Source organism: Tachyglossus aculeatus, chromosome 17, assembly GCF_015852505.1.
Source record: "Tachyglossus aculeatus isolate mTacAcu1 chromosome 17, mTacAcu1.pri, whole genome shotgun sequence".
NCBI classification, from domain to species: domain Eukaryota; kingdom Metazoa; phylum Chordata; class Mammalia; order Monotremata; family Tachyglossidae; genus Tachyglossus; species Tachyglossus aculeatus.
The window spans coordinates 38,738,066-38,810,154 of record NC_052082.1 but is presented as its reverse complement, the minus strand read 5'-3'; the positions used below and the strand labels follow the sequence as shown (position 1 = coordinate 38,810,154).

The 72,089-nt window shown below is 44.3% G+C and overlaps 1 protein-coding gene, 1 non-coding gene and 1 pseudogene across 2 annotated transcripts in view; 2 read left to right on the top strand and 1 right to left on the bottom strand.

Annotated features, from left to right (window-relative positions):
* LOC119939039 (C-type lectin domain family 2 member L-like) overlaps positions 1-388 on the top strand; it is a 23,626-nt gene extending 23,238 nt beyond the window's left edge. Inside the window, exon 7 of the mRNA XM_038758812.1 lies at positions 1-388. This exon is cut by the window's left edge and continues 25 nt beyond it. Within this exon, the coding sequence (XP_038614740.1) occupies positions 1-90 (90 nt within the window). The 3' untranslated portion in view covers positions 91-388.
* Positions 389-24,868: 24,480 nt separating this feature from the next.
* On the bottom strand, positions 24,869-52,684 carry LOC119939038 (annotated as a pseudogene).
* Positions 52,685-54,669: 1,985 nt separating this feature from the next.
* LOC119939833 lies at positions 54,670-54,807 on the top strand. Its single transcript, XR_005454795.1, has one exon. It is a non-coding gene; the product is annotated as a small nucleolar RNA SNORA7 (small nucleolar RNA).
* The last annotated feature ends 17,282 nt before the right edge of the window (positions 54,808-72,089 follow it).

Sequence of the window (72,089 nt, the reverse complement as noted above, 5' to 3'; positions counted from 1 at the left end):
TGTGCATATGTTTCTGCCAGTAAGATTGCTACAAATTCCTGTTCCACATGCAAGTTCTACATTTGCAGCAAGAATATGACTGTGACATGAAGGAGGAAGAGAGTGAAGATGGGACCTGTAGGAAAACTATAATCAAGGAGGAGGAGGAGGAAAGTTGGGAGTCCTCAGAGTTCTGGGTGACTGGAACTGTTAGTTCCTCAAGTAAACTGTAATATCTTTGTGGGCAGGGATTGTGTCTTTCATTATTCAGTGAGAGAACTAGGCACAGAGAAGTGAAGTGACTTGCTCAAGGTCACACACAGCTCTAACTCCCAGGCCTATTCTTTTTCCACTAGGCCAAACTGAATACGGTATAGAGTGGGAATAAAGTCCTTATGTGTTCGTGAAACCCCATGTAAAGTATCTGCGTGCACCAGCAGGGCACTTTACTCTGCTGTTCTCTGGTCCTACCCTTGAAGGGCCTGCCCTGTGATACCCAGGGTTGGATATGGGCCTGTGAACTGTGCAGTGGTGACCAGCTGTGGAACCTCTGGGGCCCGAAAGGGGCGGCCCCAGTGACAATCCTCAGGGCTTGAGGTGAGAGCAGGGTCACCAAAGGCCATCAAGGGACTGGAGAAGGTGATGGAGCAGCACAGAGCAGAACAGCTACTGCCCCAACAGCTATTTAGGTGAATCACCCCTGGAAATGACGCTGAAGGCCACACCAAGCAGGATGGAGAGAGGGAAGGACACCATCTCTGAGAGGAAGTGACACACCTTCAAAGAAAAATGTGGGCTGGAACAAGGGACATGGGGAGAGTGGGAGGGTAGTTCAACCCCAGACCATCCTCTACATCCAGAAATTCAGGAAAAACTAAGCTCTCAGGGGGAGGCCAGTGTTAGTCCATCAAGGAAGATGGATTCACCATTGACTGGGAAATGGTCCTACATTCCAGGGTGACCCTCACAGAATCATCAGCCAGGGAGAGTCCAGAGTCGGGGAGGAGGAGGAAGATAGATTAGGTTCTGGTCCTGGGGCAGGTGAACTGAGAGACACAAAGAAAGTGTAGATGTGATGATCACGTCATTAACCACCACTGGGAGAAATGCTCTGTGTGCTTTGAACTGGGATGAGTTTCCAGAATGGTCAGTTCCAAGGGCAGCCACAATGGTGAAATGCTTAGATTAGTATCAATAACAAATGTTGAAGATGTTGTTGTATGGCGAAAAAACAGGGATATTGACAAAGTGGGGATCAGCCAGCTGCTGCAGCCTGTACTTCCCAAGCGCTTAGTACAGTGCTCTGCACACAGTAAGCGCTCAATAAATACGATTGATTGAATTAGAAAGATGAGGTCAATTTCTTCTGAGCTCATTGTGGCTGCCAAGAGGGCTCAGGCCCGTGTCCAGGGCTGGAAGGATACAGTGATTCAGATGCTGTGGGAACAGCCACCATTCATTCATTCATTCAATCGTATTTATTGAGCACTTACTGTGTGCAGAGCACTGTACTAAGCACTTGGAAAGTACAATACAACAATGAAGAGAGACAATCCCTGCCCACAATGGGCTCACAGTATAGAGGTGGGGAGACAGATATCTATACAAGTAAACAGGCATTAATCTAAATAAATAGAATTATAGATATATACATATAGATATATACATATATACATATAAGAGAGGTGGAAGATCTCCTCTTGAGATACTGCTGGTGAGGATGAGAGAGTTGAAGACTGGACAGGAGGAGGGAGAAATTGGGGAGAAGCAGGGGAGATTTTAGGGAAATCACACCTAATGGTTTAAATTTAATGAATAAAGTACGTGGCCAGGTCAGTAGGGGCAAGAGATGGCAGGTGCAGTGGAGATAGGGTTTGAGGAGGGGGTTAAATGTCCAAAACAGGTTGCATGGACAATGGGCATGGGAGTCAATAGAATGGTGAGGTTTTGTTGCCCGGCAGACGAGCGGGCCAAGCTGTAGCAAGTTATTGAAGTAAATGTGGCATAGTGGATAGAACATGGTCCTGGGAGTCAAGAGGTCATGGTTCTAATCCCGACTCCCCCACCTGTCTGCTGTGTGACTTTGGGCAAGTCACTCAACTTCTCTGTGCCTCTGTTCCCTCATCTGTAAAATGGGGATTGAGACTGTGAGCCCCCTGTGGGACAACCTGATCACCTTGTAACCTCCCCAATGCTTAGAACAGTGCTTTGCACATAATAAGTGCTTAATAAATGCCATTATTATTATTATTATAATTATTCTCTGTGCCTCAGTTACCTCATCTGTAAAATGGAGATTGAGACTGTGAGCCCCAGGTGGGACAGGGACTGTTTCCAACCTAATTTGTTTGTATCCACCCCAGTGCTTAGTACAGTGCCTGGCAAATAGCTTAACAAATACCATAATTAATTAATTGAGAGTATGAGTTTGAGATGGACAAGGTCTGGATTTCCTTCAACAGTTCTCCATGTAATGAACACAAAAGCAGAGGAAGCAAACTGTGGAGTACCACAAACAAGTGCCACAGTCTGCCACAAACAGAATGGACAAAAAAATCAATCATTCAATCAATCCCATTGATTTAGAGCCCACTGTGTGCAGGTCTCTGTATTAAGCACCTAGGAGAATACAATAGATTGAGTAGACATGATTCCTGCCGTCAAGGAATTGTCAATCTAGGTGTGGAAGCAGACATGTAAATTATTCACAGACAGGAGAAAGTAATTGAGTACATAAGATATTTTCCTAAGTGCTTTGGGGATCATGAGCAAGTAGGAGCTTAAGTGGGCAGAAGGACTGAAGTGGCAATTGGGGGATATAAAGTGTTGAGGCTAGAGATAAATCAGGGAAGGGCTCCTGGAGGAAATGTAATTTCTTCATTTCTGCAGTCTCTCATTTCCTCCTTCCTTCAGGATATCTCTACATGGATGCCCCTCAACACCTTAAACTAAACTTTTCTAGAATAAAACTCCTCATCTTCCCACCCAAACCCTATCCTCCCCTTGTCTTTGCCATCACTGTAGACAACACTCCCCATCTCACAAGCCATAGCCTTGGCATTAACATCAACTCATATCTTTCATTCAAACCACATATTCAATGTTACCAAATCCTGTTTGGTTCAACCTTCACAAAATTGTTAAAATCCATCCCTTCTTCTCCAACCAAACTGCTAATACTCTGATACAAATACTTATTCTATCCCACTTTGATTGCTGCATCTGCCTCCTCACTGACTTCCCTGTGTCCTGTCTCTCCCCACTCCAATCCATATTTCACTCTGCTGCCTGGATCATTTTTCTTCAAAAAGTTCAGTCCATTACTCCCCAGTTCTCAAGCACCTACAATGGTTGCCCATCCCACTTCACAGCAATCAGAAACTCCTTGTCATTGCTTTACAGCACTTAGCTCACACCCTTCCTACTTTACCTACCTTGTTTCCTATAATAATAATAATAATGATGGCATTTGTTAAGCGCTTACAATGTTCTAAGCACTGGAGCTAAGTGTGTACTACAGCTCAGTCTACACACACTTTGCTCCTCCAACTCCAACTTACTGTACCTTGATCTTACCTATCTCTCTGCCGATCCCTTGTCCATATCCTTCTTCTAAACTGGTACTGCCTCCCCCTTCATATCATCAGACCACCACTCTCCCCACCTTCAAAGCCTTATTAAAATTACATCTAACCAATACACCTTCCTTGACTAAGCCTTCATTCATTCATTCATTCAATCGTATTTATTGAGTGCTTACTGTGTACAGAGCACTGTACTAGGCGCTTCGGAAGTACAAGTCGGCAACATATAGAGATGGTCCCTACCCAACAACAGTCTCACAGTCTAGACAGGGGAGACAGATAACAGAACAAAACATGTATACAGGTGTCAAAATCATCAGAACAAATAGAGTTAAAGCTATATGCACATCATTAACAAAATAAATAGTAAATACTTATGAGTAAAATAAATAGAGTAATAAATCTACAAATATATGCAAGTGCTGTGGGGAGCTGAAGGAGGTAGGACGGGGGGGGCTGGGGAGGAGGAGCAGGAAAAGGGGGCTCAACCTGGGAAGTTCTCATTCATTCATTCATTCAATCATATTTATTGAGCACTTACTGTGTGCAGAGCACTGTACTAAGCACTTGGGAAGTACAAGTTGGCAACATATAGAGACAGTCCCTACCCAACAGTGGGCTCACAGTCTAGAAGGGGGAGACAGACAACAAAACAAAACATATAAACAAAATAAAATAAATAGAATAAATACGTACAAGTAAATAAATAAATAGAGTAATAAATATATACAAACATATATGCATATATACAGGTGCTGTGAGGAGGGGAAGGAGGTACGGCGGGGGGATGGGGGGAGGAGGGGGGAGAGGAACGAGGGGGCTCAGTCTGGGAAGACCTCCTGGAGGAGGTGAGCTCTCAGGGCTTTGAAGAGAGGAAGAGAGCTAGCTTGGCGGATGTGCGGAGGGAGGGCATTCCAGGCCAGGGGAAGGATGTGGGCCAGGGGTCAATGGCGGGACAGACGAGAACGAGGTACAGTGAGGAGGTTAGCGGCAGAGGAACAGAGGGTGCGGGATGAGCTGTAGAAGGAGAGAAGGGGGGTGAGGTAGGAGGGGGCCCTAGTCCCTCTCCCTCCATTGTCACATGGATCTGTACCCTTTAAATACTCGATATTCACCCCACCCTCAGCTTATGTAAATATCCATAATTTATTTAATGCCTGTCTCCCCTTCTAGACTGTAAGATCCTTGTGGGAAAGGAGTGTGTCATAGTGTTCTACACACAGTAAATGCTCAGTAAGTACCACTGATTGATTCATTCAGAAGGGCTCTGAAGTTGGGGAGAGCTGTAGTGGGTCACATAAATTGTGAGGGAGTTCCAAGTAGAGAGAAGGGTATGAGCAAAGATCAAAGGCAGGAGAGCAGGGAATGAGGCATAGTAAGTAAGTTAGTTTGACAGGAATGAAAAGTACAAGCTGTGGTGTAGTGAGAAAAGAGAATTAATAAGTATAAGGGAGAGCGCTAACTGATTACTTTAAAGCTACTGGTCTGCTTGATACTGAGAAGAATGGTCAACTTTTGGAGCTCCTTGAGGAGTGGAGAAGTGGGTTGAATGACATTTATGAAGAAAATGATCTGGGCAACAGTGTATTGAGAGCTGGGGAGGAGAGAGACTGGAGGAGTGAAGTCAGTGAAAATGCTGATGCAGTAGTTAAACTGGATATTACAAATGTCTGTACCAAGTGGTGGCAGTTTGGATGGAAAGGAAGAGGTGGAATTTGGTAATCTCATGGAGGAAAAACTGAGAAAAACATATTTGGTGGCAGGCCAAATATGGTGGTTGAAAGAGCAGGAGGAGTCAAGGTAAATGCCAAGATTATGGGGTTGAGAGTTGGGGAGAATAGTGATGTTGTCAACTGTGATGGAAAAGTGGGGTGAAGAAGATGATTTGGGTTGGAAGATGAGGCGTTCAGTTTGGTATATTATGAGATCGAGGAATCAGCTGTTAACCAAGTTAGAGATGTTCTGGAATTAATCAGTTGTATTTACGTGTTTGCATAGCACAGTACTAAGTACAGTATTAACTCGTTCCACAAGCAGCATATGGTCTAGAAAGGAGCTTATGATTAGTATGAGAAAAAACAGATGTGCAAAAACAAAATCCACATTCTTGGCTTCAAGTCAAAAAGTCTGGGAGAGAATACTGACAAAGTTGCCTGGCTGGCTCATTTGAGCTTTATTGTTAAGCACTGTGTCGGGTAGGGACTGCAGTGCATGGGGATTGCCCAGTGTCCCTAGCATGGGAATCAATCGGTCATGTGATCACATGTACTTTCTCCCTCATTAAGTATTCTTCTTCTTATTATTATCACTATTATTATCACCATCATTGTGGTATTTGTTAAGCCCTTACTATGTATTAAGCACTGTTCTAAGTGCTGGGGTAGATAAAAGTTAATCAGGTTGGACACAGTCCCTATCCCTAATGGGGCTCACAGTCTAAGTAGAAGGGAGAACAGATATTGAATCCCTATTTTTTTTAGATGAGGAAACTGACATGTGAAGAAGTTAAGTGGCTTGGGCAAGGTCACATATGTGGCAGAGGCAGGATTAGAACCCATATCCTCTGACTCCCAGGCCCATGTTCTTTCATCTAGGCCATGGTGCTTCTCGAGTGAAGGAGGTGAAGAAGGATTCATTCCACTGAAATGGAATGGATGACCCTCGGGGACTCCAGTACAGGAAGGACTGCAAGCCATGCTTGGAACTGTCCCTCACACTTTGTCCCATGCATAGAATATAAATAGAAATAGAAAATCTATTAGCAAGATTACACTTGAGGTTGAAGAAGTGGTGGTCCAAGCAGGTTTTTTCTCTTGATGTGTGGATAAGGGTCCTTATAGAAGCATTCATTCATTCATTCAATCGTGTTTATTGAGCGTTTACTGTGCGCAGAGCACTGTACTAAGAAGCAGCACAAAGAGCCTACATGTTTGCCCCGGGATGTTCTTGTCCCTGCCCTTGCCCCTTCCCCTCTCCCCTCAGTTTCTGCCCCCACCTCCTTCACACCTGCTTCTGCTCCATTTTCCAGAGGGAGGACAAGGGCTAGAGGTCAGCCATGAGATAGATGAAGATCGAGTTATAGTACGTAAGTTGGTGTTGGAGGGCTGAAGTAGGTATGCTGGGTTGTAGTAGGAAAACAGAGAGGTAAGGTAGGAGGAAACAAGCTTTTTGAGTGCTTTAAAGCTAATGATAAGGAGTTTCTGTTTAATTCTCAGGAGGGTGGGAAACAATTGGAGGTTCTTGAGGATTGGAGAGATGTGCACTGAACATTTTTTTAGAAAATTGATCTGGGCAGCAGAGTATAGTAAAGACTGGATAGAGAGAAAAGGGCAGATTTTAGCAGTATTGTGAAAGTTGAACCAACAGGATTTGGTGACAGATTGAATACACAGATTGAATGAGAAAGCTCAATCGAGGATAATACTACTATTATTATTATCATTATTATTATTACTACTAGAATTGGTAAACACATTCCTGGCCTTAAATTAGCAGCTAAGGTGCGGCAGAGCTAGAATTCCCTAGGCAGGGAGGGATTCACTAGGCAGGGAGCCCCAGTCTTGTCCATCTTGGGAAGAACCAGAAGGCTTAAGGACTTTATCAGGGGTCAGTGCTCTCCTAAGTGTCAATGGGAACTAACTTTCTTGCTGTGATTTAGGCCTGTTGGTGACCAGCAAGTTTCAAAGAGAAAGTTTAAAGAGGATGAAGTATAGCAGAGTGGGGTTGTCTGGGTAGTATGGGGAGAGGAAATCTGGGAATTCATGGGGACAAGATGCTGGTCACCCATGGTAGTGAGATGAGTGAGGCAATCCGGAATTTGATGAAATCAGTTACATTTCATCCCCACCTATTGAACACTGAGTGGAAAGAGCCTTCAATAGAGAAACTGCACGGCTTAATGGATAGAGCACGGGCCTTGGAATCAGAAGGTCATGAGTTCTAATCCCAGCTCCACCACTTGTCTGCTGTGTGATCTTAGGCAAGTCACTTAACTTCTCTCTGCCTCAGTTCTCTCATCTGTAAAATAGGGAGTAAGACTCTGAACCCTATGTGGGACGGGGCTGTGTCCAACCTAATTATCTTATATCTACCCCAGTGCTTAGAACAGTGCCTGGCACATGGTAAGCACTTAACAAATACCATACTAATAATCATTATTAATTATTATTACCTATTTCTAGCCTTCACATATCCTTCCTTCAGCACTGAGATTGAAATTCCAGGTATCAGTTTATGACAAACGTCACAGGAGTAACAAAATTGAATAATCATTATGGATAATTTTATCACTGGAGTTTGAACCAATGCCCACCCTTGGAAGAAAGCCATTGGGCCACAAGGGTTGATCTAGTAGAAAGAGCACAGGCCTCGGTGTCAAAGGATCTGGGTTCTAATCCTGACTCTGACACTTGTCTGCTGTGTGACCTTGGGCAAGTTACTTCACTTCTCCATTCCTCAGTTATATCATCTGTAAAATGGACAATAAAACTGTTAGCCCCTTAGGACAAAGGACTGTTTCCAACTTGATTAGCTTGTGCCCTGGCAGTGCCTGACACATAGTAAGCACTTTACAAATAATAATATAACAGACACATTCCTTTCCCACAATGAATTTATAGTCTATAGGGGGAGACAGACAATAATACGAGTAATTAAAATTACAGATATGTACATAGTTCTAGTGGGGCTGTGGAGGGTTGAATAAAGGGAGCAAGTAAAGGTGATGCAGAAGGGAGTGGGAGAAGAGAAAAGGAGAACTTAGGGAAGGCCTCTTTGAGAAGATGTGCCTTCAATAAGGCTATGAAAGTGGAGAGAGTAATTGTCAGATATGAAGTGGGAGGGCATTCCAGGCCAGAGGCAGCATGTGGGAAAGAGGTTGGCAGTGAGACAGATGATATCAAAGTACAATGGTTGGTGTTAGAGGAGCAAAGTGTGGAGGCTGGGTTGTAGTGGGAGAGTAGAGAGATTTATGAGGGGGCAAGGTGATTGAGTGTTTAAAGCTGATGGTAAGGAGTTTCTGTTTGATGTGGAGGTGGATGGGTAACCACGGGAGTTTCTTGAGGAGTGGGGAAATATAGCCTGAACTGTTTTTGTAGAAAAATAATCCAGGCAGTAGATTGGAATATGGCCTGGAGAGGGGAGAGACCAGAGGCAGGGAGGTCAGCAAGGAAAATGATATAGTAATCAAGGTGAGATAGGATGAATACTTGGATTAACATGATAGCAGTTTGGATGGAGAGGAAAGAGTGGATTTTAGTGATGCTCCTGTGGGAGCATCATCAGGAGGGCCAAGGGGAGCTGCCTGTGTCATCCAGGAGTGGGCTTATGCAATGGAAAGGATGTGTTAAAACCCCGCTCGTGTAAACGGCCTGCGCTCAGTATGTAGACCACTTGTTCTATGGACCGTTTTGTTGCAGTTCACTCTGTGCCTGGAGTGGTGGTTTTGTGTTGATCCCTCCCGGGATTAAAGGTGCCTGACTTGGAGCAAGCTGTGGTGTTTGTCTTCTCTACATCACACCTCACCAGGAGTAGCAGCACATGTGTGTAACAGAATCCTGGGTGTACCATTTTCCATTGTGAAGCAATGTGGCCCACTGGAAAGATCATAAGACAGAGTCAGGAGAACTGGGTTCTAATCACAGCTCTTCTACTTGCCTGCTGTGTGATCTTGGGCAAATCACTTAACTTCTCTGGGTCTCATATTCCTCACCTGTTCTCCCTCCTCCTTACACTGTGAGATCTCTGTGGGAGAAGGATTTTGTTTGATCAGATTGTATTATATCTACCTTAATGCTTAGTGAAGAGCTGTGCGCATAGTAAGCACTTGTCAAAAATTATTGTGATAATTCTCTGATATACTTCAAGGTCAGCCTGGGAGTGAGGATGGGGGAGAGAGGACAGGGCACATCCATCTTATTCCAGGACCATCCCCTCCCTGCCACACACACCAAGCTCTACAATCCCCACCACTCAGACCTACTTAGATACCCTCCACTCAGCAACCTAGACACACTTGAAACTGGTCCAGGCACAAGGCAGGGTAGAAAAGGGCTCACTTCCTGCCCCTGGGTGTCCTTTGCTCCCCAGACCATCCTGCGCTAATCCATTGGTAAAGCACTGCTCCTGTCCCACTTGCTGTGGTGCTGCCTTTCCCAGCAGGCAAGGGACAGGGAGGAGAGCTGTTTGAGTGTAGGGATCCTTCTGTACTCCCCCAAGCCCTTACCCTGAGCTCTGCACACAGTAAGTGCTGCATCCTACATAGATTGATTGGTTGGAAGAGAATATGAAGCCGGGCACTTGGGGACAGATGAGGTGTTGGAGGGGACATGGAGGAAGGGAGGAGCTCAGAGAGTAGGACATGACAAAATCAGACTGTTCTTGGCAGTGATCTAGGACCAAGAGAGCAACCCAGCATGGTAAAAGTTTTGATGCCCAGTGGTCCCCACTTACACCCTCTCCCCACTCACTCCTGAGGCTCTCTCCCTGCTCCTCTTGTTAGTCACCTGTCAGGCCCATGACCCTTCACCCCAGAGCACTGGCCATTTGCAGGCCAACGTGGCCCAGCTGGAGTCAGCCCAGGTGGCCTACATTGCCCATAGCCATGTAGCCCTGGGTGTTGGGGCCCCATGAGCTGGAGGGATCTTTCCAGCTCACTGTCCCCTGAGATAGGGGTCCAACAGCTCTAGTTTAACCCCATGAGCTGGTCTTCAGTCCAGGTCCTGCTACTCCAGGGTCATCAGTCTAGCCAGGGAACTTGTCCATGGTCACCCACAGGCACTAAACCTATGATTTCCCTTTATCTTTTAAATTCAAATCTTTAAATAGTTATAAAGTTGTGCTTCATTGTGCGTAGTCCAAGAACTTACTTAGAAATGCAGAGCATCGAGGTGGAAGGCAGGCTCAGTCCTCAGGGTCGACCGTGGTTCTGGCAGAGCTGCCGCTGCTGCTGCCATTGTTGGTGGTCCTACAACCTCCAGGAGCAGAACTGCAGTAGCAGCAGCAGCAGCTACAACAGCAGCAGCGGCAGCCAGTTCTGCTCTTTCTAACACTCCTGACCCGTAAAATGTTGTTTTTCAGCTTCCCTCTCAGCACAGGGCATGAGTGTAGGCTATTTCCTGGGTGTGAACATTACCTCAGGGCCCAGCAGAAAGGGCACCAGACTGATAACCTGCAGCAGAAGGAAGGAGGGCTGAATCTTAGAGTCAGTGAAATAAGAATGAAAAGATGGGCTCTCCTGATGGGCAGGTTACACCAGGTTACAGAGGGTACAGAAAACCATGGATTCAGAAATCTGGAGGTAACTGTGATGCCTCTCCAACATTTCAAGACTCTGTGGTGCAGAGACTTCCTGAGGGGGAAGGAGTGTGACAGAAACTATATTAGAGTGTCAACCTCAAACTCTAACAAGTCTTCACTGTTTGAATTGCAGCTGCTTCCATGGCTGCCAGTGTGCTCCCCTTCTATGGGCACAGGACAAATCCAGAGGACAGCAGGCACACTGATCACTCTGTCACTTCTAATAGTTAAAAGGAGTAAAACTGGACAGTAGCACAAGAGCCATCAGAAAGTGCAGTGTGGCATAGTGGAAAGAGCACAGGCTTGGGAGTCAGAGATCATGGGTTCTAATCCTGACTCCGCCACTTGTCTGCTGTGTGGACTTGTACAGGTCACTTAACTTCTCTGTGCCTCAATTCCCTCATCTGTAAAATGGAGATTAAGACTGTGAGCCCCATGTGGGACAACCCGATTACCCAGTGCTTAGAACAGTGTTTGGAACACAGTAAGCGCTTAACAAATACCATCATTATTTATACTATTATTATTATTATGATCAAAGGTGTCTCAGTGGCAAGGAAAAAATATGCAGTCATTTATATTGATGATGATGTATGATGACCACTTTATATAATTCTCCTTCCTAGTTGAAGTAAACCCATCTACTGATGAAATTCACCTATAAGGTGTGGGAGCCACAGTCCACACTGTGCCTACACTGTGACTTGCTCTGTTTTTGCCCTTTCTGCCTCATCTCACGGTCCTCACAAAGTTTCCACTTGAAAAGAGCAGCTTCTTTCTTAATTGCAGTGCACCATGCTGGTCTTCCAGTGGTAGTTGACTCCCAGTTTTCAGTCAGGATGCAGCATCATCTGAGGTTTTGTCCTACTGTGTCCTTAAACCATTTTATCTACCTCCCTTGTTTATCATTCCCAATTTGGGTTCATTGTACAGCAGATGTTTGGGTCTCCTGCTATGGTCCATTCTCCTCTCAGGTACCTGCTCCCATTCTTTTCTCAGGTCCCACCTTCCATTTTCCTCTCAGATCCCACCTAGTACAGCTGTGTTGATGTCATTGGAGATAGGAGAGACTGAATCCTTTATAGGACATTATTGTTTTCAATCCTTACTTGCAAGATGATGTTGAGGGAAGCTCCCAGATGTCAATGATGGAATTAAGGAAGGAGTCATCTGTTCAGCGTGGTCTAGTGTCAGTCAATCAATCATATTTATTGAGCACTTACTATGTGCAGAGCACTGTACTAAGCACTTGGGATAGTACAATATAACAATAAACAGACACAGTCCCTGCCTACAATGAGCTTGCAGTCTAGATGGGGAGAGAGATATTAATGTAAAAAAATAAATTACAGATATGTACATAAGTGCTGTGAGACTGGAAGGGGGGATGAATAAAGGGGGAAGTAGAGGTGATGTAGAAGGGAGTGGGAGAAGAGGAAAGGAGGGCTTAATCAGGGAAGGCTTCTTGGAGGAGATGTGCCTTCAATAAGGCTTTAAAAGTGGGGAGAGTAATTTTCTGCTGGATACAAGGAGGGAGACAAGTGGCAGAGGCAGGATTAATGATAATAATAATAATTACTGTGTGTGAAGCACTGTTCTAAGTGCTGGAGGGCTACAAGGTGATCAGCTTGTCCTACGTGGGGCTCACAGTCTTAATCCCCCTTGTACAGATGAGGTAACTGAGGCATAGAGAAGTTACATGGCTTGCGCAAAGTCACACAGCTGACAAGTGGCTGAGTCGGGATTAAAACCCATGACCACTGACTCCCAAGCCCGTGCTCTTTCCACTGTGCCACACTGCTTTTTAGGATTAGAACCCAGACCTTTGGACTACAAGACCTCTGCTCTTCTCACTAGGTCATGCTGCTTTCCAACAAGACTGTTGATAATGTTGAGTTCTTGTTGAGTGCAGAGCATTAAGAATTTAATAAAATCTATGAAAAATATCTAGTGAAATATCTTTTTTCATTATTGGATTATTCTTTTGTGTGCTGCTCCCAAATAATCAGATGGCCTCAACTGAGAAATTGTTTTCCACTTTCTACTTCCAGGCGTGTTCCCTGACCATGATGAGCTTCCAGTCTAGACAGGTAGGTAGATATTAGTATGAATAAATAAGTAATTTATAGGATATAAAGTTATATACATGAGTGTTGTGGGGTTGGGGCCTTATCCAAAAAATGGTATGGCCTGTGGGTAGTTCTCAAATTAAAGCTGAACAGCTAGTCCTCACACTCATATTTGCAAATCACTTGACAGCAGAGATGAAAAATAGGGAGAAGGTTATGTGTCAACCTCATCTTTATCTCCTCATTTCAAATTGAATCCCAGTGGCAGCTCTAATACTCTAGCAATACTACTGCTGCACCTGCCTTCGTTTAGTCATGTTGTCTCCTTAGTAAGTAGCACTAGTGAACAACATAAAAATGTATCACATGCTGATGGGGTAACAATGACAGTTAAAATTGATGCATGGCTTACTGGAAGAGCATGGGCTTGGGAGTCAGAGGTTGTAGGTTCTAATCCCGACTCTGCCACTTGCCTGCTGTGTGATGTTGGGCAAGTCACTTAACTTCTCATTGCCTCAGTTGCCTCATATAGAAAAATGGGGATTAAGAGTGTGAGCCCCATAATAATAATAATAATAATGACATTTATTAAGTGCTTACTATGTGCAAAGCACTGTTCTAAGTGCTGGGAGTTTACAAGGTGATCAGGTTGTCCCACGGGGTGCTCACAGTCTTAACTCACATTTTACAGATGAGGGAACTGAGGCACAGAGAAGTTAAGTGGCTCACCCAAGGTCACACAGCTGACAATTGGTGGAGCCAGGATTTGAACCCGTGACCTCTGACTCCAAAGCCCATGCTCTTTCCACTGAGCCATGCTGGGACAGGGAATGTGTCCAAGCTGATTGCCTTCCATCTACCCCAGCTCTTAGAATAGTGCTTGGTACATAGTAAGTGCTTAACAAATACCATAACAATAATAATAATAATGAGCCTCAGTCTTGGGACTTCAGAACCAAAAGTATGTGCCAAGTAATTGATTATCCTGCTAGTGGCTTGTGCAGAGCCATTTGCAGAAGTTAGATCCAAAAGAATGCAAATGCCAGTAATCCACAGCGATAACTATACATGAAGCAATTCAACCCAGCACCTTCCAAGAGCTTGGACCTTGGCCTCATCCAAACTGAACCAGACCCACAGTTCCAGGTCTCCCTTTCCTGCCGAGCTGGATATTCAAAGAGAGATTCATGGCTAATATGGTGGTCAAGATTGAGTATGGATGTGTGTGTGTGTGTGTGTGTGTGTGTGTGTGTGTGTGTGTGTGTGTGTGTGTGTGTGTGTGTGTGTGTGTGTGTGTGTGAGAGAGAGAGAGAGAGAGACACTTACCAGGATGCAGTGATATCTGAAGCAAAATGAGGTCTGTCCAAGATAGTCAAACTCCATTTAGTTTGATTATCTGAATTGAGTCTTCACCTGACCAATTTTGGATATCCTAATCAAAATTGTCTCTTAAATGGCTACTATATGTACACCGATCAACAGTATTCATTGAGCACTTACTGTGTGAAAGCACTGTACTAAGTAATTGGGAGTGTACAGTTGGTAGACACATTTCTTGCTTATACTAGTTGCTTAGGGAATTTACCAAACAAACTTGGTCACTTTCAAGAATGAAGTCAACGGGGAATTTCTTAATCTTCCAAAAGTAAAATTTAGGCCTGAAGTAAGTTGTTACCCTATGCTTTGGTAGCCCAAATATGGAGCATAGTCATTTCTGACCTGTACAAACAAAGTCAATGTAACCAGAAATGTGGTTTAGGGCTAAAGGTGGGGGAAGGGGAAAAAAGCAGGAGAAGGAAGACAAGGAGAGAAAGGAGAAGGAGAAGGGAGAGAGGAGAAAACTCAGGTTGGGGGAGAGGATTTGGGAAGGAGTGAAATGAAAAACCCCACTGTTGAGATCTGGGTGGCATAAGTGCTTAGTACAGTGCTCTGCACACTGTAATTGCTCAATAAATACGATTGAATGAATAAGGTCCTTTCTCTGGGTCATGGCAGCAGGGGCTTCTGTTGGCACTGCCACTACTGTCAGAAGAATCCCAACTTTTTTTGGTACGGTCTGGCTACACCTGGAGCCTCCATGCATTGGCCACAAAGCAGTCAGTCCAAACCCAGTGGCTACTGGGGAAAAAGATGGCCAGAAAAAAAGCTAAACAGTAGCTACCAGAACATGTGAATGCCCTTCGCCTGCCGTCAGGAAGGACCCCTAAAGTTAGCATCAATCCTAGCTAGAGCAGGATTGTTTGGTCACATTTTGGAAAACTGACCTTTTGGCTAGATCCTGCTGACCCAGAACTCGTTAATGCAATCACCCAAATCCCGATCTCTACCTTTCTGAAAGCCATTTCCATTCACTATCGAGTGAAAAATAAGGCTTTGCCAAAGCTTGAGGGAACAAAATTACCACCTTTCGAGGACAGGGGAAAACCTTTTCTTGAAACCTATGTTTTTCTCATATAGTAGAAATTTTTCCCACCTCTTAAAAGCACACTCCTTTATATTAGTGTCTGTTTCCCCCTCTAAACTGCAAGCTTATTATGGGAATGGAGCATGTCTGTTTATTTTATACTGTACCTTTTCAAGCATACAATGCTCTGCACACGGTAAATGCTCATTGATGGCGACATGGCTTTATAAGAACAGTATACAGCAGTGTCAAGGTCTTGGTAGGATAGGTCCTGCCATATTAGTTTAGTACCAAGAAAATAGTCTGCATACTTTCTGTAAGTTCTGAGCCATCCACATTTGTCCCTTAATTGGATCCTGCTGCATATCTTGAACCAACATAAAAGCTAAAACATCTTGAATGCCTTAAGCATTCCAAGCTAATAGTGCTAAATATAGACATCGTAACTGGTAAATTCTATAGTGTACTTAAAGGAGCTTGGCAACATAAGCAGAAACCAAGTCTCCACAAAGTTAACTGATGGAACTTTGGTCCTGCTTGATGTTTTAATGGTGGAGAGGGGTGCAGCTAGTTGGGCCAAGTCTCTGAGACTAGTAATTCACTTAGGATCCCTATAGTCACTGATTTGGCTGTTTTCTCTAGAGCCAATAAGAGATTCATTAGTAAGAGTGAGAATGATCCCCAAAGACTACAGGTTTGTTATGAGGGGGAGTGAGAAAGGAGGGGCTGGGTGGGGGGGGAATAATACTTCCAATTTATTTGGATGAACATGTGTTATTTACTGGTCTGAGCATCAGTGTGATTTAACAGACCCCTTTCCACCTCCTTACCTGAAGAAGAGGGCAGGAGAAAAATCATTCCCTTTACATTGGTTTTGTGTACTGAGAGTCACTGGAGCAGAGGGCTGATATTTTGCCAAAACCCCATCAAAACTTTTCAGTGCCCCACCCAAACTGAAATTCTCTGGCAAAACATCAGGCTCAGCTTTCCCTACAGGACCCAATGACTCTTTCTTTGTTTGTTTTCATGTGCCTTAATAATAATCCTGAAACCCTCTGGGAAAAAATAACCTACAGGAAGCTTGCACACCCCTACAGATATGTTTCATATCTCCAGAGGATATAAAAATAGAAAAGTTAAATGAATATTAAGAAATGAACTCAAGTTCTTTATCACCCTGTGATCTGCAATTGCTCCATTGCCAGAGGATGAGATGGGAGCCTCAAGGATAGTGAGTGAGGTCAGGAAGGGAAGGGGTACATTTGGAGTCTTAAATTAACCATTTAACAAATCTTCAGATTTAAAAATAAGGATTAGGGTCCAAATGGAACAAAACATCTACAGGCTGTGAGTGCTGGCCTGCCTTCTCTATAGCTGTGAGACTTAGACTCTTCACGGATGTAATAATAATAACTATGGTATTTGTTAAGCGCTTACTGTGTGTCAGGCACCATAATAAGTGCCAGGGTATATACAAACAAATTGGGTTGGATTACAGACCCTGTCCCACATGAGACTCAAAGTCCTAATCCCCATTTTACAGATAACTGAGACACAGAGAAGTGAAGTGACTTGCCTAAGGTCACACAGCAGACAAGTGGCAGAGCCCAGACTAGAACGCAGGTCCTTCTGACTCCCAAGCCTGTACTCTATCCAAGTAGATATGTCCTCCCAACCTTGCCTTTTGAAGGAAATGAGAGATTGCTGAGAAATAAAGAGATCAAGGCTGGACATGTAGATCTATATGGAATCGTCTATATATGAAACCTTGGGAATGAATGAGTTCGCCAAGGGAGTGAAGGTAATAAGCCTTAAAGGATTCCCACTGTTAGGGGGTGGAGGCAGAGCTGGAGCCTGCAAAAGAGACAAAAAGGAACATCCAGAGAGATTGGAGGAGAACCAGGAGAGGACAATGTCAGTGAAGCCAAGGTTGGATAATGTTTCAAGGAGAAGTGGGTGGTCTGCAGTGCTAAAGGCATCTGAGAGATCAAAGAGGATTAGGGGGGAGTAGAGGCCAACAGACATGGTAAGAAGAAGGTCATTGGTGACCTTGGAGAGAGCGGTTTCCATAGAATGAAGGGCGTGAAAACCAGATTGGAGCAGGTCAAGGAGAGAATTGGAGGAGAGGAAATAGACAAAGTTGGGTAGACAACTTGTTCAAGGAATTTGGAGGGGAATGGTAGCAGGGAGTTGGGACCATAGCTGGGAGATCTACTGGGTCTAGGGAGAGTTTTTTAGGATATGGGATAAATGAGCATATTTGAAAGCAGTGAGGAAGAAGCCATCAAAGAGTGAACAGCTATAGATGGCAGTCAGGGAGGGAAGAAAGGAGGGGGCAAAAGTTTTGATAAGGGGTGAAGGGATGGGGTCAGAAGAAACAATGAGAGGGGTAAATTCTTAGAGAAGGCAAGAAATCCCCTTGAGATATTGCTGGGAAAGGTGGGAGAATTGAAGAAGGAGCAGGAGGTGGTGGGAACTAAAGAGGAGCAGGGGATATTTTAGGGAGATCATGCCTGATGGTTTCAATTTTATCAATAAAGTATGTGGCCATGTCACTGGGGATAGAAATGGGGGAAATGGAGGGATGGGCAGCTTGAGGAGGGAGTTAATCATCTGCAACAACTGGTGCTGGCAATTGGTATGGAAGTCAATAAGGATGGAGAAGTATTGTGGCCTAATGGAAAGAACACAGGTTTGGGGGTCAGAAAACCTGAGTTCTAATGCTTGTTCTGCCACTTGTCTGCTGTGGGACCTTGGGCAATTCAATTAATTTATCTGTGCTTCAGTTTCCTCATCTGTAAAATGGAGATTAAATCCTACTCCCTTCTACCTACACTGTGAGCCCCATGTGGGAAAGGAACTGTGTCCAACCTGGTTATCTTGTTTCTACCCCAGTACTTAGTATTGTGCTTGGCACATAATAAGCATTCAACAAATACTGTAATTATTATTGTTGTCAGGAAGAGTAGAAGGCAGAAATAAAGCAGGTGAGGATGAATTTCAGATGCCTGAGGTCAACTAGGTGTCTGGACCTTCACCAGCAGGGCTCAGCCACTCAAGCTCAGGAGCAGAAGAGACCTACTGTGTGGAGGTGAGTTTCAGGTTAGCAGAATGATATTAACAGAGGGAATGGGAAGTGAGGGAGTTGAATTCATTTGAGAAGGTGGTTGTGGAGAATGTCAATTATTCATTAAGCAAAAGTAGTTTGTGTATGGAGACCAAATAGGGTACAATGACTTTAGAAAATTGAAGGTGGTCAAAAGATTGGAGGTCTCTGTCGGTAAATAAGACAGATTTTCAGGGAGGGTGTGTGTGGACAGACAGCAGGTGAGGAGGCTGTGGTCAGACAGAGGAATTTCAGAGGTGGTGAAGGTATTCATTCATTCAGTCATTCATTGATGAAGCACTTACTGTTTGCAGAGCACTGTACTAAGCACTTGGGAAAGTATAATACAACAATGGACAGTGATAATCCCTGCCCAGAATGAGCTCACAGTCTGGGGGGGTAAAGGCGGGCGAAGATGGGGGACAGACATCAATACAAATAAATAAAATTACAGATATATATATATATATATTTTTATATATATAGTATATATTATTATTATTACTTGTTGATATAGATAGATAGATAGATATATGATAGATAGGTAGATAGATAGATAGATAGATAGATAGATAGATAGATAGATAGATAGATAGATAGATATAGATAAGTGCTGTGGGCTGCGAGGGAGGGAAGAGCAAAGGGAAAAAGTCAGGGTGACACAGAAGGGAGTGGGAGATGAGGAAAAGTGAGACTGTCTGAGAAGGCCTCTTGCGGGAGATGTGCCTTCAATAAGGCTTTAAAGTGGGAGAGTAATTGTCGGTAGATTTGAGGAGGGAGGGCATTCCAGGTCAGAGGCAGGATGTGGGCCAGAAGTCAGTCATGAGATAGGCGAGATCGAGGCACAGTGAGAAGGTTAGCACCAGAGGAGCAAAGAATGTGGGCTGGGTTGTAGAAGGAGAGATGTGAGGTGAGGTACAAGGGGGACAAGGTGATAGAGCACTTTAAAGCCAATGGTGAAGAGTTTTTGCTTGAGACAGGCAACCACTGGAGATTTTTGAGGAGGGGGATAGCATGTCTTGAATGTTTCTGTAGAAACATGATCCATGCAGCAGAGTTAAGTATGGATTGGAGTGGGGAGGGACAGGACATTGGCAATCAGCAAGGAGGCTGACACAGTGATAGGTTAAGTGATCTAGGTGTGATAGGATAGGTGATTGTTTTAACGTGGTAGTAGTTTGGAAGGAGAGGAAAGGGCAGATTTTAGCAATGTTGTGAAGGTGGGACTAACAGGATTTGGTGACAGATTTGAATATGTAGGTTGAATGAGAGAGAGGTGTCAAGGATAACACCAAGGTTAAGGGCTTGTGAGATGGGAAGGATGGTGGTGCTATCTAAAATGACGGCAAAGTCAGGGAGAAGATAGGGTTTGATTGGGAAGATAAGGAGCTCTGTTTTGGACATCTTTAATTTGAGATGATGAAAGGATTTCCAAGTAGAGATGTCTTGAAGGCAGGAGGAGATGTGAGCCAGGAGAGAGGGAGAGAGATCAGGCTAGGAGATGTAGATTTGGGTATCATCTGCATAGAGATGGTAGTTGAAGCAGTGTGGCTCAGTGGAAAGAACACAGGCTTTGGAGTCAGATGTCATGCTTCAAATCCCGGCTCTGCCAATTGTCAGCTGTGTGACTTTGGGCAAGTCACTTAACTTCTCTGTGCCTCAGTTACCTCATCTGTAAAATGGGGATTAAGACTGTGAGCCCCCCGTGGAACAACCTGATCACCTTGTATCCTCCCCAGCGCTTAGAACAGTGCTTTGTACATAGTAAGCGCTTAATAAATGCCATCATTATTATTATTATTGTTATTAAAGCCTGGGGAGTGAATGAGTTCTCCAAGGGAATAAGTGTAGATGGAGGGTAGTGTAGAGGGTAGAGATTGTACAGTGACTAGAGATGATGAGCTCAAGTGACTGTCCAAGTTGGTGAATGGGGGAGACAGGAAGTCTCTGGAATTGAAAAATGAGAGGAAGTGTGTGGTGGAAGGGTCGTCAGAAACATATAATAATAATAATACCTGAGCAGCTTCTAATTCCATGGGGCAATGATAGGGGGTACATACAAACCTAGAGAGGGGAAAAAAGGCATTTGAAAGACATTGTGAAATACAGTCTCAGATAATGCTACAACTCATGAACAATTGGAAGACCACATCAGGATACTGATAAGCCTGGAGGGCAGAACTCAGGAGAGGGGTTCTTCTCCCAGAGCAAAATGTCTGGGACACATGGAGATTCCACTGAAAGCAGGCATAGTCCAAATCCCCTAGCTCAAAAGAAATAGAGGAGAGTGAATCAATTCCACATTGGTTTCACCAGCTAAAATCACATGCATAGCTGGGACCCCACCTTCAGAAGCATCAGAACCTACTGATGATGAGTTGCTTGTACATATGTGCAAATGTGACTGAAAGACCAATGTGGAATCAGTACCCCCTCTAGAGGTTAATGCTGCTAAAGGTGAAGCCTACCACTAGGTATAAGTGTAATTTAAAAGCTCATCATGGGACAAATAACCCCTAGGAAATCTGTGTCTAGGGCTCAGAGTACAGTACTGGGAGTCAGGAGACAAACGTTAAGAAAGCCTAATAGGTGGAACTACTAAAGAAACTGGTTGTGTATTCTGTGCTACTTCTGGCTTGCCCTGACAAACAATGATAATGATAGTTGAGGTATTTCTTATGCCCTTGCTATGTTCCAGCACTGTAGTAGGTGCTGGGATAGATAGACCCAAAACAATCAAGTCAGACACAGTCCCTGTCCCACATGATGCTCACAGTCTAAAATTAAGGGAGAACAGGTATTTAATCCCCATTTTACAGACGAGGAAATTGAGGGACAGAAAGGTTAAGTGACTTGCCCAAGGTCACAATTTTATTCCCATTTTACAGACAAGGAAATTGAGGGACAGTAAGGTTAAGTGACTTGCCGAAGGTCACCATCAGGTCTAATGGGAAGATCAGGGTTGTTGGAGGATGCCAAGGTGAACTGAGAAAGGTCATTCAGTCTCCTGAGGGCCTCCCTGCTAGAAATCTCTTTTCCTGTTCTATGTGTTTGACACCTCTGGCAATCTCCTCTCCAGGGCCTGCCTGAACTCCCCTTTGGTTTGAGAGTTAATGATTTTACACCTGGAGTATGTAAAGTAAATCTTAAAAAGCAAAACTGAAAAAGAGATAAGGATTCCCTGCGGCAGGAAGCCAAGAATCTGATAGAGTACTGCAGTTCTATTTTTATATCTTTACAATGAGGCAGGAGCCCGAGATACTATTGAGAGCTACTTATCCCAATACAATAGAAAAAAAATCTCATTTTCCCCAAATTACAACATTCTGGCAAAGTAGCCAAGCATTGTACTAAGCGCTGGAGTAGATACAAGATAATCAGATTGGACACCTTCCCTGTCCCATACGGGACTCTCAATTATTGAGCCCACAACCTTGGCATTATCCTCGCCTCACCTCTCTCATTCAATCTACATAGTCACTCTGTCACCAAATCCTAATGGTTCGACCTTCATAAAACCCATGACTTCCAAGCCCATGCTCTTTCCACTAAGCCACACTGCTTCCCCCCTCCTTCCCAGGGGCGATTTATGCTGAGACGGCTTCTCCAATCATTGCCTGCTGATGCGGCATCTCACTGGCCAGGCTATCTTGCCACATGGAGACCAGCTCCAGGGGCTTGCAGAGTCTTGGAGGGTCTTGGAGCCTGTAGTGGGTGTGATGTTGCACAAATTACCCAGGAAAAGTACTGACAACTCACCCCCACCTCAGCCCTACAGCACTTATGTACATATTCGTAATTTATTCCTGATTACTAATGTTTGTCTTCCCCTCTAGACTGTTACTTGTGGGGAGGGAATGTGCCTACCAACTCTATTATATTATACTCTCTCAAGTGGTTACTACAATGCTATGCACCAAGTAAGCACTCAATAAACATGATTGAATGATTGATTAAGAGGATTATTATAATCCTATTGGATAGGCATGCAATCAAGGCAGGAAGGGGTTTGCTTACCTGGTGACTTCTCCCAGGATTAGCTCATTAGCACCCACTGACTCAGAATACTACCCTCCTGCCCCTTCCCCCCAACACACACACACGCACACACACGCACACACTGAGAGAAGACAATTAGCATAATATAGCAATCACTGACCTGCTTCCCATTCCTGGATTAACAGGAAAGAGCCAATCAGAGAGAGAAGAGTGGCCTAGAGGCATCAAGAAGGACCTAGGTCTACCACTTGTCTGCTGTGTGACCTTGAGGAAGTCATTAAACTTCTCTGTACCTCAGTTACCTCATCTGTAAAATGGGGATGAAGACTGTGAACTTCATGTAGGACACTGATTGTGACCAACCTGATTAACTTATATCTACCCCAGAGCTTAGTACAGAGCCTGGCACATAGTAAGCACTTAGCAAATAAAATAAAAAAACAAGCAATAAAAAAAGCAGAGTCAAGGAAGGGTGTTACCAAGCAGACAGAAGAAGTTGCAGCCATCTTCTTAAGGGAGGTCAGAGACCAAGCTAACAGTCAATCAATCAGTAGAATTTATCGAGTGCTTACTACGTATAGAGCATTTGAGAGAAAACAGTACATTTGATAGATAGGATTCCTGCCCTCAAGTCTAATGAGGGAAAGAACATATTAAAGTAAGGGAAGCAACCTGAGTAAAAGGATATGTACACAAATATCTGTTGTATAACCTTGGACAAGTCACTTAACTCCTCTGTGCCTGTTACCTCATCTGTGAAATGGAGACTAAGACTGTGAGCCCATTGTGGGACAGGGTCTGTGTCTACGCTAATTATCTTGTATCTACCCCAGCACTTTATACATTGCCTGGCACATATTAAGTGCTTAAAAAATGCTACTAAAAATGTTGAGTTTGAGGTGATGGTGGGTACAACAAAATACTGATATCTGGAAGGCAGAAGGAAATTTAAATTCTGCAGAAAAGGAAGAAGGTCAGGGATGGAAAGGTATATTTTGAAATTATCCATGTAGAGAGGGTAGTTGAAGCCATGGGAGTGTATGAGTTCTCCAAGGGAGAGGGTGTAGATGGAGAATAGAAGGAGACCCAGAACTGAGTTGCTGTAGTTCAGCTCTCCTGCCCAGATGATTGAGAAACCTTCCTCAGTGGCTACTCAAGGCTATTGCCATGATTAGAAGTACATGAGATGATTGAGGGAAATTTGGAGTCATAACTTATCAAGTTCACTTTCAGTGGGGAAGGTGATGGGCAAAATACTGAGCAAAGCACTGTGCAAAACACTGGGGAAAATACAAGAGATAGAATGGGCCATTTTTTCTAAATGACATTGCCCCTGGTCACATGACTCTCTCACTCATGGGGTTGTTTAGAGAAAACGTGGCTCATACCCTAGAGAGCTGCATGTACATTCACAGGTTTCCCCACTCTGCTCCACTCAGTCCTGCAAAGCTGTACTCACTCACTCTTTTTCCAAGGAGAGACGTGAGCTCAATCATTATTGTTATTATTATTATGGTATTTTTTCAGTGCTTTCTATGTGCCAAGCATTGTTCTAAGCACAGGGGTAGATACAAGGTAATCGGGTTGTCCCAAGTGGAGCTCACAGTCTTTATCCCCATTTTGTGGATGAGATAACTGAGGCACAGAGAAGTTAAGTGGCTTGCCCAAGGTCACACAGGAGACCAAGTGGCAGAGCAGGGATTAGAATCCATACCCTCTGACTCCCAAGTGCTCTTGCCACTAAGCCATGCTACTTGTCATGTTGTTACTGGGCAGCTTAGCCCACATCCATTTTCTCTGCAACCCTCTAATTTCTCTGTGTTCCACATCAGTCCCCCAACTTCACCCTCCTGGTCCATACCCTCTCCTAAAACCCAACAACCACTATCCACTGGCTTTCTATAGCTGAAAGTGTCCTGAGTGCCCTCCCACTAGCCCCTGCCCCCCACCCAGAAAACTTCAGTAACATGGCTCCACTTGTTCCTCCAACATTTTTCCCAATGTCCCCCAGATCCCACCCTCCAATCCAAATCCTAGCTGCTAATGCACCTAATTCCCTTTCCCTCATATTCATGACATGTCAGAATAAAACTACATTTTAAAATAAGGTTTATTTGTTTTCTGCACTCACAGTTGCCACCACAGACACCCAGTGTCTCCACTGTCTTGAACCTTATTTTCTTGGCTGTGCTTAATTCTGACCATATCCCAAACATGTCAGGTGAGGACAATCAATTAATAGTATTCATGGTACACTTATCACTCAATGAGTCAAGGAAGTTATTGAGCACTTACTGTGTGCAGAGAACTGTACTCTGTTTGGGAGAGAACAATAGATTTAGTAAACACTATCCCTGCCCTCTAGGAACTTACAGTCTACTGTGGGCAAAGCACTGCACTAAGAGCTTGAAAGAGTACAGTAGAGGAAGTAGACATGCTCACTGCCTTATAGCATCTCACAATCTAACACATCTATTGTGCTCAGAACCCTCAACATTTTGCTAAGTAATTGGAAAGGCAAAATAGGCTTAGAAGAAATAATCTCTACCCTTAAGAGTTTACAGTCTAGTGGGGGGAGACGGACACAAAGTAATTTACAAAGAAGAGGAAGAAGAGAATGAAAAGGTCTCCCACTGTCCCACTGAGAGAAAATCCCTCTCCAGAAGATACTGCTAACATTTTTGCAGAATCTCAGGGCTCCAGCACAATCACATTTCTTTTACAGATCCAGTGCTGCTGACGTATACATCCTTCAGAAGCAAATGCATCCTTTGTCTTCAAACAGGCACAGTCGTTTCCAGCAAGGTGTTTTTTCACTGTTATGCTGAAAAGGGGAGAGACAAGTAATTTAGTTCTCACTGGACTGTAACTGAGTAAACTGGGTGTGGGGGTAGGGTCTATCCTGCCTTGACTGGGTTGAGGTGAGGGGTGGGGCCAGACCTCCCTTGGGTCCTCCATATGGGAGAAAGAGACATGGGATCTGGAAGAGCCCAGAGGCCTCTCAGTCAAACCTGGAAAGGGAAATGAACTTTGTAGCATAGCTGACTTTACTTCAGCCAAAGTTTCACAGTCATTTCATCCTTCGCTGAAATCTTTATCTAGCTATGAAAAAAACATTCACAGTCAGCATTTCCCTACTCCTCAGTGGTTGCCCGTCCATCTCTGCATTAAATGGAAACGTCTTACCATTCATTCATTCATTCAATCATATTTATTGAGCGTTTACGGATGCAGAGCACTCTACTAAGCACTTGGGAGAATACCTTGCAACAATAAACAGTCACATTCCCTGCCCACAACTGACTTAAAGTCTAGAGTGGACTTTAATACCATTAGTACTAATTAGTACCATTTAGTGCCATTGACTTTAAAGCACTCAATCAACTCAACTCCTCTTATCTTACCTGGCTGATTTCCTACTAAAACTCAGCCCACCCACTTCACTCTTCTAACACCAACCTATTCACTCTATCTCATCTATTTTGCCACCAATCCCTTGCCCACATCCTGCCTCTAGCCTGGAACTCCCTCTCTTTTCATTTGTCAGACCACCACCACTCCCCACCTTCAAAGCCTTATGAAAATTATATATCTTCCAAGAGGCTTTCCCTGACTAGGTCCACATTTCTCCTACTCCTTCTCCCTTCTGTGTTGCCTATGAACTTGGATCTGTTGTGGTTATTGTCTTTTGCTGTTGAGTCATGTCTGACCCACAGCAATGCCATGGACACATCTCTCCCAGCGTGCTCCACCTCCATCCTTGGATTTGTACCCCTTGATATTTGAAATATAATATTAACCCACCCTTAGCTACATAGCAATCAATCAATTAATCAATCATATTTCTTGAGTGCTTACTGTGTGCAGAGCACTGTACTAAGCGCTTGGGAAGTACAAGTTGGCAACATAAAGAGATGGTCCCTAACCAACAGTGGGCTCACAGTCTAGAAGGGGGAGACAGAGAACAAAACAGAACATATTAACAAAATAAAATAAATAGAATAGATATGTACAAGTAAAATAAATAAATAAGTAGAGTAATAAATATGTACAAACATATATACATATATACAGGTGCTGTGGGGCAGGGAAGGAGGTAAGGTGGGGGGGAAGGCTGGGAGCGGGAGAGGAAGAAGGGGGCTCAGTCTGGGAAGGCCTCCTGGAGGAGGTGGGCCTTGAAGGGAGGTAGAGAGCTAGCTTGGCGGATGTAGGTAGGGAGGGCATTCCAGGCCAGGGGGATGACGTGGGCCAGGGGGTCGACGGCGGGACAGGCAAGAACGAGGCACAGTGAGGAGATTAGCAGCAGAGGAGCGGAGGGTGTGGGCTGGGCTGTAGAAAGAGAGAAGGGAGGTGAGGTAGGAGGGGATGAGGTGATGGAGAGCCTTGAAGCCAGGGGTGAGGAGTTTCTGCCTGATGCATAAGTTGATTGGTAGCCACTGGAGATTTGTAAGGAGAGGAGTAACATGCCCAGAGCATTTCTGGACAAAGACAATCCGGGCAGCGGCATGAAGTATGGATTGAAGTGGGGAGAGACAAGAGGATGGGAGATTGCAGAGGAGGCTGACGCAGTAGTCCAGACAGGATAGGATGAGAGCTTGAACGAGCAGGGTAGCGGTTTGGATGGAGAGGAAAGGGCGGATCTTGGCAATGTTGCGGAGCTGAGACTGGCAGGTTTTGGTGATGGCTTGGATGTGAGGGGTGAATGAGAGAGAGGAGTCGAGGATGACACCAAGGTTGCGGGCTTGTGAGACGGAAAGGATGGTAGTGCCGTCAACAGTGATGGGAAAGTCAGGGAGAGGGCAGGGTTTGGGAGGAAAGACAAGGAGTTCAGTCTTGGACATGTTGAGTTTTAGGTGGCAGGTAGACATCCAGATGGAGATGTCTTGAAGGCAGGAGGAGAGAGCAGGGGCAGAGATGTAGATTTGGGTGTCATCAGCATAGAGATGATAGTTGAAGCCGTGGGAGCAAATGAGGTCACCAAGGGAGTGAGTGTAGATCGAGAACGGAAGGGGACCAAGAACTGAACCTTGAGGAACCCCCACAGTAAGGGGATGGGCGGGGGAGGAGGAGCCAGCAGAAGAGACTGAGAATGAACGACCGGAGAGATGAGGAGAACCAGGAGAGGACGGAGTCTGTGAAGCCAAGGTTGGATAGCGTGTTGAGGAGAAGGGGGTGGTTCACAGTGTCTAAGGCAGCTGCGAAGTCAAGGAGGATTAGGATAGAGTATAAGCCATTGGATTTGGCAAGCAGGAGGTCATTGATTACCTTTGAGAGGGTAGTTTCCATGGAATGTAGGGGACGGAAGCCAGGCTGGAGGGGGTCGAGGAGAGAGTTGGTGTTATGTACTCTGATTTATTTTAATAAATCTTTAATTCATTTTAATGTCTCTCCCTCTCTAGAGTGTACGTTCTTTGTGGGCAGGGAATGTATCTGTCACCTCTGTTGTTTTGTATTTTCCAAAGCATTTAATGCAGTGCTCTGCACACAGTAAACACTCAATAAATATTGTGTGATTGACCCTATCCTACCTCCATGTTCCTAAGACTCTAAAATTTGTTCCCCCATTTCCTTGTGTCTCTATTGGGGGTCTCCAAGTGCCCCCCAATATGCCCCCTCCATGGCTTATTTCTTCTTCTCATGTCTCTTTTTTGTAATCTTGTTTCCCGACTGATTGGTTCCCATCAGTGAACAGTGATCAAAGAGGCATGGGAAAGAACCGGCCCTGACCTAACGCTCCCTGATCCACTCAGGAAGCCCTGTGAACTAGGAACCCACAAAAGAGAAGCAGCATGGCTCAGTGGAAAGAGAACAGGCTTTGGAGTCAGAGGTCATGCATTCAAATCCTGCCTCCGCCAATTGTCCGCTGTGTGACTCTGGGTAAGTCGCTTAACTTCTCTGTGCCTCAATTACCTCATCTGTAAAATGGGGATTAAGACTGTAAACCCCCTGTGGGACAACCTGATCACTTTGTAACCTCCCCAGCACTTAGAACAGTGTTTTGCACATAGTGCTTAATAAATGCCATCATTATTATTATTATTATTAATAGTAAAAGAGCTATTTTTAGGGACGTATTCTGTGGGTTTGTGAAGGATAAGTGCTAAAATCTGCCCCCAGCTTGGTTTAAGATCTGTTGAATAAATCTTAATTAAATATTGGATATCTGTTTATAACTGGTGGTGCTTGAATATTCTATGCTTGGGCAACTTGCTAGAATTCTGGAGAGATCCCTGTCCCAGGCACCAGGAAGTGGGAAGTGTAAAGATTATCACAGGAGGGCTGAGGGGTGTGTATTCTTCTCTGCCCCAGTTGACTGTGCCAGAGAGTTAGGACTGGCTAGCTGGATCCTGGGTGCTTCCCTTGGTATCCATTGGTGGGGAAGCAGGGTGGGGGGAGTGGAGGGACATCAAATTAAGGGAAAAAGCTTAGGATACACTTGTGGGTAGCCCTATAATTGTTCCTGCCTTAGCCATAAAAACAGGGAACCCTGGGGATACTCTTGGAGAGCCAATCCTAAAAGAGGCTGAAGTAGATGACCCCAGCCAGATGGATCTTCTCTGGTCACATGAACTTCAACAGACCACCAACCCCACCACCTACACGTACCCCCTACTTCCAGCTCCTCTCCCCAATTTCCATCCTGCAGTTCCCTTCACTTTTCATTCTTTCACCTCAGATTCTCTCTCAGAAAAGTCAGCCCTGTCAGCAGAAAATAGCACTTCTACACTCCCACATATTTGTTCCCTGACTTTAACCCCATCCTTTAGCTTCATCCCATTTTTCTCAGTTATTTAGATTGAGTCTTCAAATGATACAGGTTTAAGGACACAAGAAATCATATTCCTGGGACAGCCAATGCTCCATCCATCCCAAGATTCTGACCCCAACTATGGCAACCAAATAGTTGGAGAAAATGGGAGATTGTTTCCCTTCTGGATATTTGCCCTCATTGTTAGGGAGAAATCTCCTAAAATCTTTAAATTTCCTCTTGGAGACCAGTTCAAATTCCTCTTGAATGTGGTTATATTCTTGGCCGGTGATGCTGAGTCATAATGATGAAAGTGCTAAGCAGAGAAGAGAAAAGGAAAGTGGAGAGAGGGGGAGAGTGTGAATGTGTCTGAGAGACACAGTCAGCCTGCACCTTTAGCACAGTATATCACCGGGAGGGATTTTGAAGCCCCCCACCTCCACGGCCCACACCAAACCCAGCACATCTGTTCCCACATTCTTAGTTCAGGCTCAGGCCAGTTAGCCTCTCTCTGAGACTTAATCCTTGCTCACCCTCCCAGAGGTAGGCTGATGTGGGGGCAATAGGTCAGTTGGAAATGGACTTGGATGTTTAAAGGGAAATGGATATTGAAGATGTTGCTATGAAAGCCCCCACTGCTGTGCCTCCTGCATTGCTGAGCTCAGTGATTACTGCATCAGCCTCCTTGCTGACCTCCCTGCCTCCTGTCTCTCCCCAGCCCAGCCCAAATTTCACTCTGCTGCCCAGATCATTTTCCTACAGAAATGTTCAGTGCATATTTACCCACTCCTCAAGAACCTCCAGTGGTTGCCTATCCCTCCTCCCTTTCAAACAGAAACTCCTTACCATAGGCTTTAAAGCACTTTCATCCATTCATTCATTCAATCAGTTGCCTTTATTGATAGCTTACTGTGTGCAGAGCACTGTGCTAGCACTTGGGAGAGTACAATACAACAATAAACATTCCCTGCCCACAACAAGCTTACAGATTAAAGTGGAAGAGACAGACATAAAAACAAACAAATAAAATTACAGATAAAGTTATGTACAGAAGTGCCTTGGAGCTGGGAGGGGGGAAGTGCAAAAGGACCAAATCAAGAGGACACAAAAGGGAGTGGGAGATGAGGGAAAGTGGGGCTTAGTCTGGGAAGGGCTCTTGAAGGAGATGTGTGGAGTGGTGAGTAATTGACTGTCGGATTTGAGAAAGGAGGGTGTTTCAGGACAGAAGTGGGAATTAGGCCAGGGGACAGCAGTGAGACAAGTAAGATCAAGGCACAGTGAGAAGGTTAGCACTAGAGGAGAGAAGTGTGTGGCCTGGGTTGTAGAAGGAGAGATGCCAGGTAAGCTAGGAGGGGACAAGGTAGTGGAGTGCTTTAAAGCCAACGGTGAGGAATTTTTGTTTGATGCAGAGGTGGATGGGCAACCACTGCAGTTTTTTGAGGAGTGGGGTAACATGTCCTGAATGTTTTCATGGAAAAATGATCCAGACAGCAGAGTGAAGTATGGACTGGAGTTAGGAGAGACAAGAGGCTGGGAGATCAGTGAGGAGGTGGATGCAGTAATCCAGGTGGGATAGGATGAGTGACTGTATTAACAAGGTAGCAGTTTGGATGGAGGAGAAAGGGCAGATTTTAGCTATGTTGTGAAGGTGGGACCGACAGGATTTAGTGATTTAGGACTTAAGCACCTTGCCCTCCCCGACTTTACCTCCCTTTTTACCTGCTGCAACCCAGCCTGCATACTTAGCTCCTTAATGCCAACTTACTGTACCTTGATCTTGTCTATCTAGCTGCTGACCCTTCACCCACTTCGTGCCTCTGGTCTGGAACTCTTTATATGTGACAGTCTGTCTCCACTGTCTCCACCTTCAAAACTTTACTATAAGCACATCTCCTCCAAGAGGCCTTCCCCGACTAAGCCTTCATTTCCTCTTCTCTCACTCCCTTCTGTGTCACCTTTGTGCATAGATTTGTACCTTTTATTCACCCCTCCCTCCCCCCACAATGCTTATGTACATAACCGTAATTTACTTGCTTAAATGAATGTCTGTATCCCCCTCTAAATTATAAGCTCCTGGTGGGCAGGGAATGTGTCTACCAACTCTGTTAAATTGTACTCGCAAGTGCTTAATGCAGTATTCTGCAGATAGTAAATGCTAAAAAAAATGATTGATTAATCAATTGATTGACGCATCACAGACCTGTAGCAGGGCCCACCTGTATCTGGAGAATCCAGTGTTGTCCAAGCTCTTCCACTTATTCTGGGTCTTGTTATACTTGTACCCGATCCAGAAATACTCATCTCTCGGCTTCATCTTAGAGACCCATTCCTGCGGGGTCAAGGGAAACAGGTTGTACCCTGATAGTTCCCCAGCCAGCACCAACCCCACCCCAGCTCAGGGCTTCTATCTGTTCAATGCTGACCTTTAAGCGAAAGTGCAATTTTTTGAACACTTACTGTGTGCAGAGTGCTGTATTAAGTGCTTGGGAGAGAACAATATAATAGGGTTACTAGTCGTGATCCCTGCTCTCAAGGAGTTTTTAATCTAGAAAGGAAGACCTTCACAAACTGTGAAACAGGAGGATGAAAGTATAAAAATGCATATTTATGAGCAAGTGCTAAAAGAGTAGCAGAGGTGGCACAAGAGTTCTGAGATGATACTTTGAAGGGTCTTAGATTGTTAGCTTCCTGAAGGAAAAGGATCATGTCTAATTCTCACCTGTGTAGACTCTCCCAAGGCTTAGTACAGTGCTCTGCACTCAGTCAGGGCTTAATAAATACTATTACTACTTCTACTCTGAGCTAGGGAAAGGAAAATTGAATTGGGAAAGTCTCCTCAGAAAGGTAGGATTCCAGAAGTGCTTTGAAGATAGATCATAGTGTGGGTCTGGTGAATTTGAAGAGGAAGGGATTACCAGGCAGGAGAAAGAACATGAGCAAGAGCTTGGAGGCCAGAGAGATGAGAACAAGGCATGGTAAGTAAGTTAGCTAAATGGGAGCAAGGGAAATGGATAAGTAGGTGGGAGAAACATGATGGAGTACCGCAAAGCCAATGGGCAGGGCTGCTATAAGAGGTTTGTGATTCTCAACATTGTTGAGCAGAAAATAATAAATGGAGCAGAAGGAAAGTGTGGAGCAATTACTACTGGGGAGAAAATGGAGTGTAGCAGACCAGATTTTTCCAATAGGAGCAATTACTGGAAGCAAGAGGAGATTATCCTAAAGGCCAAATAGACTGAGAACTGGACAAGGGCATGATGCCCCAATCATCTTCAAGAAAAGGGTCAAAACCATGCACACAAAAGAGCAAAATGGAGCGGAGTCTTTGAAGGCTAGAAAGCAGTAATCACAAAGAGACGAGAGAACAAAAAGGACCCCCTTCCCTCTCTGGGTGTTCAGATGAGGAGAATTTTCAAAGCCAGAGGTTATGTCAGTTGAAATGGCAATGACTTACTTATTGTAAGGACTAGGCAGAACCTCCGCCAAGAAATTCCTGACATTATTCAGACACCTCAGAAATACTCCAGCCCACCCAAGAAGTGTTGTCGGAGATGGGGACACCCTTCTTTGGGACAGAACTAGGGAGACATGTGCGATGTTGGATGGGGCAAAAGTTAGCTTTCAGGAATAATGCACCCCTCTCCCCACTAGAGCATGATTTGAAGCGGGGGAATCCACTGGCCAGGAACAAGTGTGGAATGGCCGTTTTCCAGTGTCCATTTCTCTAGTAAATGGCATTAGTTTAGTCCTCTTGGGGTGTGGGAATTGTGGGTTTTGAGATGGGATTTTCTTTCAGGGACCCCAATATGGTGTTGACTGAGATCAATGGTTGACACAGTCAGGAGATCCTTCTTGATGCAGTGGATGAGTCCTGCCTGATGGATTTTGAGGAGGAAGAAAGATTTTTACAGATGGTTGCTCTGCAAATGTGATGTAAGCAAGAGAGTGAAATATGTGCTGGGCAGGGCAGAGACTGAAACCAGGGAGCCAGTGAGAAGGCTAATTCTATAGTTTGGTCAGGTTATGCTGAGTGCCTGAACCAGAGTGACTCTAGATCTGATTCTACTAAAGCTGTCTCCCTGGAGAGATGGAATTCCTCAGGTTAATACCAGAAAGAGGCAACTACAACTCAGGGAAATTGGCTCATTTTGGATTCCACATGACAATTCAAGGTAGATTTGGTCCCCATTTGGGACCCTGGTTCTCCCTGGTTCTCACTGCTTCGGCCTTGTCTTCCAGTACCAGGAGCCAGGATTTTCTGTTGGCACAGTCTCTGACACTATTGTCCCAGGTCTGACGCTCCTCTGAGAAGTAATAACACTTGCTGTTGTTTAGCTGCCACCCCTGTGGGCAGAGCTCACACCCGGCACCTGGGGGAAGAACAAGGACATATGGTTGGGATGGTGGCAATTTTTCTTGAGTTCAGTTCTTGCATTATGGAGACAGAAAAGAAATGTAGCCATTTGTATTTTGATATGTGTGAACTGTGTGAACTACCCACTGTTGGGTAGGGACTGTCTCTATATGTTGCCAACTTGTACTTCCCAAGAGCTTAGTACAGTGCTCTGCACACAGTAAGCGCTCAATAAATACGATTGATTGATATCAATCTTGCTCTACACCTTTTTTTCACCAGCTGTTCCCATCCACTGTCCTCCAGGAGTCACATCTGCATTTTCAGATCCATTTAATAAGTTTATTTCCTCTTTCACCTTCTTCCTTTCTACCTTTCACTGCACTGACCCCCAGGCCCTTCCTGATGGTGGCCCTTCTGATTTACCACTGCTCCCTTACTCATATTATCATGCTCAGCTCCAGCTCATATTGGCCATTTTTCAACTGCACTTCATCATTATCAGGCCCTGCACTTCCTGTGATGTCATCACAGAAGCCATCCCCTCCACCTTCAACTCTGTATTAAAATCTGTTGTCCATAGTCTTCTAACCTGATACCTCACCTTGCACCTGCTTCCACTCAAGACTCTCCTCTGTCCCCAGGGCGACCTCCAACCTCTAGACCCCCTCCACCCAAATCAAACTATTGACTCTGCTGTGGCTGATGCTTTTCTGCATCTGTTTGGTGGGAAAGAGCCTCCGGATGAATGACACCAGATCTCTTTGGCCATCCAACTCCATGGCAGCAAATTTGGAGGGCCAGGGTGGGGCGGGGGAAGCAGACAATGGTGGAAAAGGGAACGGGGCAGGAACACCTTTTCCCTTGAGCCCTATCCTTCCAGAAGCTGCAGGAGACCTCCAGGGAAGAGAACAGCTGGGTTAAGAAGGTTACTTCCCAGATCTACCTAGTGAAGACACCAAATCTGATTTGAATTAGAAAGGAAGTGCTTGCCCATTCTTCTGACTTGGAACCCCCCTCTCCAACCCACTCCTCTTCAGGCAATCAACCAGTGGTATTTATTGAGTGCCAACCAATAAATGTGCCAACCAATGTAGTAACCAATAGAGTTGGTAGCTGGCAAGCCCAGGGGGAGCAGGATTATCTTGGGGGCTGGAGCAGCAGGTCTCTGGCTGCCTTTGTCTGTGCCCTCTCTCCCATCCCCCAGCGACCCCTATTCCTCTCACTCCTCCCTGCTCCAGTCTCCCTCTTCAACCCCATCCCCTGGTCTCTTCAAGGAAGCAACTATCCTGAACTGAGATTTACCCAATGAAACATTTTTCTGAAGAAGAAAGAGAATGTAGCTATTTCCTCCCGTTCCACATAGATCTCCTGGAGTGCCGGCCTTCCTTGTTTTCTCTCTGTCCATTTGGGGTTTCTGGATAGGCTTTTCAGAGGATTTTACTGTTTCTCACCACTTTTTTGGTCAGTGCACAGCTCTTTCTTCAAGGTTGCAAGACTTGCTGAGCTCTCATTGACAGAACCACCTCCACAGGAAATCTTTGTGTCTCTGACAGTCTTACAGTTATTCTTTCCATGGGCTGCAAATGAAACAGGAAAGAAACAGCCTGAACAGTGAAATGTAAAGGGTGACATCTCTATCCTCTGGAACAAGTGGTCAGTGATCCTTCTCTGTATTATGGGTTCAGTGTGTCTGTCCCTGAATTCCTTGGATTTGGATCTGATCTACACCAGTCCAGCACTCCTGGAGCAGTGGATCCTAGGGCTTTAACCAGGCTTGGAAAACGTCCAGACGTAAAGGCACCATTTAGGTCTCCAAAAGGATGTGAATTATGTTTCCTGTTCTAGGAATCCAGCTTGAGTAGGGATCCGGCTGGCTATGCTGAACAATGACAGAATGACCTGGATGGCCTCTGGGGCTTTAGTGCTGCAGACCAGGGCCTTACACTGGGGGGTGGGGGGGCATCTACCACCACTTACCCAGTCTATGCTCCAGTCTATGCTCCAACTTGGGGATTGGGCAGGCAGGTAGAGGGAGGAGTTTCCAGTTGTGGGGGGCAAGGGGATTGGTTACTAGGGGACAATACTAAATGGTGGGTCAGTGGGGGAGATGGCTGCCCCATGAGATGGCTATGACTTCAGCTACTATCCCTTCCCATGTTTTAGACCTCCATGGCTCCTCCATCCTCTCCCAGGCCTAGATCCCGAGCCTCAGTGGCAGCAGGGCCAGCCCAGCCCAGGTTCTAGCTACCACCATGTCAAGGCCAAGCCACAGTGAAACAGTGAGCCACTTCTGCTGCTACTGCTACTGCTGCTGCTGCTGCTGGTAGTGGTGGTGGCAGCCATTCTGGTGCTGGTAGCGGTAGTGGTGCTTATGGTGGTGGTAGTGGTGGTGGTGGTTCTGGAGGTGCTGTTGGCTGTGGTGGTGCTGATGGTAGTGGCAGTGGCAGCTGAGTTCATGGAAGAAGAGTCATGGGCTGCCAGAGGAAGGGGAGAATGAGAAGGAGGAGGAGATGCACCTCAGTATCCTGCCCTCTATTTCCTTGGGGTGTGCAGGCCTGCTCAAGAGAGCCATCCCTCACCTTCTTCCTTTGTCCCCAACCCTGGTCTCACATGACCTTCCTCCCTCCCCACCCTCCAGTACCCATCATTCCAAGGGAGGCTTCTTCCCCACTCATAGATCCCAGCAGCTCAGCCTGGAGGTCAAGACTTGCCTGCTGCATTCAGGGGCACCACAGAATGTGAAAGTTCAGGTCCCACTGAAGAATCACTCAGGGTCTGCTCAGGCCCCCGAGGCCCTCCTGGTGTCCACTGGTCAGTGACACAGATTTCCTCCACCATGAGAACACCAAGTTCTGTGAACTTAGTGGGTTGGGGAAGAACCAAATCACTTTATTTCTCCAGATGACAAATAGCAGCCCGAATTTACAGTGCTGCCCATTTCTGCCTTCCATTAGGGAATGCCAGTCCAACCTCTCACTATTTCTTTATTTCTTTGTCTCTCTCTCTCTCCCTCTCTCTCTCTCTCTCTCTCTCTCACTCTCTCTCTCTCTCTCTCTGTATCTCCCTCTCCATGTCTCTCACTGTCTCCCAATCAGTGGTATTTATTGAGCACTTATTGTATGCATTGTGCTGTACTAAGGCCTTGGGAGAGTACAATACAACAGAGCTGGTAGACATGTTTCCTCTGTCTTTCTTCCCTTTCTCCTGTCTTGTTTTTCTCCTCCTCCCAACTCTCCAGCAGCACCTACCCTCTTTTCACCCTGAGTAACCCCAGGCTGGTCTCCTGGCCTTCATGGCACTGGGAAGAACAGCCGATGGTAAGTGGAGAACTGAATTCTGCTGAGAGAAGAGGAGGGGGACCATCCAGCATGGACACTACTGCATCCAGCACTGCTAGGGAGGCGAGGACCTGCAACCTCCAATGCAGTGGCCCAAAGAGTTGGGGCTCTGGTGGGGTAGGACTTACCAGCCTGACTTGCTTTCCTATCCCCATCCCCCTGCTCCTTTCCCCACTAAACAGTCTGGTGGTTATTTAGTATAAAGACCAGAAAACCAAAAGGCCAGATTGAAGGGAAAAACAGATTAAACCAGATCTGCCATGCTGTGTCCTAGGCAAAAAATACTCACCATTCAGATAAACAGTGGTGACTAGTAGCAAAAGTGCAGCAATCCCCAGAAGAACTGTGGCCATGCACCAACAAGGATGCTGAGATCTGGGACCTGCAACAGAGAAAGTTCAAAGCTGTATGAGGTCTCCAAGGCTTTGTGAGCTGCTCTGAGATGGTCTAGAAGGCTTTGTGTGCTGCACTGACCCAGCCAAGAAATGACCCAGGAGTGTAGCTTGTAGAATTGAGTTCATATACCTATTTTATCTCTTTGCATCAAACAGGAAGTGCTGACAACTGCCTTCAAAGCACTCCACCAGCTTTCTCCTTCCTACCTCTCTACTCTCTTCTCCCACTACACCCTAGGTAACACTCACCATTCCTTCCCAGAAAACCTCACTATGCCTCATTCTCAGCTTTCCCACTTCCAATCCTTAATTCTGTTCATTGGGTAGTGGGTGGAAGTTTTGGAGTACTGGAAGAGTGGGGAGAAAGAGTAGAAGCCAAACAGAATGAAGTTTAATTTCCACATTGCAGTATAGTTGGATACTGTTAGGTGAGAAGCGGTATGACTAGTGAAAAGAGCAACTGGAGACCTGGGTTCTAATCTTGCCTGCTTTATGACCTAGGACAAGTCATTTAATTTCCTTGTGCCTCAGTTTCCTCATCTGTTAAAATGGGTTTAATATACCTGTTCTCTCTTCCCCTGAGATTGTGAGCCCTGTGTGGGACAGGGACATGTCCAGTCCGATTACACTGTGCTTAGTGCAGTGCTTAGCATGTACTATAGTTATAGTTTCCCTAGGTGATATCAGCTGATGGCAGAGCATTGCTACAGCACTGCAAATGAGACTTGACTTTTTGATGTCTGTGTCTGAACTTCCCAGTCTTCCCCAGCCCATCTCCTCTCAGTATTGATCTCCCCTTCACAGTTCCTGCTCTCCATTTCCTCTCCCTCCCGATAATAATAATAAAGATAATGGTATTTATTAAGTGCTTACTATGTGCCAAAAACTTTACTAAGCTCTGGGTAAATACAAGATAATCACATCCCACAAAGGGTTCACAGTGTAAGTAGGAGGGAGAACAAATACTGAATCCCCATTTTTCAGATGAAGAAACAGATGCACACAGAAGTTAAGTGACTTGCCCAAGGTCACACTGCAGTTATCTTGCAGAGCCAGGATTAGAAGCCATGGCCTCTGACTCCCGGGCCCATGCTTTTTCCACTATGCTATGCTGCTTTCCTAGGCACATATCACATACCCAACTATTGAAAGCTCTCCATCAAGCTTCCCTGTCCATAGGCCCCTTTCCATGCAGGGTCTTTCCCCTGACCTAACTGGGTACTGTGACTCACAGGTTCGCTTGGTTCTGTGGCTTTCTTTGTCTTTATCTTTAACTTTTTCCATAGTGGCTGCCAAAATATTCTTTCCTGACTGCTCCCATGAGAGCTCCTGACCCTGCAACCTCCACTCCCCCACCCCATCAATAAACAAATCCAACACATTCATCAAACCCTCAATATATTATTACATTGCATTATGAACATGGGAGAGTACAATGGAGGGAGAAGACACAATCTCTGGCCACAAGGATCTTACAATCCAAGAGGCAAATCAGACAAAAAATGATTTACACTATGAGGAAGAAAGATGAATTCAAGTATGACACTGAGTTGGGAGGGTAAGATTTAGGGAGGAGAAAAATTAACTGGGGAATGCTTCCTGGATGAGATGTGATTTCTGAAGAGTTCTACAGCCCAGCCCACACCCTCCACTCCTCTGCCACTAATCTCCTCACCGTGCCTCATTCTCGCCTGTCCCGCTGTCAACCCCCAGCCCACATTATCCCCCTGGCCTGGAATGCCCTCCCTCCCCACATCCGCTAAGCTAGCCCTCTTCCTCCCTTCAAGGCCCTACTGAGAGCTCACCTCCTCCAGGAGGCTTTCCCAGACTGAGCCCCCTCCTTCCTCTCCCCTTCCTCCCCTTCTCCATCCCCCTCACCTTACCTCCTTCCCTTCCCTACAGCACCTGTATATATGCATATATGTTTGTATGTATTTATTACTCTATTTATTTATTTATTTTACTTGTACATATCTATTCTATTTATTTTATTTTGTTAATATATTTTGTTTTGTTCTCTGTCTCCCCCTTCTAGACTGTGAGCCCACTGTTGGGTAGGGACTGTCTCTATATGTTGCCAACTTGTACTTCCCAAGTACTTCTTCTCATGAAGACATCATATCCAAGCTATCTACTTTGTTGGTACTGTACTCTCCCAAGTGCTCTGCACACAGTAAGCACTCAATAAATACGATTGATTGATTGATTGATTGAAAATAGGGAGAGATGTGGACTGGTGGATTTGAAAAGTGAGGGAGTTCCAGTTAAGAGAAAGAGTGTGAATTAGGGATTAGAAGTGGGGAAGCTGAGAATGAAGCCTAGTGAGGTTTTCTGGGAAGGTATATTGTGTGACCTAGGGTGTAGTGAGAGAAGAGAGTGGAGAGGTAGGAAGGAGAAAGCTGGTGGAGTGCTTTGAAGGCAGTTGTCAGCATTTCCTGTTTGATGCAAAGAGCACTGGCTAATTAATTAAGGCTTCTGAGATGTGGGGAGTCTGCTTAATAACATTTTAGAAAATGATCAAAGCAGCACAGTGAAACATCATGAACTGGAAAGTGGAAAGGTTAGAGGCTTGTTATCAATGGTATTAATTAAGCATTTACTGTGTGCAGAGCACTTGGGAGAGTACAGTACAACAAAGTAGATAGCTTGGATATGATGTCTTCATGAGTCTAAGAAATGGCCATTTGCACAGAGAGAATGTTGAGGAGAAAAAACCAGCAACAGACTGAATGTGAGAGGTGAAAGACAATGAAAAATCAAGGATGTGTGTGTGTGTGTGTGTGTGTGTGTGTGTGTGTGTTTGAGAGAGAAAGAGAGAGAGAGAAAATTGAGTCTCTGGTCAACAATGATGATATCATGATTGAGCCTCAGTTCTGAGATTTTAGAACAAAGAACCCACACAAATGAGCTTATTATAGTGCTAGTGCCTTGAGAAGTGCCTCTCACATTGTCTCTGTCCTGCCAGCCATGTGCCAGCTTGGGCACAGAATCACAACCATGTCTGCATGCTGAGGTGCAGTTCACTGAAAATTGCATGGAGGATCTTTACAGGCAGGACCCATTTACAACCAAAATGAGCAGAGCCTTGTGCCATGACTGTGGTCTTATGGGGGCACCTCCTGTGATATTTGCTGCCCATATTAGTGTATTTGTTCAGTGCTCATTTATGTGCCAAGCACTGGGGGGCAAATACAGGGTAATCAATGGAAAGAGAATGGGGCTGAGAGTCAGGAGTCAGTTCTAGTTATGAGAAGCAGTGTGTCTCAGTGGAAAGAGCACGGGCTTTGGAGTCAGAGGTCATGGGGTCAAATCCCGGCTCTGCCAACTGTCAGCTCTGTGACTTTGGGCAAGTCACTTAACTTCTCTGTGCCTCAGTTACCTCCTGTAAAATGGAGATTAAGACTGTGAGCCCCACGTGGGACAACCTGATCACCTTGTAACCTCCCCAGCACTTAGAACAGTGCTTTGCACATAGTAAATGCTTAATAAATTCCATTATTATTATTATTATTAGTCCTGCCACTTACCCACTATGTAAACTTGTTCTAATTACTTAACTTCCCTATGCTTCAGTTTCCTCATAGAAAATGTGGACAAAATACCAGTTCTCCCTTTCTTTCAAACTGTGATCCCCAAGTAAGACAGGGACTGTGTCCTATCTGATTTTCTTGTATTTAACCAGCTCTTAGCATAATGTATGACACATAGTGAGTGCTTAATAAATACCATCATTTCAATTATTCATTCATTCATTCATTCATTCATTCATTCATTCATTCAATCGTATTTATTGAACAGTTGCACTTGGGAAGTACAAGTTGGCAACATATAGAAATGGTCCCTACCCAACGACGGGCTCACAGTCTAGAAGGGGAATACAGACAACAAAACAAAACATGTAGACAGGTGTCAAAATTGTCAGAACAAATAGAATTAAAGCTATATGCACATCATTTTTAATTCTCAGTGTACTGCTCTTTCCATTTGCTCCAACAGAACTACTCCTTTCCTTGTAGCAGTGCACCACATTTGTCTAAATGTGATAATTGACTCTCAGATTTCAGCTAAGAATCTTAGGCTTTAGTTCACTAAGTCCATAAATTATTTCCTCTCTCCTCTTTGCTTTCATTCCCCAATTGTTGTTCCCCTTACAGCAGTTGTGTGGTTATCCTGCTACCATTCATTCTTGTCACATGTTCCACCGGTGCAGTAGTGCTGCCCATCTGTAACAATTTAGAATTCCCAAGAGAATCTCAGGGCCAGGAAATCCCCAAGGGAGAACTGAGTTAAGAATTCTCCAACACCTGGTTGTGCCCCCTGTGCCCAAGTACGTTTTCTTCCTTTCTGGGATGGGCAGTTTGGGGACATTGCCCATGAGGTGAACCCCGAGATCTACTTTCCCTTTTCTGCCTCCAGCACCTGATTCTGCCTCTAAACACCCCTAAAAGGCAAATGGATCTTTTAGGGTTTAACCAGCACACTTCTGGTCTTAGAGGGCTCCTGTTGTTATTGTCGTATTCATCTTTCTGTCTTTTAGGTTGCCTAAGTGTTGTTTTTTCTTTTCTTATATGTCTGTCACCAGCACCCTTTTGTTCTTTATTTTTAGGTTGTGAGCCCCCCACCGAAGGCCAGGAACTAATTCTAATTATTGAGTTTTCTAGACTGTGAGCCCGCTGTTGGGTAGGGACCGTCTCTATATGTTGCCAACTTGTACTTCCCAAGCGCTTAGTACAGTGCTCTGCACACAGTAAGTGCTCAAAAAATACGATTGAATGAATGAGTGCTTCTATAATTCTAATAGAATTCTAATAGCACTCTAATTCTCAGCTGTGTATCCTTTCCCAGCACTCTGTTTAGAGCTCTGCTCATAATAAATGCTTAATAAATATTATTACTATTACTTCTTCTACTGTTACTACTACTACTGTTACTACTAGTGTTACTACTACTACCACTTCTATTCATTTATTCATTCAGTCATATTTATTGAGCACTTACTGTGTACAGAGCAGTGAACTAAGTGCTTAGGAAAATACAATACAACAATAAACAGACACATTACCTTCCCACTATGAGCTTACTGTCTAGAGTGGGAGAGATAGACATTAATATAAATAAATAAATTATAGATATGTACATAAGTGCTGTGGGGCTGGGAGGGGGAAAGAACAAAGGGAGCAAATCAGGGTGACCTAGAAGGGAGTGGGAGAAGAAGAAAGGGGGGCTTAGTTCGGGAAGGCCTCTTGAGGAGATAAGCCTTCAATAAGACTTTGAAGTGGAAGACAGTAATTATCTGTCTGATTTGAGGAGGGAAGATGTTCCAGGCTCGAGGTAGATCTTGGAGAGGGGTCAGCAGCAAGATAGATTAGATCGAGCCACTCCGAGAAGGTTAGCATCAGAGGAGTTAAGTGTGTGGGCTGGTTTGTAGTAGGAGAATAGCGAGGTGAGGTAGGAGGGAGCAAGGTGATTGAGTGCTTTGAAGTAAATGGTGAGGAGTTTTTGTTTAATGCAGAGGTGGAGGGGCAACCATTGAAGTGTTTTGAAGAGTGGAGGAGGTATGTACTGAATGCTTTTGAAAAAACTATTACTGTTAAGAAACCCCCTGGTTTGTAGGCTCATTGTGAGCATCAAATGTGTCTGTTGTATAGTTACATTACACTCTCCCAAGTGCTTAGTACGGTGCACTGCACACAGTAAGCATTCAATAAATCTGATTGTTTGACTGAGAGAGTTTTGCCAGTCTTCCCTTCCTCTTTATATTTTCTTTTAATGTGTCCTTTCCATAAGTGCATCTTTTGTTACTGCTTAAATACAAAACATGTCTGGTTAAAATGTAACTAGCTTTAATATGTCATGTGCAGAGAATTAAGAAGCAATTTTTTAACATGTAGCAGTATAAATGGAAATCCTAATTAGAACGGAGTTTCCCTATATAAGACAGGTAGCAAGACGTTAAATTGCTTCAGTTCACCTCTGGAAGAGCACACATTTCTCATCTGATCCTTTTAGCTTTTAGGAACTGCTGAGTTTAGGCAGTGTCAGATTATATAGAGTTTGCAACATCACTAGTCACACCCAGGGTCCCCAAATACTGGAACCACATTTCAGCTCTTTAACACAAGATCTAAAACTCTCAAAAATCTATCTTTCTGCCTTCATTCCTATGTCCTTTTAAAACCTTCTCCTAATGGCTAACTCTTGGCTCTTTCCCTTTCTTTGAAGGCCACATTATCCACCTCTATCATCCACTCCTGTGACAGTATGTCACGGTTGTCTACTGCCACTCCTCCTCCCCAGGCCCCACCTCCAACTTTCAGAATGATTTTGATCTCTTTCTCACAATCCTTCCCCTTTTTTCCATTTCTAATCCTTGGGGATTTCAATATGCGGATGGATGTTCCTAGTGACCCTTCCACAACATGCTTCCTATCACTCCTCAACTCCACTGACCTCCTGTTCCACCCCACCTCACTCACTCACCAATTTGGACACACACTTAACCTCATCATCTCTAGTTAGTATACAATCTCTACCTCCACCAATGCTGAAATCCCTCTACCCCACCACAACCTCCTCACCTACCTTCTCTCCCACACACACCCCGTCTGTAAATCGATCCTGTTCCCCAACAGAGACCTTCAATCTTTAGGCCCTCAGCAATTTTCTCAAGTTATCAAGCCCCATTTAGTCTTCAAACCAAACCTACCTTCCCTTAACACATAAATCGACTCCCTCAACATCATCTTCTCTATTGAGTTCAACTCATTCGTTCCCCTATCTCTTTGCCAATATCATACCACTAACACACATCCCTAGATCACCTCCACAGTACACTTCCTTCACACCTTTACACAAGCCATGGAGCGCTGCTGGAGGAAATTTAGATATCAGGTTGATGTATCCTATCTTACTTCATCCTCTCTTGCTTGAACTAATAATGATAATAAGAAAAATAAATAATATCTACTTTTATTAGAAACAGTTTACCAGGATTTTCTTTGGTTTCAACATACCCCTCACTCTACATAATCCTGTTTAACTGGGCTGGGGATTTTCTTATTTCCACAGACTTTGTTGAGCAGTCTTCTTCTCACTTCTAAGTGAATCAGTTTATCAATCCATAGCATTTACTGGGCACTAACTCTATGAAGGGCACTGTACCAAGTTCTTGAGAGAGTAAGTAGAGTTAGTAGACACGATCCCTGCTGTTAAGGAGATTCCAATCTAGCCTAACCAAGATCTAGTTTCTTGCTTCCCAGAAACTTACACTTTTCAGTTTCCAACCTTTTGGGTTTTTCATAAACAGGCCTCAGGCAGTAAAATTAATTTTGGGGGTATAGCAATATCCACCATTCTCCTCGCATACTTACCCCAGTTCTGGGGTACAGAGCTTCAATGCTCAGATTTCATTGCTTGTGATCTTACTGATAACCTGACAGTGATGCTGAAGGAACAGCTCAGATTCACATGTGGCATCTAGTGAAAGTTCAGGTCTCTCAGCTATAGAAAAGCTTGGGCAGCATTAGAGCTCTGCAGACACTTAATTGGTCTGTAACCTGAAGCCATACTGTCACCACACTCTGTCTAATGGCCACTAGTGGACATGCTGGCCTTCATGATTCATGTTTCTGCTTCCTTTTTTGGCATTGCAATGTCAGTAGGTAATAGAATTCTGTGCCAAGGTAATAGAACTATCTGACAGAAGTTATTTCTGTGTTTCCAGTATAGATTTATGGTTGGGTTTCCTGGTCAGGAACTACCTCAATTTTTTAACCCCTAATACATGGCTGATTTGGCAAAATGGTTTACAAGTCTTTCAAAAATATTTTTAGGTATGTGCCTTTAGGGTGCAATCATCTGCACACACAATAGAGCTGTCCTATGTATTTAAAGGTGATATTACCAGTGGTATGTTGATCACATGTAGCTGAAAAGAATGACGAAGGACTGATCTATTATCCTGCATGGTTTACGAGTAAGGTTATTTCCTAATTGTGCTTGTTTGTCCCACATGTATTTATTTATATTGATGCTACTGATGCCTGTTTACTTGTTTTGTTTTGTTGTGTGTCTCCCCCTTCTAGACTATGAGCCCATTGTTGAGTAGAAATTGTCTCTGTTGCTGAATTGTACTTTCCATTGCTTAGTACAGTGCTCTGCACACAGTAAGTGCTCAATAAATACGATTGAATGAAATGAACATCTGTCCTGTCTCTGGTTTTAACTCTGCCTCTTTACATTCTGGTTTTCAGGAAGCCTTTACTCTGGAAAAGCCAACTGCCCACCAGGTTTCTTCTGTGGTGTTCTCCCTATATTCCATTGCAAGCTTGCTTTGTTGGAGACTGTGCTTCCCTAGGTCTTTAAAGTACCTTTTATGCTCTCCTGAGTAGAGGGTGCCTCCAACAACTTTCCCAGAGAGCAGCTGTTTGGGTATCCTGCTGTCATCCACTTGCGTCACTTGTCCCACCCGTATGAGCAGGGTTCTGGGAGCCTGGCTTCGATACTGGCATATTTCCTGGTTTAGGGCCTTGTTGTGAGTAACCTTTTTGTGCTGTTTGATGTTGAGTGTGGTTTGTAGATGAAATTGCTTCAATTACTGGAAATATCACATATAGCAGGCCCAGGTCTCACAGACTTACAAAGGATTGGAAATCACTATAGCCTTGTATACTTTCATGTTGGCATAGAAATTGATAACCAATTGCCACCACATACTGTCTTGCAGTCTTCTGAAGGGCAGCCTGGAATTTCTGACTCAGTTTTTTTATGGTTTTCTCTTTCAGGGCCTTGTTGGACAGTGATCTTCCTAGGTAACAGGATTCTGTGACTGATTTGAATTGCAAGTTGCCAGTGGAAATCTTTGCGTCTGGGGTCTCTCAGGTGTAGGTTGGTACATTGTCTGTTTTCTTCAGAATTATTTTCAGGTCATAAAGATCAAGCATTTAGTGCAGTGTACTCTGGTTAGTACAGTGCTCAGACTGAGCCCCCTCCTTCCTCTCCCCCTCCCCCCCTCCCCATCCCCCCACTCCTACCTCCTTCCCCTTCCCATAGAACCTGCATATATGTTTGTACATATTTATTACTGTTTATTTTACTTGTACATATTTACTATTCTATTTATTTTATTTTGTTAATATGGTTTTTTTTGCTGTCTGTCTCCCCCTTCTAGACTGTGAGCCCACTGTTGGGTAGGGACCATCTCTATATGTTGCCAACTTGTACTTCCCAAGCGCTTAGTACAGTGCTCTGCACACAGTAAGTGCTCAATAAATACTATTGAATGAATGAATGAATGAACAAATGAATTGCCCATCCCCCTCCATATCAAACAAAAACTCCTCATCATTGCCTTTAAAGAATTCCATCACCTTGCTCCCTCCTACCTCACCTTTCTACTCTCCTACTACAACCCAGCCCACACACTTCACTCCTCTTAATGCTAAAATTCTCACTGTGCCTTGATCTTACCTATCTCACCTTCTGACCCCTTGCCAATGTCCTGCCTATGCCCTGGAATGCCCTCCCTCCTCAAATCCAACAGAAAATTACTCTCCCCCCTTTCAAATATTTTTGAAGGCATATCTCCCTGTATATATGTATATATGTTTGTACATATTTATTACTCTATTTATTTATTTATTTATTTTATTTGTACATATCTGTTCTATTTATTTTATTTTGTTAGTATGTTTGGTTTTGTTCTCTGTCTCCCCCTTTTAGACTGTGAGCCCACTGTTGGGTAGGGACTGTCTCTATATGCTGCCAATTTGTACTTCCCAAGTGCTTAGTACAGTGCTCTGCACATAGTAAGCGCTCAATAAATACGATTGATGATGATGATGATCTCCTCCACCAGGCTTTTGCAGACTAAACACTCCCTTTCCTCTTCTCCCACTCTTTTCTGCATTGCCCTGACTTGCTTCCTTGGCTCTTCCCCCATCCCAGCCCCATAGCACTTATGTACGTATCTGTAATTTATTTATTTGTATTGATGTCTGTCTCCCCTCTTCTAGACCATAAATTAATTGTGGGCAGGGATTGTGTCAGTTTATTGTTGTACTGTATTAGCCCAAGCACTTAGTACAGTACTCTGCACACCATTAGCACTCAAAAGATATGATTGAAAGAATGAATGAATGAATGAATGAACGAATGAATGAATGGTGTCTCTAGAACCCAGGCAGCTGCATTTGGAAGTTCCTGAACCACTGTCTCAAAGATTGGTGATTCTTTCACACTCTTGAACTGGAACCGTTTCCAAGTAGTTCAGAAGCCTGTTGTGGTGCCAGCTTTCAGATCATTAATTTCATTCTCAAGCATGTCAACGTAGGCTGAACAGGAGCATTCTGATCATACAGTCCTCCTTCACTCCAACAGTGAAGGGGAAGGATGAGGCAGGGTTCCTTCAACTCTAACTCAATCAACTATGTGATAATAATAATAATAATGGCATTTATTAAGCACTTAAAATGTGTCAAGCACTGTATTAAGTGCTGGGGTACATACAAGAAAATCGGGTTGCAAATGGGGCTCATTCTAAGTAGGAGGGAGAACAGATATTGAATCTCCATTTTGCAGATGAGGGAACTGAAACACAGAGAAGTTAAGTGACTTGCCCCAGGCCACCCAGCAGACAAGTAGGGGAGCTGGGATCAGAACCCAAGCCCTCTGATTCCTAGACCTGGGTTCTTTCCATTACGCCACATTTCTTCCCTTGGAGTATTCCCATCCTGGAGAAACCCAAGTATCTTGTTGAATTTCTTAGGCCACTTGAATTAGCCTAGGAATTTCCAAATGCTTAGACTAATGACTGAGACCAGGCTTTTTTAAGAACAACAAAAATAAAGGGAAGTAGCATGGCCTAGCAGAAAGTGCAAAGGCCTGGGAATCAGAAGACCTGAGTTCTAATCCTTACTCAGCCACTTGGCTGCTGGGTGACTAAGCAAGTCATGTAAATTCTCTTAATCTATAAAATATGGAATCACCTTGACTTTGAGCCCCATGTAAGACAGGGACTGTGTCCAACCTGACGATCTTGTATCTACCCCAGCAGTTAGTATAGTGCTTGGTACATAGTAAGTACTTAACAAATACCATCACTATGTTTATTATAATACAAAGATGTTGGCATTGTTCTCTGGGCTTTTCCTCTAGCTTCTTCATGACAAAGATCATATCTGCTGAGTTGCTATTTGGTCTGAAGACGTATTGAAATTTAATTGAGTACAGAGTTGATTTGTGTTCTACAATAGTCTTTTCTGAGGGACTCTGGCAAAAAAAAGTTCCAGTAACAGAAAGTGGGGAGATTCCTCTAAGGAGAAATCAAATCACAGTGCAAGTAACCATGCATTCATTCTTTTTTTGTTTCTGTTTTTTGTTTTCATGGTGTTTGTTAGTTGCTCACCATATGTCAAGCACTATTCTAAGTGCTGGAGTATATACAAGTCAATCAGGCTGAACCAAGTCCCTGTCTCATATGAGGCTCACAGTCTAAGTTGGATGGAGGACAGTTATTGAATCCCCATTTTTCAGTGGAAGAAATTGAAGTACAGAGAATTTAAGTGACTGTCCAAGTAGTAGAGCGGAGTTTAGAACCCAGGTCCTCTGGCACCTAGGCCCATGCTCTGTCCACAAGGTCTAGCTGCTTCCCAAGCTGCTTCTTTTTAAGCAATAGGAAACACTTTCTCTGGGTCTTTGCCATTGCCCCAAGTGGTATTACTAAGGCGTCTAAATGTTAATTAATTTCCTGAATAAAGGAATGACTCTTTATTTGTAGATTGTGCTAACTAATGAATTTGGGATAATAAAGTAAATCAAAAATGAGTGACTGAAGCAGCCCCTTTTACATTATAAAAATATTTTCTTCCCAAAGCTGATCTGAGCTAAAATCTAAATATATATAAAAAAATCACTTGAAATCATTTCAAGAATATTTTCACTTAATCTGCTTCATTGATACATTCCCTCTACCCACCCTGATCTCTTCAAAACACACTCCCAAGTTAGGTAAAGAGAAGGTAAAAGTTTCCAACATACAGTACAGTTATCAGGAGGAGGGCTTGAGGGTGGAATGCTGGTGACTGGTTTCTGAGGGAGTCTTACAGACATTTAGTGTATGCTGTTCTGAAAGGGGAAAATAAGATCATTCCCCTCCCCACTGCACCTGTATATATGTTTGTACAGTTTTATTACTCTATTTATTTTACTTGTACATATTTACTATTCTATTTATTTTGTTAATGATGTGCAACTAACTTTATTTCTATTTATTCTGATGACTTGACACCTGTCCACATGTTTTGTTTTGTTTTCTGTCTCCCCCTTCTAGACTGTGGGCTCATTGTTGGGTAGGGACCCTCTCTGTATGTTGCCAACTTGTACTTCCCAAGTGCTTAGTACAGTGCTCTGCACACAGTAAGCACTCAATAAATATGATTGAATGAATGAATGAACAAAAAGGAAGAGGAATCGCTGTCAAAATGGACTTACTGAAAAGGAGAACAATTTTGTCAACAAGCCAACAAGTGGATTCAAGAACTGGATGAAGTCAAATGTGGGATTTGATCAGCTTTTTAAAGCACTTAATCACCTTGCCCCTCATACTTCACTCTGCTACTCTCCTATCAACCTACGCACTTCACGTCTCTAATGCCAACCTACTCACTGCACCTCCATCTCAGCTATCTAGCTTCCGACCTCTCACCCACATCCTGCCTCTGGCATGGAACACCCTCCCTCTTCATCTCTGATAGATGAAGACTCTCCCCACCTTCGAAGCCTCATTGAAGGCATATCTCCTCCAAGAAGTTTTCCTTGACTAAGCCCTCCTTTCCCCTTCTCCCATTCCCTTCTGCATTGCTCTGAGTCATTCCTTTATTCATCACCCCTCCAAGCCCTAAAGCAGTTATATACATATCCACAGTTTCATTTACTCATAATAATGTCTGTCTCCTCCTCTAGACTTATAAGCTAGACTGTAAGCCCACTGTGGACAGGGAATGTGTCTGTATTGTACTATCCCAATCACTTAGTTCAGTGCTCTGCACACAGTAAGTGCTCAATAAATATGATTGATTAACCACTTAATTTGTTCATTTTGTAGCAGAATCCTAAGTTGAGAACCTCACAAATTTCACTGTACCTGTTAACTAGTCAATCAATCAGTAGCATTTACTGAGCACTGCACTAAGCACTTGGGAAAGTGGAATGCAACAAAGTTAGCAGACACATTCCCTGTTAACTAGGTTGTCATGTGCCATTCCTAAAATTGAATCCACTGGTTGTAAGAGTTATCTAGACAGTGGTCAGATAAACTGCAGCAATATTTCACTCCATAAATGAGAAAAGCAAAAAAGCAACACTGGCTTCCAGACAGAGAAAAATTAAGGGCAACCACCTCAGAACTCTTCCAAGTAAGCTGTTGTCCCTAATCTGGGTGGGCCATGGCTCTGATCATGTAATGGTGTTACTTATAGCATTACATTGTTTTTCTACAGAAAGCATTTACTCTATTGTATTTTCCCGAGCACATAATACAGTGCTCTGCACACAGTCAGAGCTCTGCATACAGAGCTCAAAGTCAGTCATTGAGTGACTGACTACCTTGCTGAGCTCCTACTGCAACCCAGCTGGTGCACTTCACTCCTCTAATTCCAGTTGTTCACTTTACTCTGATCTTGTCTGACTCACCCCTGCCCCCTTGCCCATGTCCTCCCTCTGGCCTGGAACTTCCTTTGCCTTCATATTCAACAGATCACCACCCTCCCACCTTCAAAGCATTACTAAAATTATACCTCCTCCAAGAGCCCTTTCCCAGCCAAGCCTGCATTTCCACTGCTCCTTCTCCCTTCTGGGTTGCCTACATACTTGGATCAGTCCCCTTAAAGCACTCAGGGAACATGTCTAACAACTTTGTCGTATTGTACTTGCCCAAGTGCTTAGTACAGTTCTCTGCACACGGTAAGTGCTCAGTAAATACCATTAATTGATTGTTGTTTACCACTCTGCCCCATAGCACTTATGTACACATCCATAATTTATCTTGCTGTCTCCCCTACTAGACTGTAAGCTCCTTATAGGCAGGGAACATGTCTACCAACCCTGTTGTGTTGTTGTCTTCCAAGAACTTAGTAGTGTGCTCTATGCACAGTAAGCACTCAATAGATACCACTGATTGATGGAAGATCAGGGCCAAGAGCTGGTTTGAAAAGCAGCTTATGAATTAGTTAATCCATTTTCTAGAACAGGTAACTGCCACTGTTCTTACATAACAATAATCTTATTCCCTCATAACGGTAAATCGTTAATGCAAAATGCTTTGGAGATCTAGGTGTATACATCTGAATGGATGAGAAATCTTTGCAAATCAGGAAACATGCATAATTCCACTCATTCTTCCTGAAAATGGAGACTATTGAAAAGTTTCAGTGATTTTGTAGTCTCTAAAGTACAATTCTGCTTCGAACATTAGTCACTTGAAAAAGTTTTGATAGAAAAGAAGCCTCCTTTCTCAAGGATCAGGGCAATCTGTGCATATTGAACAAAGCTCATGTCTTTTATCTGAATCTGCAAAGAGCATTTCAGTTCCTTGCGCTCTGGAGAAATGTCTTGCAAAAAAAAATGATGGAAAAATTTTCAGTACTAACTAGTGATCAGTATATTTTGTTGGTAAAATATCCTGCTGCTCTATACTTTCCTACATATCAGGCCTATAAAAAAAAATGTTTAAATCCTAAAAGTCACCAGAAATTATTAGATTCACAACATGCTCATTTTATGGCTCAATATGCATTTCAAAATTGCTTCTCACTCACTCCTTCACAGCAAATAAGATATTTTAAGATGAAATAAAACTTAACACAGAACTAATTAGCACAAAATCTTCATGGACCACATTAAATTAAGCTTCCAAAACATACAGAAACAAAATGAATTTTAAAAAGCATCTCACTCCTCCATAGTAAGATATTTTAAGATAAAATAATTAGAACTAAATCCAATTTAGACAAAATTAATTACTGAATTTTTGAAAATCTTTGCAGCCACTGCCAAGAAGTCATTTTAAACATTTTCTATTTAGCAGAAAACAAGTCATGAAAATAGTGAGGTGATTTTACCTGGAGAAGGACGATTGGATTTTCTCTTGGGAGCAATCTTTACATCCATGTAAGTGACTTCACCCTCCATGGTTGATGGTCAATTCACAGCCAGTCTTTCCTTACCTCTCCTCCTCCCCACCACCTGCTCAGTCCTGCCCTGCTCACTGTTCCGTGCCTGGGACCCTTGGTAGGTTGAAATGAGTTACAGGACATCCGCTGGCTTCTCTATTTCCTTTTAAGTTCACCCTTCAGCCTCTCCTACTAGTGTATCTGCTGTGAGAGGAGTATTGGGAGACCCATTCCAGCTCCATGATCTGGATGTTTGCTAAGAGAGTCAGGGTTTAATTGCTTTTTACCAATTCTGGTCAGGCCCTGTGAAAATTTACACCTAAAGTTGTGCTCTGCCAGAGTTTCTTATCTCCCCCACAGGATGGCTTTGTGGCTTAGAAATAATGTGAAGTTTGCATTGCCCCCTCCATGTAGTTTCCATCAGATATATTCATTTCTATCTCACTAGCAGTTCATTTTCATGGATCCACTCAACTAGAGAAGGAGCAGAGAAAGTCAGAGTCACAAACATTGATCTGGCACAGGAAGGGTTAATCACAAGTCATTATGGGACCAAGTGCGACAGGATGGATGACCTATGCTTACTGGTAGAAGTTGCCTGTCTAGATAGGTCTTCTCCCCCACTTCAATCACTGAACTCAACCCCTCTTTCCTCTGCTATCTCAGTGTCCTTCCCTCTGGCCCCATCTTCTGTGGCTGTAGCTATAGAGAGCTATGTTGACCTGGACTAATTAGTCAATACTACTGAACAATTCACAGGAGAAGGAACCTAACATGGGAAGTGAACATGGGAAGTGCCATGTGGGCCGGCCCGAGGGCAGGTGGGGAGGGGAGGCTCAGCAGGTGGGCGGGCAGACCATGGGCTTCCCGGAGGCAGCAGATGAGCTGTCCGCAAACTTCACCTACAGGGCATGGGGCGCCGGCAACGGCTCCCTGTCTGCCTCCTGGTACGGCACCAACCGGATGAGGGGACTGGGGCACAGAGAAGATCATATGGCAGACAAATGGTGAACTGGGATTCGAACGCATCGCTCCTTCTGACTCCCAAGCCCAAGCTCTATTCACTAGACCATATTGCCTCTTGTTAGCGGGTCCTGAGAAGTTGATATCCTGGAGGACCGACTGCCCAGCTGATGGGGTTCTGTGCTTATATGCTTCTTCCAACTGGCTCCCTCTCACCTCAGTTTCCAACAGAGGCCTGAGGAGAGACCCATTCACCTTTGCTATTCTATTTATTTTATTTTGTTAATATGTTTTGTTTTGTTGTCTGTCTCCCCCTTCTAGACTGTGAGCCCACTGTTGGGTAGGGACAGTCTCTATATGTTGCCAACTTGTACTCCCCAAGCGCTTAGTACAGTGCTCTGCACACAGTAAGCTCTCAATAAGTACAGGTGAATGAATAAACACATTTCCAACTTCCCAACCTCGTGTTTGGGCTTCACACTGAGTGAGCAGCCATGTCCACCCTTCACCCACTGCCAAGGGCTAAGTGGGAGGTGTCTATACACCACCGGGCCAGGTGTTCTGTCCAGACACAGCTCTGGCTGCAAAGACCTATAGTCAGGGCTCCAGGGCCCATTGGTTCTTAGTTGTGGTCTGTGACTGTTGACAACTCTCTGCAGGTTGCTCTATGGCTTGGCCCTGCTCACCACAAGGCAGCTCTTGACACATGCCTCCCATGCTGTCTGATGCAGAACCACCTATTCTGCCTGATGGAATCCTTCCCTGATTCCCACAGAAGTAATAATAACAATAATGATAATAATAATAATGGCATTTGTTAAGCACTTACTATGTGCCAGACACTGTACTAAGCAGTGAGGTGGATACAAGCAAATTGGGTTGGATGCAGACCCTATGCCATGTGGGGCTCACAGTCTCACAGTCTCAATCCCAGAGAAGTGAAGTGATTTGCCCAAGGTCACAAAGCAGACAAGTGGCAGAGTCGGGATTAGAATTTGGGATTATTCATTTATTCATTCAATCGTATTTATTGAGCACTTACTGTGTGCACAGCACTGTACTAAGCGCTTGGGAAGTACAAGTTGACAACATTAGTACTCATGACCCTCTGACTCCTAGGCCCGTGCTTTAACCACTATGCCATGCTGCTTTTCTAGTACTAGCAGTAGTAATAGCAGTAGAGGCAGTAGTAGTAGTAATAGTAGTAGTAGTAGTAGTAATTGTAGCAGTAGTAGTAGTTTCAGGAGTAGTAGTACCATTAGTTCCCCTCTCAGGGTTGCATCTGGAGAGTTTCCAGTACTCTACAAGTCTTGACTGTGGGAGGGAGAGTCAAGCAGAGGCATATCCATTCCATTCCTAGCTCTGGCAGTGGTTAGGGAGTGGAATGCAATCTGCTACAAGTCAAAATTCACCTGTACTGGGCAGGAGCAGCATGGGAGAGAGTTGAGGGCAGAGACTCAAGTTTACTATGTAGAAGGAGGCAATGGAAAATGACTTCCATATTTTTAGCAAGAAAACTCTATTGATACACTACCAAAACAATTGCAGATGGAGGTGGGGCATTTTGGGATAGATGTGACAATGGCATTTCCATGGATCAGAGATGCCTCGACAACATAAGACAAGTACCAATAGTAGTAGTAGTAGTAACAGTAGCAGCAGCAATAGTATAGGTAGAAATCATAGTAGCTGAAGTAGCAGCAGCAGTAGTGGTAGTTGTACTACTAACAGTAGGTTACTACTATTAGGTTTCAACTCGAAGCAATGCGCTGAACTAAGTGCTTGGGAAAGTACATCTTGGAGGAGTGACACATTCTCTGTCCATAAAGAGTTTACATTTTAATAGGGCGAGACAGACCTAAACTGGAGTTTAACTAAACTCTTAACTAAACTAGCTTATAACTAGAGTTATCAAAATGAATAAGTGAAAGTGCAATCAATCAAGAAGCATCTCTACACAAACGGTAAAGATTGGCATGAATAAATACCAGTGCTGGGAATGGCTGATAGGTTTTTACAGTTTGGGGTGTTTGAGGTATCTGGGGAAGGCTTCTGCAGGGAGGTGTGATTCCCTATCAGACTTGGGAAGTTTCAGATTTCTTCTCACAACCAGCCAAGAAATGTTGCAGGAAGCAGAACATCTCATCTCTCATGCCAATCGCATATTAGGTACATTGTGGGCCATACTCTGCAAGACGTATGAGTGAACAGAAATGTTTTGCTGCATATGTAGCACAGAGTGAGCACCTATTAAAGACCATAATTATTCTTAAACATTCTTTCCACGTTCAAAGCTCTACTGAACGCAAAACACCTCCTGGAAGTCTTCCCTGACTAAACTCTCTTCTCCCCACCTCCTGCATCCCTCTTTTCTGCATCACCAATTCACTTGAGTCCGTACCCCCTAAGCACCTAGGCTCTCACCCCACCCTCATCCCCACAGAACTTTTGTACATAACCTTATTCTCTGTTGCTTCCTCTACCTTTGATATATTATAATGCTCATAATAACGCCATTAAATTATAAACTTCTTGAAGATAGGCCTCATGTCTACCAACTCTATTATATTGTGTTCTTCCAAAAGCTTGGTACAGTGCTCTGCACTCTGTAAAGCCTCAATAAATGCCATCGATTGAATTATTACACCAAGTATGAGTGGGAGGAAGGGGAGCGGTGGAGGTTTGGTGACAGCTGGTGCACAGTCTGAGATGGCTGGATAAGATTGTGTGGGAGGGAGTGACAATTTCAGTGGGTGATAGAAGGGGTGGGGGTAGGGAGGGAAACATGCCAGCTAGTGTCCCAGGGCTTTACATGTGGATCCAGATTATTTCTCTATCACTTCTGCTAGACGTTGTTATCACCTGACAATTGGCCCTGCTCCATTTTTTCTGATCCAGATGTTACTTTTGGTTTTTCACATACTTAGATCAGCTCCAAGCTCTTATGTATTCACACCCACACCATAGCACTTTTGTACATAGTTTTGCACTCTTCTTTTTCCCCCCACTATAATTTATTTTAGTGCTTGTCTCCCCTACTAGATTATAAGATTCTTAAGGGAAGAGCTTGTGTGCTAATTCTATTGTATTCTTCCAAGTGCTCAGTACAGTACTCTGTACCCAGTGATTACTTAATCTATGGATTGATCATTTTATCAGGTATGAATTATGACATTATCTTGCTCTGCATCAAACAAAAACTCCTTATTTTGGGCTTTAAGGCAACCAGCTCTCTCACTTCTACCTTGCTTCACTGATCTCCTACTACAAGCCAACCTACACGCTCGGCTCCTCTAACACCAGCTTTCTCACTGTAGCATTTTTATGATGCCGAACGCTTGACCACATCCTCCCTCTGGCTTGGAAGTACCTCCCCCTTTATATCTGACAGACCACCAGTCTCCCCATCTTCAATAATTGTGGTATTTGTTAAGTGCTTACTCTGTTCCGGGACTATATTGAGTCCTGGGGTGGTTACAAGAAAAGCCCCTGTCCCACATGGTGCTCACAGTCTTAATCTCCATTTTACAGATGAGGTAACTGAGTCACAGAGAAGATAAGTGACTTACCCAAGGTAAGCAGGCAAGTGACAGAGCAGGGATTATAACTCAAGTCCTTCTGACGCTTAGGCCCGGACTCTACTCACTAAGCCACACTGCTACTAGCATTACTTCTCCTCCAAGAAGCCTTTCTTGACGAAGCCTGTCCACTTCCCTGTCTACTGTGCACATGGGTCTGTTGTCCTTAAGCACTTTGCTATTCACCCCACCCTCATCACCACAGCACATATGCTTATACTCTGTTGCTTCCCTTGAGTGAAATTTATTTTAATGTCAGCCTCCTCTTCTAGTATGTAAGTTGTGTATTGTACTTTCTGAAGTGCACAGTACAGTGCTTTACTGTCTAATTTTTGACTGATTAATTGATTCACACTGGGCTCAGAAGGACTAGTGGGCATTGGTGGGGGAAGGCAAGAGTGGTGAGAGAGAGGAGACCCTGCTCAGTGCTGGTAAGGTGACCATTTGGGGCCTATTCCTATGTGGAAGCAGCCCCAACCCCCACCAACCCCATCCCTACTTTCCTCTCCACAAGATCCAGACCTCGTTAGCCCATCTCCAGCCCAAGGGAGCAATGTCTGACTAGCACGGCCCAGGACTCACAGCATCAAGTGTCTCTGCTTTTTCCACAGAGCCTGCCCAGAGACATTTGACCCACCTGGCTCCTGAGACTCGAATACAGCAAGGGCAACAAAGTTCCCTTTACCACCTCCTTCTCTTCCTCCCTGTGTCCCTGCTTTAGCCCTCTGCCATTCCCTGCTCTCCCACCCCGACTCTCCTCTGAAACCAAAATTGAAACCAGCAGGCATGATCTCCCTAAAATCTCCCCTGCTGCTCTCCAGTCTCTCCCTCCTCCTGCCCCTTCTTCAACACTCCCATGTTTCCCAGCAGTGCCTCAAGAGGAGATCAACTCTCTTCTCTCAAAATCCAACCTCTTCACCTGCACCTTCTACCCCACCCCTTCGTACCTTATCAAAGCACTTGCCCTTTCCCCCCTTCCCTCCCTGACTGCCATCTTCAGTTATTCACTCTTTAATGGCTTTTTTCCCACTGCAGATGAGGTAACTGAGGCTCAGAGAAGTGAAGTGACTTGCCCAAGGTCACACAGCAGACATGTGGCGGAGCCGGGATTAGAACCCATGACCTTTGACTCCCAAGCCCGTGCTCTTTCCACTGAGCCACGCTGCTTCTTGTCTCCCCTATCTTAAAAAAGAAATCTCCCTTGACCATATCGCTTCCTCTGGTTATCATCCCGTCTCCCTCCAACCATTCGTCTCCAAACTCCTTGAGCAAATTGTCTACACTCACTGTCTTCAGTTCCTCTCTTACAATTCTCCCCTTGATCCCCTCAAATCTGGCTTCCACCACCTCCAATCTGGCTTCTGCCCCCTCCACTCAACAGAACTGCCTTCTCAAAGATCACCAATGATCTCCTTCTTGTGAAATCCAAAGCCCTCTACTCCATCCTAATCCTCCTTGACCCCTCAGCTGCCATAGACATTGTCTGCTGCCCCTTCTCCTGGAAACATTATCCAACCTTAGCTTCAGTAACACTGTCCTCTCCTGGTTCTCCTCCTGTCTGTTCATTCTCAGTCTCTTTCGTGGGCTCCTTCTCTGCCTCCCATCCCCTAACTGTGGAAGTCCCTCAGGCTCAGGTCAGGGTCCCCTTCTATTCTCCACCTACACCCACTCTCTTGGAGAACTCATTCATTCCTATGGCTCCTATGATTCCCAAATCTACATCTCTGGCCTTAACCTCTCTCCTTCTCTACATTTCCTCCAGCCCTCAGGACACCTCTACTTGGATGTCCTGCTGACACCTCAAACTTAGCAGGTTCAAAACATGCTAATTTCCCCATCCAAACCATGTCCTCCTGCTTACTTTCCTGTCACTGTAGACAGCACCACCCTCTTTCCTGTCTCACAATTCTGTAAACTTAGCATTATCCTTGACTCATCTCTCTCCTTCAACCATTGAATTCAATCTATTACCAAATCCTATTGGTTCAACCTTCAAAACATGGCAAATACCTGCCCTTGCCTCTCCATCCCAATGGCTACCACTTTAATCCAAGCACTTACTCTATCCTATCAGCTCCCTTGCTGACTCCCTAATTCCAGTCTCTCCCCACTCTGGTCCATACTTCATTCTGATTCCTGGATAATTTTTCTAAAAACTCATTCATTCCATGTTTCCCTACTCCTCAAGTGCCTCCAGTAGTTGCCCATCTTCCTCTGCATCAAACAGAAACTCTTTACCATTGACTTTAAAGTACTCAATCACCTTGCCCTCTCCTATCTTACCTCCCTGGTTTCTTACTACAACTCAGCCTGAACACTTCACTCCTTTAATGCAATGGGCTCACAGTACCTCGATGTCATCTATCTCAAAGCTGATGTCCTGTCTCTAGCCTGGAACGTTCTCCTTCTTCATATCTGGCAGGCAATCACTCTCCCCATCTTCAAAGCTTTATTAAAAGCACATGTTCTCTAAGCTCCCGTTATTCACTCCTCCCTCAGTCCCACAGCACTTCTGTACATATCAGTAATTTATTTATTCATATTAATATTTGCCTCCCTCCTAGACAGTAAGCTTATTGTGGGTCATCATCAATCGTATTTATTGAGCGCTTACTATGTGCAGAGCACTGTACTAAGCGCTTGGGAAGTACAAATTGGCAACATATAGAGACAGTCCCTACCCAACAGTGGGCTCACAGTCTAAAAGGGGGTCTTGTCTTGTGCTGTCGAGTCATTTCCAACCCATAGCGACACCATGGACACATATATCCCAGAATGCCCCTTTGTCTTGGCCAAAATATGGAAGTGGTTGACCATTGCCTCTTTCCTCACAGTCAACTGACATTCAGACCTGCCAACTACTCCAAGATAATGCTAATGCCGAGCTGATGCTGAACCTAATAATTAGGAGTCAGGTTCTGGGATTAAATCCTATTTGCTACTACCTAGCCTGGAAGCCACTTATGGGACAGGGATATCTTGTATCTATCTCAGTGCTTAGAGCAGTTCTTGGCACATAATAAGCACTTAACAAATGTCATAATTATTAATCATTATTATTAATCTAATAAGAATTCTTTTGGGTCTGATACTGTGCTTTCACTGGGCAACCTGACTTTGCTTCATAACTCCATGCACAAGTAATGGGACAGCCCACCTCCATCTGGCAGACCCACCCTGTACTGCTCCAAGTTAAGCCTTTTATGCTCAATTTCGTCTGACCTTGCTGTAATGTTTTTTCCTAATTTAGTTTTGGAGTGATTCCTCTTTTCAGTTTACCTTTTGACTTCTACCATTCATGATGGCTCAGTATATAGGTCACTTTTCATGTAAAGTTGGCTTCACTTGACTTCACTGACACTGTCCTCTCTTGAAGCACTTAGTACAGTGCTCTGCACACAGTAAGCACTCAATAAATACGATTGAATGAATTCTTCTCACCTCTCTGGCTGTTCATTCTCAGTCTCCTTCACTGGGTTCTCCTCTGTTTCTCAACCCCTAACTGTTGTGTCTCTTACTGTGGTACATTCTCCTCTCAGGTCCCACCTAGTGCACCTAGAAGTCCACTGGAGGCAATGGAGACAATGGAGTCTCCAGCATCACTGGCTGGGTCAGGTTGCCCAGCCCAGGGACCAACCCCATGGGCAAGGCATACACAGACCTATGGGCCGATGGAGGAAGCCACCTGATGTCTGCATCTGTGGGAGGGAGTTGGGATTTCCAGGTGATATTCTGTTTGTCACTGCATGGTCTTCCCACCAGGATGCAAGGGATTTTTAGAGCCACCATCTGACAGCTCTACTCCCTTACATTTTGGCTCTTCTCACCCACTACACTCTTTGCTTCTTCCAAGTCCTCCTCTAAACTGAACCTTACCCCTGTCTCACCAGCTTCCAACCCTTTCTCATTATCTCCCCCCCAGCCTGGAACTTCCTTCTCCAAACAAATCTGACAGATCTCAGCCCTCCCCACCTTCAAAGCCCCCCTAAATTCCCAGCTTTTCCAATAAGCCTTACTCATTAATCATTCATACCCTGAGTCATATCAATCCCAGCACACATCTCACATCTCACAAACATATATGCTGATATGTTTGAAAGTGGACAGGAAAGAGCCAGTGGAGAGTAAGCAGTTGAAGATGGTGGTCAGGGAGGGAAAAATGGAAGAAACAAGAATTTTAATAAGATGCAAAGGGTGGGGTCATAGGCATAGGAGGAGAGCAGTCAATTTCAGAAGGAGGAAGCTAGGGAGGATGAGAGAGTGGATGGGAGGTGGGAGGTAGGTGGAATGGGGGAGGTGAGAAGGATGTTTTAAGGAGATTGTGCCTGATAATTTAAATTTTATCAATGAAATACACTGAAAAGTTATCTGGGCATGAAATGGGGAGAAGTGGGAGGACAGAAAGTTTCAGGAGGGAATTAAAAGTCTGAAACAATTGACAGAGGCAATGGACATGGGAGTCAGCATTGTTGCTGAACAGGGAGGGGCAGGATTATAGCAGCTAAAGGTGAGTTTGGGATAGTCTTTATTTTAAAGTCTAGATTCCTAAAAGCGTGGTTCTATGGGAGAAACAGGACTGTCTTTCTTTAATAGAGGAAGGATTTTTGGGGGGTGGGGGGGGGTAATGCAACCTTGATTTTTCCTGAGCTCAAGGATTTTTCCATTGGTAATAAGAGCAGAATCTCTCCAAAAGCTTCGCTATATGCAAGGGATGGAACCCCACAGATTGCATCCAGCAGTGAGTTGACTGGCTGCCAAATTCCCAGGATTACCTACCATTAAAAGCAATAAATGGAATTTCTTTTTTTAATGGTGTTTGTTAAGCTCTTTCTGTGTGCCAGGCATGTTATAAGCACTGGGTAATCCCCATTTTACAGATGAGGTAACTGAGGCACAGATAAATTAAGTGTCTTGTCCAAGGTCACACAACAGAAAAGTGGTAGAGATGGGAAGGAGTCACAGAAGGAGTCACATCCTTCTGATGCCCAGGCCCCTGCTCTATCCACTAGACCATGCCACTTTTCAATTGTGAAGGAGAAGGAAGAATACTGAATGTGATAACACCTATTGTATTCGGCAATGAAGAGTGGAGGAAAAGAAAGAGAGGAAAGGGGAAAGAGACTTTTGAGAAGAAAAGAGGAGAACAAAGGACGAGAGAAGGAAAGATAATCAATCAATCAATCAATCAATCATATTTATTGAGCCCTTACTGTGTGCAGAGCACTGTACTAAGCACTTGGGAAGTACAAGTTGGTGACATATAGAGACAGTCCCTACCCAACAGTAGGCTCACAGTCTAGAATGGGCTCATAGTCTAGAACACAGTAAGCGCTCAATAAATATGATTGAATGAATAATCAGGTTGGATACAGTCTATGTCCCAAATGGGGCTCACAGTCTTAATCCCCATTTTACAGATGAGGTACTTGAGGCACAGAGAAATTAAGAGATTTACCCAAGATCTCACAGCAGAGTTGGGGAGCCCAGATTAGGAGGCAGGTCTTCTGACTCCCAGGCCCTTGCTCTTTCCACTAGGCCACATTGTTTCACTCCAGTGCTGATTAGGGCACCACAGTTTCCAGTGCACCCTTGGCACAGTGTATCTACTGCTCTCTTACCACCTGAAGGTTAGTGGGTTGGTGACCATGAGAAATTTTTACCCAATTTATTCCCTAGATGACCTTACTGAGGAAGCACTTACATTGATTTATATGAATTAGAAAAATAAAAGCTAAACTGAAACCCAGTATTTCCATTTTGGGGGTGGGGGCAGAATTAAATCTGATTTTGAGGGATTTTAAAAAAAATCCAGCCGATTATTATCCCCAAGTGTCACAAATGTCTGACCTGAAACCCAGTATTTAAGTTTTGATTCATTCATTCATTCAATCGTATTTATTGAGCACTTACTGTGTGCAGAGCACTGTACTAAGCGCTTGGGAAGTACAAGTTGGCAACATATTCATTCATTCATTTGATCGTATTTATTGAGCGCTTACTGTGTGCAGAGAACTGTACTAAGTTGGTAACATAGTCATTCATTCAATTGTATTTATTGAGCACTTACTGTGTGCAGAGCACTGTACTATGCGCTTGGGAATGCAAGCTGGCAACATATTCATTCATTCTTTCAGTTATATTTATTGAGCGCTTACTGTGTGCAGAGCACTGTACTAAGGTCTTGGGAAGTGCAAGTTGGCAACATATTCATTCATTCATTCAATTGTACTTATTGAGCACTTACTGTGTGCAGAGCACTGTACTAAGTGGTTGGGAAGTACAAGTTGGCAACATATTCATTCATTCATTCAATCGTATTTATTGAGCACTTACTGTGTGCAGAGCACTGTACTAACAAGTTGGTAACATATTCATTCATTCAATTGTATTAATTGAGTGCTTACTGTGTGCAGAGCACTGTACTAAGCGCTTGGGAAGTTCAAGTTGGCAACATATTCATTCATTCATTCAATCGTATATATTGAGTGCTTACTGTGTGCAGAGCACTGTACGAAGCACTTGGGAAGTTCAAGTTGGCAACATATTCATTCATTCATTAAATTGTATTGAGCGCTTACTGTGTGCAGAGCACTGTACTAAGCGCTTGGGAAGCGCAAGTTGGCAACATATTCATTCATTATTCAGTTGTATTTACTGAGCGCTTACTGTGTGCAGAGCACTGTACTAAGCGCTTGGGAAGTTCAAGCTCACAACGCATTCATTCATTCATTCAATTGTATTTATTGAGCACTTACTGTGTGCAGAGCACTGTACTAAGTGCTTGGGAAGTACAAGTTGGCAACATATTCATTCATTCAATTGTATTTACTGAGCGCTTACTGTGTGCAGAGCACTGTACTAAGCGCTTGGGAAGTCCAGGTTGGCAACATATAGAGATGGTCCCTACCCAACAGTGGGCTCACAGTCTAGAAGTTTTGGGGGTGGAGGTGGAATTAAACCTGATTTTGACTTTTTTAAAATAAAACAAGCTGATTATTGTCCCCAAGTGTCACAAATGTCTTGCCCCCTGCCCCCAGTTCTCCCCAAGCCTCAATCAATGCTGAATCTTAGCTGAAAACTGAGAGTCAGTTTCTGAGGAGAGACCTGAATGAAACACTGCCATCAATAAGGGAGTGGTTTAGGGTTTTTTGTTTGTTTTATAAAATTTGTTAATCATAATCACTTACTATATGTCAAGCACTGTTCTAAGTGCTGGGGTAGATACAAGTTTATCAGGTTGGACACAGTCCTTGTCCCACAGGGGACTCACAATCTAAATAGGAGGGAATAGGATTTAATCCCCATTTTACAGTTGAGGAAACTGAGGCACAGAGAAGTTAAGTGACTTGCCTAAGGTCACCCTGCAAGCAATTGGCAGAGTAATTCTCTAAGCAACAGCCTTGTGTGGGAAAGAAATTTGAGGAGGCAAGAGAAAAACAGTGCCAGGCTCTTCAAACACTAAGCATAACATCACAAGAAGGGGCAGCCTTTTTTTGTGTCTCACATTGCCTGGAATCTGGATCCTGCATTGGTCTTTTCAGTCACACTTACACTCATAGGTGAACTTCTTCAAATAAGAAGAACAACTATATGGATTGTAAGCTCTTTTCAGACAGGGATTGTATCTACTAACTATTGTACTCTTCCAAGTGTTTAGGACAGTATTCAGCAGAGAGTAAGAGTTCAGTAATTACCAATGGTGGATAGTGGTAGGGGTAGTTACATAAAATCATCCACTATTCTCTATCACTGATTTGACTCTTCTGTTGAGAGAGCCCTGAAGAGAGGCCAGGACCATCTGAGGAGGGAAAGCCAGCACTGACTGCACAGGGCTGGAAGACTAGTGCCAGTAACTGTAAGGAGAGAAAATGATGGTCGCTGGTCCTGGAGGAAGAGGCTGGAGCCATGAGAACGGAGGAGACTCAAGTTTCCACACTTTCACACAAACCCCTAATTCATTAATATCTGTTAGGCCAGAATTCCTGGTGCCTGTTGTAAGAACTAAATATTTAAACTTAGCCAAAGTTATTTGTAATTGTCTCTTTCTGAAACTGCAAGGCTTGGTAATTTACTCATTCATTCATATTTATTGAGTGCTTAATGTGTGCAAAGCACTGTACTAAGCACTAGGGAGAGCACAAAATAACAGTAAAACAGACCCATTCCCTGCCCACAACGAGCTCACAGCCTAGAGGTAAGAGATGGGCATAATGCCAAGGAAGGAGTGAACCATCTTCCCATTCAGATCTTTAAGTTAGGACATGAAAGTCATCAGCCTTGTGATTATGGGTGGGTGGTTAAGGCACATTTGACCATTAAGGTTCCATTCAGTCACTTGGATTCCATAGCCCAGCCATCACTGGCCTCCTCAGTTTTTAGCTCCGGGCCTGTAATTTTGGTTTCTGCAAAGAGAGTAGAATAATTTATACAAGCAAAGGGCTGGTATCTGGATACTAAATACAACCATTGTATGGTCCCAAATTCCTCAGAGATAAAGAGCTGAGATTTGAAAATGACAATGCCTTAGTGATTCTTACAAATTTTAACCATCCTGGCATGTATTTATGTATTTGGCAGATGGAAAGGCTGGCACTCGGTCAGGGTGATGTGGAAGTGACAGGAAGGTGAGGAGATGGAAAGCGGACAGATGAGGATGGTGGGAAGAGAAGGGGATGGTATCTTTGGGGAAGGAGAGGAAGGAGCACACAGGTCCCAGCCAAGGCTGTTCTGGTCCAACTCGAAAGACCGGGGCCTCAAGGGGGGCTGCCTGGGTCTTTGCCTTCTGGGTCCAGCAGGGCTCCGCTGTGAGACTCTCCCTGACAAGTAAAGCCCCTGCTTCTGTGCTTGCTCTCTCTCTCTCTCTTTCTCTCTCTCTGTCTCTCTCTATCTATCTCTATCTCCCCCTCTATCTCTACCTCTCTTTCTCACTGCCTCTGTTTGTCTCTGCACAGCCACTGCCCAAGGACATCACATACACTGTGATGTGATGATGTCATGTATCATGTGGGTTCTGCACAAAATGGATGAGCTTGGTTGCCTTCGCTGCATTGATTCTGGCCCAGGTGTTAGCTTGTAGTTCAACAATGTTGAAGGCTCAGTGGTTGCTGACAAGGGTTCTTGACTGCTGCAAGAATGAAGTCTGAGGGCTTTCCCAATGTTCACTGGTTGGAAATGAAAATTGGTTGATTTGATTAACTCAATGAATGCCCCTTAACGGGGCTATCAACTTTTCAGTACCTTTTAAGTACTTATCAACTTTTCAGTCTGAGTGAGGGGGCTAATCAGGGATGGAGCACCTAGAAGGACAGGACTTTGTGGAAAAACAGAGACATGGTGCCACTCCCCAGTGTCACAGAGGGACACACTCTAGACAGGGAATGAATGAAACAAGTGGCAATGGCATGAGCTCTCCACTACTCACCATTAACTAGACCTCCAGGGTCCATCATGAGGGGGGCCCAGCTTCCCCACCCCCATGCCAACAGAGCTCCCATTGGTCCTTGCTATGCCCAGAATGACTCAAATAGTATTAGTGTGAACCCTCCTCTGCTACCCTTATATCAGACCTCCGGAGTCCACCCCAGCTGTGTGTGAATAATATTCCTACGCCTGGCTACCCTTATTGCTCTTGGCCTCCCCTGTTCTTTCCATACCACTGGACTCCTATCAGTCCTTGCTCCAGTCTGAAAGACTTAAACAGCTGCTCTGTGAAACCTTCTCAACTTTTAGAGCACAGGCATGGTCACTGCTAACACTGTGGCTGTGACCTCTGTGACTGTTGGTCTGAGTCATGAGAACCCTGCTGTTCCTGTTGTATTTATTGTCATCCCTGTCATTTATGGTTTTTTTTTTCATTTTTCCTTAAGTGTCTGTTGTCAACAACCTGCTTCCCTTTATCCTTAGATTGTGAGTCTTATGAAGGCTTGGGTCTGTGCCCGTAACTCAGCTATGTACTTTCCCAATGCTCAACACAGTGCTTTGCTCATAGTAGATGTTAAATAAATACTATCACTATTACTACTAACAAGGATAATAATAATAATAATAGTGATGATGGCATTTGTTAAGCACTTACTATATGCAAAGCACTGTTCTAAGTGCTGGGATGATACAAGGTGATCAGGTTGTCCCACGTGAGGCTCACAGTCTTAATCCCCATTTTACAGTTGAGGTAACTGAGGCTCAGAGAAGTTAAGTGACTTGCCCAAGGTCACACAGCAGACATGTGGTGGAGCCAGGATTCGAACCTGTGACCTCTGACTCCAAAGCCCGTACTCTTTCCACTGAGCCACGCTGCTTCTCTAGTGCCAAGGATAGTGCCACGGTTGTGAGCTCTCCCCTTCTTCATCTAAACTTTAAGCTCATTATGGATGGTGAATGTGTCTGCCAATTCTGTTGTATTGTACTCTGCCAAGTGCTTAGTACAGTGTTCTGCACATAGTAAGCAGTCAATAAATACCATTGATTGATTGATTTTGGAACAGGAAAGTTGGCTGTGTTTGTGACTGAGATGGGAAAATTAGTTGGAGGAGTTGGGTAGAAGGTGAAGCATTCAGTTTGTGTTGTATTAAGCTTGAGATGCCATCAGGACGTCTATGTGACGATATCCAGGATGGAAGAGGAAATGTGAGATAGCGGAGGAGAGGAGAAGTTGAGCCTATTGAGATCGATTTGGAAATCTTCCACTTCTAAAGCCACGGAAGATTATGGTTTCCTGAGAAAGCATATGTAAAGTGAGAAAAAAAAGACACAAAACAGAACCACATGTAACAAATGAGTGGCCAAAGAGTCAATAAAGAGGGCTGAAAAGAAGCATCCACATAGACTGTAAGCTCATTATGGGCAGGGAATGTGACCAAGGGCTTAGTACAGTGCTCTGCACACAGTAATTGCTCAATAAATACGATTAAATGAATGAATGAGTAGGAAGAAAACTAGGAGAGAACCATGTCAGTTAAACAAAGGGCAGGAAGCATTTCTGGAGCAAAGGAGTAGTCAACAATGTTCAAGTTGTACCAAACTGCTGAGCTGCCTCAGTCAGCCCAAGACACTGATCATCACCTGGGCAAGAGAGCTGCTCAGGTCCTGAGCTCTTTCCCTGCCTAGCAGCTTCCGCCAGCCCAGGACATTGAACATCACCTGGGAACATCACCAGCTTCCTCTGTCCTAGAATGACCTCCCTTTATACCTGACAGACAATTACTCTCCCCATCTTCAGAAATGCTTTAAAAGCACATCTTGTCCAAGAGGCCTTCTGTGACAAAATCTGCATTTCCCCTTCTCACCTTTGCACTTGGATTTCATTCATTCATTCAATCGTATTTATTGAGTGTTTACTGTATGCAGAGCACTGTACTGTTCGGGAAGTATAAGTTGGCAACATATAGAGACGGTCCCTATAGAGACAGTCCCTATCCAACAATGGGCTCACAGTCTAGAAGGGGGATAGGAAGATTTGCACTCTACAGAAGCAGCGTGGTTTAGTGGAAAGAGCATGGGCTTGGGAGTCAAAGGTCATGGTTTCTAATCCTGCCTCCATCACTTGTCAGTTGCGTGACTTTGGGCAAATCACTTAACTTCTCTGTGCCTCAGTTACCTCACCTGTAAAATGGGAATTAAGATTATGAGCCCCACATGGGACAACCTGATTACTTTGTATCTACCCCAGTGCTTAGAACAGTGCTTGGCACATAGTAAGTGCTTAACAAATACTATTATTATTATTATCATTATTATTATTATTATCCCTCCCTCAATCCCAAAGCACTTATATGTATAACCATAATTTATTTATTTACAATAATGTCTGTCTCCTCCTCTAGATGTTAGCTCGTTGTGTGCAGGAAATGTGTCTATCAACTCTGTTGTACTTTTCCAAGAGCTCTGCACACAGTAAGCGATTAAGAAATACAATTGATTGATTGATCGATTAATTGTACTAGGATAGAGTAGAGCCCTTTAATCAGCCAAATAAAGATGTCTTGGAAGCAGGAGGAGATATTAAATTTAAATCAATTAATCAATGTCAAGTACTAAGTACTTGGGAAAGCACAGTACAGCAGAGTTGGTAGACATTTTCGCTGTCCAAAAGGCGTTTACAATCTAAAGGAGGAAAAAGACATTAAAATAAATTATGGATATGTATATTATTTCTGCAAAGCTGGGGGTGGAGTGAATATCAAGTGCTTTAGGGTAAAAATCCAAATTCATAGGTGACACATTGACAACATCGCCAAGATCCGCCCTTACCTCTCCATCCAAATCTGCTATGTTGCTCGTTCAATTACTCATCCTATCCCAACTGGATTACTGCATCAGCCTCTTCTCTGATCGCCCATCCTCTTGTCACTCCCTGCTTCAGTCTATACTTCACTCTGCTGCCCGGATTAAATTTGTACAGAAATTCTCTGAATAAGTCACTCCCCTCCTCAAAAATCTCCAGATTGCAGGAGATTGAGAGAGAGAGAGATACTAAATGGAAAGTGGAAGGGATGTATTCAATTAGCGGAGACTGCGGATTTGGGAACAGGGAAATCCATTAATGGCTGGAGGCTTTGGTGGATTTTTTTTGTTAAAGACTTACTATGTGTCAGGGACTGTATTAAGTTCTGGGGTCGATACAATGTAAGACCCAGTCCATGTCCCACATGGGGCTCACAGTCTTAATCCCCATTTTACAGATGAGGTAACAGGGACAAATGATAGCCTTTTCAGAAGGAGGGACCTGAGCTTGTTTGAAAAAAGAGAGAGGAAGATGGAATAGAGTGGTAAGAAAAAGAAGAAAGGTGGGAGAAAGCATTTTTAAAAGGTGTATGCTGTAGACACAGCTAGAAGGTTTAGGTTTTAAGAGCAGATGGGAGACTTTTTGGAGGGAGATAACTTGGGGGAAAATGAGGCTGTGGAGGCAGGAATATTTAAAGGAAGTGAATGAGCCTTTGGGAGGCAGTGTAGTCTAGATAGAGAGCAGGGATGGGAGTCAGGAAACCTAGATTCTAGTCTCAGCTCTGCCACTGGCCTTCTGTGTGACCTTGGGCAACTTGCTTATCTTCTCGGTGCCTCAGTTTCCCATTTGTAACATTAGGAGAAAATACCTGTTCTCCCTCTCACTCTGTGAACCCCATAGGTCCCTGTGTGAGATAGGAACTGTGTTTAGTCTGAATAACTTGTATCTGATTTTCTTGTTGTGAGGGCATGGGGCTCAGGAGGTCTGTGTGAGAGGATACAGGGGACTGTATGAGGGGCTCAGAGGGGCTGTATGTGAGGGCATAGGGGCCTGTCTGTGAGGGGCTCAGAGGGGCTGCATGTGAGGGGGTCAGAGGGACTGTGTGTGAGGGCATGGGGGGCTCAGGAGGTCTATGTGGGAGGGTGCTGATGAGGGCTGTGTCTGAGCGGCTCAGGAGAGCTATGTGTGAGTGGCTCAGAGGAGTTATGTGTGAGGGCATGGGGGCTATGTGATGGACTCAGAAGAACTGTTTTTCTATTGCAACCCAGCCCACACACTTTGCTCCTCTAATGCCAAACTACTCACTGCCTCACCCACAACTTGCCTCTGGTCTAGAATGTCCTCCTTTTTCATATCCTTTTCTCTTCTTCCACTGTCTTCTGCATCATCCTTGCACTTGGATTTACACCCTTTATTCACCCCTCCCTCAGTCCCATAGCACTTATATATGTATCTGTAACATATTTATATTAATGTCAGTCTCCCCCTCTAGACTGTAAGCTCTAAGCCCCTCTAAGCTCCTTGTGAGTAGGGACATGTCTCCCTAACTCTGTTGTATTGTGTTCCCTGTACACAGTAAGCACTTAATAAATATGATTGATTGATTGATGCTTAACATTACAGCAAGAAGCAGTATGGCACACAGGACTGGTTGAAGGAAGGAAATGGAGGAAAAAATGTGCAGAGAGTCTGTCCCTTCTCTCTTTCTACCCCCTGCAATCCCTCTGGACTGTAAACTCATCCTCTTGTCTGTAAGCTCGCTGTGGTCAAGGAATGTGTCTATTATTGTATTATACTCTCCCAAGAGCTTAGCACAGTGCTCTGCACACACTAAGTGCTCAATAAATAAGACAAGAAATTGAAATACACAGTGCTTGACACATCATCATTCACCAAGCACCTTTATTATAATTTGGAGACAATACCATAAACAGCCTTTGTCTCAACAATAAAAGAGTAAAGTGGGCTATCAAGCCTTAGAGTGGGAAGAAGTGGGGACACTGGAGGTTTTGGGAGGAGATCCAAGGTCAGGAATACTAAGTGGGGCCCTTGGAAAAGGAAGCCCAAGAGGGAGCAAGATGGTACTGGCTTTGCTAGGACAACTCAGAGACAAGGGGCAAGGCCAAGGCACTCCTAGAATGAGGAAGCTTCTCATCCTCAGGGCCCCTTCCAAAGGGAAAGCTATTTTGCACGGGCTGTCTACTCATCTCCCCCTGGTGACATCAACTGGAGCAGAGACAACTTCAGGGGAGGAATATGGTGAGGGGCAGGGGTGGATGAGTCAGAGGGAAAGGAACCCCAGAGCCATTTTAGCTCCACTCCTACCTCAGCATCTGGAGAGAACGGATGCGTGTAATTGGTGTTGGCCAGTACAGGTGTGGGTCCCCTTAGTGAGCTGCAAACCAGAGTGATCCTGAGGGCACCCTGTCCAATCAATCAATCGTATTTACTGAGCGCTTACTGTGTGCAGAGCACTGTACTAAGCACTTGGGAAGTACAAGTTGGCAACATATTGTTGCCAATATGGTAGAGACAGTCCCTACCCAACAGTGGGCTCACAGTCTAAAAGGGGGAGAGAGGAGAGGAGACACCAGAGAGGAGAAAGAGGAGAGGAGAGAGGAGCCGAGACACCAAGGGAAGTCTAGAAGTCAGTACAGAAGTGCTGCAACTCCAGGCCATAAGTTAGAAACAAGAATCAAATCGAAGATAGCAGTTATTCCAGTTTGTCATTCTGCTTTTTGGCTACTGTTGCTGTGAATCCCTTATCTAAATGAGAGCCGGATATCTGGTGTATCCATGGCAGCCGTGTGTGAAGGAATTATGATATCATGGAGATTACTATCAAAATGGGGCATGGCCATTTGCCATTCTCCAAGCCTAGGT